The sequence below is a fragment of the Salmo salar genome, chromosome ssa15 (genome assembly GCF_905237065.1).
Source record: "Salmo salar chromosome ssa15, Ssal_v3.1, whole genome shotgun sequence".
NCBI classification, from domain to species: domain Eukaryota; kingdom Metazoa; phylum Chordata; class Actinopteri; order Salmoniformes; family Salmonidae; genus Salmo; species Salmo salar.
The window spans coordinates 110,300,901-110,368,089 of NC_059456.1; the positions used below are offsets into that span (position 1 = coordinate 110,300,901).

Sequence of the window (67,189 nt, forward strand, 5' to 3'; positions counted from 1 at the left end):
TAAACACTATAGTCCATGTAGCCTACAGACCTAAACACTATAGTCCATGTAGCCTACAGGTTTCAGACCTAAACACTATAGTCCATGTAGTCTACAGACCTAAACACTATAGTCCATGTAGCCTACAGACCTAAACACTATAGTCCATGTAGTCTACAGACCTAAACACTATAGTCCATGTAGTCTACAGGTTTCAGACCTAAACACTATAGTCCATGTAGCCTACAGACCTAAACACTATAGTCCATGTAGTCTACAAACCTAAACACTATAGTCCATGTAGCCTACAGGTTTCAGACCTAAACACTATAGTCCATGTAGTCTACAGACCTAAACACTATAGTCCATGTAGCCTACAGGTTTCAGACCTAAACACTATAGTCCATGTAGTCTACAGACCTAAACACTATAGTCCATGTAGCCTACAGGTTTCAGACCTAAACACTATAGTCCATGTAGCCTACAGGTTTCAGACCTAAACACTATAGTCCATGTAGTCTACAGACCTAAACACTATAGTCCATGTAGCCTACAGACCTAAACACTATAGTCCATGTAGTCTACAGACCTAAACACTATAGTCCATGTAGCCTACAGACCTAAACACTATAGTTCATGTAGTCTACAGACCTAAACACTATAGTCCATGTAGCCTACAGACCTAAACACTATAGTCCATGTAGCCTACAGACCTAAACACTATAGTCCATGTAGTCTACAGACCTAAACACTATAGTCCATGTAGCCTACAGGTTTCAGACCTAAACACTATAGTCCATGTAGCCTACAGACCTAAACACTATAGTCCATGTAGTCTACAAACCTAAACACTATAGTCCATGTAGCCTACAGGTTTCAGACCTAAACACTATAGTCCATGTAGTCTACAGACCTAAACACTATAGTCCATGTAGCCTACAGGTTTCAGACCTAAACACTATAGTCCATGTAGCCTACAGGTTTCAGACCTAAACACTATAGTCCATGTAGTCTACAGACCTAAACACTATAGTCCATGTAGCCTACAGGTTTCAGACCTAAACACTATAGTCCATGTAGTCTACAGGTTTCAGACCTAAACACTATAGTCCATGTAGTCTACAGACCTAAACACTATAGTCCATGTAGCCTACAGACCTAAACACTATAGACCATGTAGTCTACAGACCTAAACACTATAGTCCATGTAGCCTACAGACCTAAACACTATAGTCCATGTAGCCTACAGACCTAAACACTATAGTCCATGTAGCCTACAGACCTAAACACTATAGTCCATGTAGCCTACAGACCTAAACACTATAGTCCATGTAGTCTACAGACCTAAACACTATAGTCCATGTAGTCTACAGACCTAAACACTATAGTCCATGTAGCCTACAGGTTTCAGACCTAAACACTATAGTCCATGTAGCCTACAGGTTTCAGACCTAAACACTATAGTCCATGTAGCCTACAGACCTAAACACTATAGTCCATGTAGCCTACAGACCTAAACACTATAGTCCATGTAGCCTACAGACCTAAACACTATAGTCCATGTAGCCTACAGACCTAAACACTATAGTCCATGTAGCCTACAGGTTTCAGACCTAAACACTATAGTCCATGTAGTCTATAGACCTAAACACTATAGTCCATGTAGCCTACAGGTTTCAGACCTAAACACTATAGTCCATGTAGTCTACAGACCTAAACACTATAGTCCAGGTAGTCTACAGGTTTCAGACCTAAACACTATAGTCCAGGTAGTCTACAGACCTAAACACTATAGTCCATGTAGCCTACAGACCTAAACACTATAGTCCAGGTAGTCTACAGGTTTCAGACCTAAACACTATAGTCCAGGTAGTCTACAGACCTAAACACTATAGTCCATGTAGCCTACAGACCTAAACACTATAGTCCATGTAGTCTATAGACCTAAACACTATAGTCCATGTAGCCTACAGGTTTCAGACCTAAACACTATAGTCCATGTAGCCTACAGACCTAAACACTATAGTCCAGGTAGTCTACAGGTTTCAGACCTAAACACTATAGTCCATGTAGCCTACAGACCTAAACACTATAGTCCAGGTAGTCTACAGACCTAAACACTATAGTCCATGTAGTCTACAGACCTAAACACTATAGTCCATGTAGTCTACAGGTTTCAGACCTAAACACTATAGTCCATGTAGCCTACAGGTTTCAGACCTAAACACTATAGTCCATGTAGTCTACAGACCTAAACACTATAGTCCATGTACTCTACAGGTTTCAGACCTAAACGTCTGTCTGGTGTTCAACCTTCCCAAGTTCTCTCACGTCACCCCGCTCCTCCGCTCTCTCCACTGGCTTCCAGTTGAAGCTCGCATCCGCTACAAGACCATGGTGATTGCCTACGGAGCTGTGAAGGGAACGGCACCTCCATACGTTCAGGCTCTGATCAAGCCCTACACCCAAACAAGTGCACTGCGTTCATCCACCACTGGCCTGCTGGCCCCCCTACCTCTGAGGAAGCACAGTTCCCGCTCAGCCCAGTCAAAACTGTTCGCTGCTCTGGCACCCCAATGGTGGAACAAGCTCCCTCACGACGCCAGGACAGCGGAGTCAATCACCACCTTCCGGAGACACCTGAAACCCCACCTCTTTAAGGAATACCTAGGATAGGATAAAGTAATCCTTCTAACCCCCCCCTTAAAAAGATTTAGATGCACTATTGTAAAGTGGTTGTTCCACTGGATATCATAAGGTGAATGCACCATTTTGTAAGTCGCTCTGGATAAGAGCGTCTGCTAAATGACTTAAATGTAAATGTAAATGTAAACACTATAGTCCATGTAGTCTACAGACCTAAGCACTATAGTCCATGTAGTCTACAGACCTAAACACTATAGTCCATGTAGTCTACAGACCTAAACACTATAGTCCATGTAGTCTACAGACCTAAACACTATAGTCCATGTAGCCTACAGACCTAAACACTATAGTCCACGTAGTCTCCAGGTTTCAGACCTAAACACTATAGTCCATGTAGCCTACAGACCTAAACACTATAGTCCATGTAGCCTACTCAGACCTAAACACTATAGTCCATGTAGCCTATAGACCTAAACACTATAGTCCATGTAGCCTATAGACCTAAACACTATAGTCCATGTAGTCTACAGACCTAAACACTATAGTCCATGTAGCCTACAGACCTAAACACTATAGTCCATGTAGTCTACAGGTTTCAGACCTAAACACTATAGTCCACGTAGTCTCCAGGTTTCAGACCTAAACACTATAGTCCATGTAGCCTACAGACCTAAACACTATAGTCCATGTAGCCTACAGGTTTCAGACCTAAACACTATAGTCCATGTAGTCTACAGACCTAAACACTATAGTCCATGTAGTCTACAGGTTTCAGACCTAAACACTATAGTCCATGTAGTCTACAGGTTTCAGACCTAAACACTATAGTCCATGTAGCCTACAGGTTTCAGACCTAAACACTATAGTCCATGTAGCCTACAGACCTAAACACTATAGTCCATGTAGTCTACAGGTTCAGACCTAAACACTATAGTCCATGTAGTCTCCAGGTTTCAGACCTAAACACTATAGTCCATGTAGCCTACAGGTCAACCTAAACACTATAGTCCATGTAGCCTACAGACCTAAACACTATAGTCCATGTAGCCTACAGGTTTCAACCTAAACACTATAGTCCATGTAGTCTACAGACCTAAACACTATAGTCCATGTAGCCTACAGACCTAAACACTATAGTCCATGTAGCCTACAGGTTTCACCTAAACACTATAGTCCATGTAGTCTACAGACCTAAACACTATAGTCCATGTAGCCTACAGACCTAAACACTATAGTCCATGTAGTCTACAGACCTAAACACTATAGTCCATGTAGCCTACAGGTTTCAGACCTAAACACTATAGTCCATGTAGCCTACAGGTTTCAGACCTAAACACTATAGTCCATGTAGTCTACAGACCTAAACACTATAGTCCATGTAGCCTACAGCCCTAAACACTATAGTCCATGTAGTCTACAGACCTAAACACTATAGTCCATGTAGCCTACAGCCCTAAACACTATAGTCCATGTAGTCTACAGACCTAAACACTATAGTCCATGTAGCCTACAGGTTTCAGACCTAAACACTATAGTCCATGTAGTCTACAGACCTAAACACTATAGTCCATGTAGCCTACAGACCTAAACACTATAGTCCATGTAGTCTACAGACCTAAACACTATAGTCCATGTAGTCTACAGACCTAAACACTATAGTCCATGTAGTCTACAGGTTTCAAACCTAAACACTATAGTCCATGTAGCCTACAGACCTAAACACTATAGTCCATGTAGTCTACAGACCTAAACACTATAGTCCATGTAGCCTACAGGTTTCAGACCTAAACACTATAGTCCATGTAGTCTACAGGTTTCAGACCTAAACACTATAGTCCATGTAGCCTACAGCCCTAAACACTATAGTCCATGTAGTCTACAGACCTAAACACTATAGTCCATGTAGCCTACAGACCTAAACACTATAGTCCATGTAGCCTACAGGTTTCAGACCTAAACACTATAGTCCATGTAGCCTACAGCCCTAAACACTATAGTCCATGTAGTCTACAGACCTAAACACTATAGTCCATGTAGCCTACAGACCTAAACACTATAGTCCATGTAGTCTACAAACCTAAACACTATAGTCCATGTAGCCTACAGGTTTCAGACCTAAACACTATAGTCCATGTAGTCTACAGGTTTCAGAACTAAACACTATAGTCCATGTAGTCTACAGACCTAAACACTATAGTCCATGTAGCCTACAGACCTAAACACTATAGTCCATGTAGCCTACAGGTTTCAGACCTAAACACTCACAGCTCCGTAGGCAAGCACCATGGTCTTGTAGCAGATGCGAGCTTCAACTGGAAGCCAGTGGAGTGTGCGGAGGAGCGGGGTGACGTGAGAGAACTTGGGAAGGTTGAACACCAGACGGGCTGCGGCGTTCTGGATGAGTTGTAGGGGTTTAATGGCACAGGCAGGGAGCCCCGCCAGCAGCGAGTTGCAGTAATCCAGACGGGAGATGACAAGTGCCTGGATTAGGACCTGCGCCGCTTCCTGTGTGAGGCAGGGTCGTACTCTGCGAATGTTGTAGAGCATGAACCTACAGGATCGGCTGTTAGCGGAGAACGAAATGTAAATGTAACACCTTGTTACTGTTGCCAAGCACATCATTGGTTAACCACTCATAGCTCTTTGTTTGTTAGCAAGGTTAGGGATACACACACAGTGCTTTTAACATAGTGTTTTCACTGTCAAAATATTTGACACAATTTCACATTGCGCATTTTCCTTTATATAGTAATTACTATCCAACATTTACCTACCTGAAATTTGAACTCACAACCTCTTGGCTCATTCAGATCTTCCTGCTACGCCATCATGTCTGTGTCAGTTACCAGTTAATTTTACTTGAAGAGCTTGGTACTATAGTGGTCCCCGAGCTGACAAGGTAAAAATCTGTCGTTCTGCCCCTGAACAAGGCAGTTAACCCACTGTTCCCCGGTAGGCCGTCATTGTAAATAAGAATTTGTTCTTAACTGACTTGCCTAGTTAAATAAAGTTTACATCAAAAAATGTAATATAAGTATCAGGTTCTATATGGATTTTTGGCAAAATGTTGTCTTTGAAATAGTTCTGTTCTATGTTCTCTACCTATACCGAACCAAAATATAAAACGCAACAGGCAACAATTTTACTGAGTTACAGTTCATATAAGGAAATGTTGACCTAATTTATGGATTTCAATTGAGTGGGAATAAAGACAAGCATTGTACTTTTGAATTTCGTAAAGTGATTGTGGAAGAGGTGAAAAAATTATTGTCTATCAACAATGACAAGCCTCCGAGGTCTGACAACTTGGATGGACAATTACTGAGGATAATAGCGGACGATATTGCCACTCCTATTTGCCATATCTTCAATTTAAGCTTACTAGAAAGTGTGTGCCCTAAGGCCAGACATTCAACAAGCACAGCACTTACACAAATTACTGATGATTGGCTGAGAGAAATTGCGGCTTTTGACATTATCAATCATAGTCTGCTGCTGGAAAAACATGTCTTATGGCTTTATACCCCCTGCTATAATGTGGATAAAGAGTTCCCTGTCTAACAGAACACAGAGGGTGTTCTTCAATGGAAGCCTCTCAAACATAATCCATGTAGAATCAGGAATTCCCCAGGGCAGCTGTTTAGGCCCTTTACTTTTTAAAATCTTTACTAACGACATGCCGCTGGCTTTGAGTTAAGCCAGAGTGTCTATGTATGCGGATGACTCAACACTATACACATCAGCTACTACAGGAACTGAAATGACTGCAACACTTAACAAAGAGCTGCAGTTAGTTTCAGAATGGGTGGCAAGGAATAAGTTTGTCTTAAATATTTCAAAAACTAAAAGCATTGTATTTGGGACAAATCATTCACTAAACCCTAAACGTCAACTGAATCTTGTAACGAATAATGTGGAAATTGAGCACGTTGAAGTGACTAAACTGCTTGGAGTAACCCTGGATTGTAAACTGTCCTGGTCAAAACATATTGATACAACAGTAGCTAAGATGGGGAGAAGTCTGTCCATAATAAAGCGCTGCTCTGCCTTCTTAACAACACTATCAACAAGACAGGTCCTACAGGCCCTAGTTTCTACCATCTTAACAACACTATCAACAAGGCAGGTCCTACAGGCCCTAGTTTCTACCTTCTTAACAGCACTATCAACAAGGCAGGTCCTACAAGCCCTAGTGTTTCGTCGCACCTGGACTACTGTTTAGTCGTGTGATCAGGTGCCACAAAGAGGGACTTAGGAAAATCACAATTGGCTCAGAACAGGGCAGCACGGCTGGTCCTTTAAAAGTACACGGAGCGCTAACATTAATGATATACATGTCAATCTCTCATGGCTCAAAGTGGAGGACAATTTGACTTCATTACTACTTGTTTTTGTAAGAAGTGTTGACAAGCTGAATGCACAAGGCTGTCTGTTTGAACTACTGGCGCATAGCTTAGACACCCATGACTACCCCAGAAGACATGCCACCAGAGGTCTGTTTAAACTACTGGCGCATAGCTCAGACACCCATGCATACCCCACAAGACATGCCACCAGAGGTCTGTTTAAACTACTGGCACACAGCTCAGACAGCCATCCATACCCCACAAGACATGCCACCAGAGGTCTCTTCACAGTCCCCAAGTCCAGAACAGACTATGGGAGGAGCACAGTACTACATAGAGCCATGACTACATGGAACTCTATTCCACATCAGGTAACTGATGCAGCAGGAGAATCAGATTTAAAAACAGATAAAAATACACCTTATGGAACAGCGAGGACTGTGAAGAGACACACACACAGGAACAGACACACGCACGCTAGCACACGCACTCTCCACACACGTACATTGTAATATTGTTGTGTGGTGGTATTATACATGTTGTATTGTAGTGGTGGTATTCATTTTACATTTTACATGTTAGTCATTTAGCAGACGCTCTTATCCAGAGCAACTTACAGTAGTGAATGCATACATTTCATTTTCATACATTTTTTTTTTCTTCGTACTTGGCCCCCCGAAACCAACCCGGCTATTAAACACCATGCTCTACCAACTGAGTACGGAAGGCTATTATACATGTTGTATTGTAGTGGTGGTATTATACATGTTGTATTGTAGTGGTGGTATTATACATGTTGTATTGTAGATATGTAGGGGATGTAATAATGTTATATGATGTACTGTTTTATCTTTTGTTTCATGTGTGATGTAAGTGCCTTAATGTGTTTGGACCCCAGGTTGAGTAGCTGCTGCCTTGACAGGAACTAATGGGGATCCCTAATAAATACAAATACAAATGCAGATATGCATCTGTTGGTCACAGATAGAGGTCGACCGATTAATCGGAATGGTCGATTAATTGGGACCGATTTCAAGTTTTCATAACAATCGGTAATCAGCATTTTTGGACACCGATTGTGGCCGATTACATTGCACTCCACGAGGAGACTGCGTGGCAGGCTGACTACCTGTTATGCGAGTGCAGCAAGAAGCCAAGGTAAGTTGCTAGATAGAATGTTTTTTATAAGATAAGTTTAATACTATCTTAACATAATCACTAGTTAAACTAGTAATATCATCAACCATGTGTAGTTATCTAGCTTGTCCTGCTTTGCATATAATCCATGCGGTGCCTGTTAATTTATCATCAAATCACAGCCTACTTCGCCAAACGGGTGATGATTTAACAAGCGCCTTCGTGAAAAAAGCACTGTCGTTGCACCAATGTGTACCCAACCATAAACATCAATGCCTTTCTTAAAGTCAATACACAAGTATATATTTTTCAACCTGCATATTTAGATAATATTGCCTGCTAACATGAATTTCTTTTAACTATGGAAATTGTATCACTTCTCTTGCGTTCTGTGTAAGCAGAGTCAGGGTATATGCAGCAGTTTGGGTCACCTGGCTCGTTGCAAACTGTGTGAAGACCATTTCTTCCTAACAAAGACCGTAATTAATTTGCCAGAATTGTACGTAATTATGACATAACATTGAAGGTTGTGCAATGTAACAGCAATATTTAGATGTAGGGATGCCACCCGTTAGATAAAATACAGAATGGTTCCGTATTTCACTGAAAGAATAAACGTTTTGTTTTCGAAATGATAGTTTCCGGGTTTTGACCATATTAATGACCTAAGGCTCGTATTTCTGTGTGTTATTATGTTATAATTAAGTCTATGATTTGATATTTGATAGAGCAGTCTGACTGGGCGATGGTAGGCAGCAGCAGGCTCGTAAGCATTCATTCAAACAGCACTTTCGTGCATTTGCCCGCAGCTCTTCGCTGTGCTTCAAGCATTGCGCTGTATATGACTTCAAGCCTATCAACTCCCGAGATTAGGCTGGTGTAACCGATGTGAAATGGCTAGCTAGTTAGCAGGTGCGCGCTAATAGCATTTCAATCAGTGACGTCACTCGCTCTGAGACCTTGAAGTAGTTGTTCCCCTTGCTCTGCAAGCTTTTGTGGCTTTTGTGGAGCGATGGGTAACGATGCTTCGAGGGTGGCTGTTGTCGATGTGTCCCTGGTTCAAACCCAGTTAGGAGCGAGGAGAGGGACGGAAGCTATACTGTTACACTGGCAATACTAAAGTGCCTGTAAGAACATCCAATAGTCAAAGGTATATGAAATACAAATGGTATAGAGAGAAATAATCCTATAATAACTACAACCTAAAACTTCTTACCTGGGAATATTGAAGACTCATGTTTAAAGGAACCACCAGCTTTCATATGTTCTCATGTTCTGAGCAAGGAACTTAAACGTTAGCTTTTTTACATATTGCACTTTTACTTTCTTCTCCAACACTTTGTTTTTGCATTATTTAAACCAAATTGAACGTGTTTCATTATTTAGTTGAGGCTAAATGTATTTTATTGATGTATTATATTAAGTTAAAATAAGTGTTCATTCAGTATTGTTGTAATTGTCATTATTACAAATAAATAAATTAAATAACCAGCCGATTAATCGGTATCGGCATTTTTGGTCCTCCAATAATCGGTCGACCTCTAGTCACCGAGTCAGTATCTGGTATGACCACCACTTGCCTCATGCAGCGCGGCCCATCTCCTTCGCAGAGAGTTGATCAGGCTGTTGATTGTGGAATGTCGTCCCACTCCTCTTCAATGGCTGTGTGAAGTTGCTGGATATTGGCGGGAACTGGAACACGCTGTCGTACACATCGATCCAGAGCATCCCAAACATGCTCAATGTGAGTATGCAGGCTATGGACATTTTTAGCTTCCAGCAATTGTGTACAGATCTTTGTGACAATGAGGCCGTGCAATATCATACTGAAACCTGGGATGATGGAGGCTGATGAATGGCACGACAATGGGCCTCAGGATCACGTCACGGTGCATTCAAATTGCCATCGATAAAATGCAATTGCGTTCTTTGTCCGTAGTTTATGCCTGCCCATACCATAACCCAAACGCCACCATGGGGCACTCTGTTCACACGACACCATATTCATGGTCTGCAGTTGTGAGACCAGTTGGACGTACTGCCAAATCCTCTAAAATTATGTTGGTGCCGGTTTATGGTATAAAAGTTAACATTATATTATCTGGCAACAGTACTGGTGGAGATTCCTCCAGTCAACATGCCAATGGCACGCTCCTTCAAAACTTCAGACGTGTGGCTTTGTGTTGCATGACAAAACTGCACATTTTAGAGTGGCTTTTTGTCCCCAGCACAAGGTGCACCTGTGTAATGATCATTCTGTTTAATCAGCTTCATGATATGCCACACGTGTCAGGTGGATGTATTATCTTGACCAAGGAGAAATGCTCACTAACAGGGATGTAAACAAACGTGTGCACAAAATTTGAGAGAAATAAGCTTTTTGTGAATATGGAACATTTCTGGGATCTTTTATTTAATCTCATGAAACATGGGACCAACACTTTACATGTGTTTATATTTTAGTTCAGTGCATATAGTACTCAAATTCATGTTGCTAAGTTCAAAAGAAAACAAGATAAAAATGGCTGACACCAATGAGGGTTAGAAACTTTAAAAGACAATTCTCAGAATCCTCTTAACCATATAGCTCTCATCATTGATTTGATTTACTGAAGGGCTTTTCTGTATAGTTGTCCAATGTTGGTGAGGCATATTAACCTGTTTTAATAATACTCCTGAATTACTTTGATCAATAAAAGCATTTATTGAGTGTACTTTTAACACAGCTGAGATTTACTTCAAAGTGCATTCACCCTATTGCTTCCACCTATCAAGGTGTTTCAGATCTACATTTACATGAGGAGGGGGTACTGTCACATTCTTAGCAATATACGTTGTAATTTTCATATTCTATATTTACAGCAGCATGTCTTTACTTTCTCAAATGTACCATTTAAGCAACGATGATGTCAGTTATACCAAAACAACACAGAGTTCCGTCTCCAAGTTTTAATGTGGATAAACACACACTGCAAACAGAATAACTTGGGACAAATCACAGAAATAACAATATGTTAAAGGGGAAATCTGCAGTTGCTGCATCCATTTTAGAACTTTAAAATGAATGATATACATGATGTAGATTCCCAGATGCTCATCTATATAGAATGAATAAATAGTGAACAGAAGGTAGTGGAAAAGCAGTCATAGTAGGTGCTCAAGGGGTAATCATACAGACTCCCCTTTTTCAATGAGAAACTCATTTTAATTAGACCAGATAGGTGTGTTGTAACATTAATATATACTGCAAAGAATGTGACAGTAGAGTGCCTCCTCTAGAGGGTCTCAAACCCAGGCCACCAGCACCAATGATGAAAGCCCTAACCACTACCCCAGTAAGGGATATCTCTAGAACATGTACTTATTGGGCCAGTATAGTTAGGCCCTGTCCTGAATAACCCCTAACCCCTCCAGTATAGTTAGGCCCTGTCCTGAATAACCCCCTAAACCCTCCTCTCCAGTATAGTTAGGCCCTGTCCTGAATAACCCCTCCTCTCCAGTATAGTTAGGCCCCGTCCTGAATAACCCCTAACCCCTCCAGTATAGTTAGGCCCTGTCCTGAATAACCCCTAACCCCTCCTCTCCAGTATAGTTAGGCCCTGTCCTGAATAACCCCTCCTCTCCAGTATAGTTAGGCCCTGTCCTGAATAACCCCTAACCCCTCCTCTCCAGTATAGTTAGGCCCTGTCCTGAATAACCCCTAACCCCTCCTCTCCAGTATAGTTAGGCCCTGTCCTGAATAACCCCTCCCCCCTCTCCAGTATAGTTAGGCCCTGTCCTGAATAACCCCTAACCCCTCCTCCCCAGTATAGTTAGGCCCTGTCCTGAATAACCCCCTACCCCTCCTCTCCAGTATAGTTAGGCCCTGTCCTGAATAACCCCCTAACCCCTCCTCCCCAGTATAGTTAGGCCCTGTCCTGAATAACCCCTAACCCCTCCTCTCCAGTATAGTTAGGCCCTGTCCTGAATAACCCCTAACCCCTCCTCTCCAGTATAGTTAGGCCCTGTCCTGAATAACCCCTCCTCTCCAGTATAGTTAGGCCCCGTCCTGAATAACCCCTAACCCCTCCTCCCTAGGCACTTGATCTGAAACAGCCTGATAGGTGGAATCTCAGCTCTGGTGAAATTACACTCAAGAAAATATCTTAATGATCACACTAGTGATTCAGGAGTATCATTCAATACAGGTTAAAATGACCCGCCAAAGTCAGACAATTATACAGAAAGCCATTAAATTGCTGAAATAAGTATATCAAATAAATTATGAGCGAATAGTCAGATTAACTGAGACCCAATATGGAGGCGTAGCAGGAAGATCAGAGTACCATGAACCAAGAGGTTGTGAGTTCAAATCCCAGGTGAGAATAATAATTACTGTAAAAATGAACATGCACTATGTCATCACGTTAGTCAAAATGTGTCAAATATGATAGTTGAAAACAGTATGTTAAAAGCACTGTGTGTGTGAGTCTCCTTGACAACAGACAAAGAACTATGAGTGGATCAGTGGTTCACCAAGCAGGGCCTTGATTGGCTCAGAAACAGAAGCAGGGCCTTGATTGGCTCAGAAACAGAAGCAGGGCCTTGATTGGCTCAGCAACAGAAGCAGGGCCTTGATTGGCTCAGGTTCAACAGAAGCAGGGCCTTGATTGGCTCAGCAACAGAAGCAGGGCCTTGATTGGCTCAGCAACAGAAGCAGGGCCTTGATTGGCTCAGCAACAGAAGCAGGGCCTTGATTGGCTCAGCAACAGAAGCAGGGCCTTGATTGGCTCAGCAACAGAAGCAGGGCCTTGATTGGCTCAGCAACAGAAGCAGGGCCTTGATTGGCTCAGCAACAGAAGCAGGGCCTTGATGATGTGTAATAAATAAAACAACTGGGGAAATATTAACCACGTTCTATTTGACATTAAAATGAATTGTTCTTGAAAACATTCCTTGCACATCACAGGAACATTCGTATGAAAACGTAATTTAATGACCTAATGAGACTCGTTTTCTAAAGTTGTGGGAATGTTTGTTGTCAGCTGGGTACAGTGTTTAGGTCCAAAGCAGTCTGAAACCTGTAGGCTACATGGACTATAGTGTTTAGGTCTGTAGGCTACATGGACTATAGTGTTTAGGTCTGAAACCTGTAGGCTACATGGACTATAGTGTTTAGGTCTGTAGGCTACATGGACTATAGTGTTTAGGTCTGAAACCTGTAGGCTACATGGACTATAGTGTTTAGGTCTGAAACCTGTAGACTACATGGACTATAGTGTTTAGGTCTGTAGGCTACATGGACTATAGTGTTTAGGTCTGTAGACTACATGGACTATAGTGTTTAGGTCTGTAGGCTACATGGACTATAGTGTTTAGGTCTGTAGACTACATGGACTATAGTGTTTAGGTCTGTAGACTACATGGACTATAGTGTTTAGGTCTGAAACCTGTAGACTACATGGACTATAGTGTTTAGGTCTGAAAGCTGTAGACTACATGGACTATAGTGTTTAGGTCTGTAGGCTACATGGACTATAGTGTTTAGGTCTGAAACCTGTAGACTACATGGACTATAGTGTTTAGGTCTGAAACCTGTAGGCTACATGGACTATAGTGTTTAGGTCTGTAGACTACATGGACTATAGTGTTTAGGTCTGAAACCTGTAGGCTACATGGACTATAGTGTTTACAGTGGCTTGCGAAAGTATTCACCCCCCTTGGCATTTTTCCTATTTTGTTGCCTTACAACCTGAAATTAAAATTGATTTTCTGGGGGTTTGTTTCATTTGATTTACACACCACGCCGATCACTTTGAGATGCAATTTACAAGATGCAACATATTTTTTGTGTGAAACAAACAAGAAATAAGACAAGAAAACAGAAAACTTGAGTGCGCAAAACTATTCACCCCCCCAAAGTCAATACTTTGTAGAGCCTCTTTTAACAGCAATCACAGCTGCACGTCTCTTGGGGTACGTCTCTATAAGCTTGGCACATCTAGCTACTGGGATTTATGCCCATTCGTCAAGGCAAAACTGCTCCAGCTCCTTCAAGTTGGAGGGGTTCCGCTGGTGTACAGCAATCTTTAAGTCGTACCACAGATTCTCAATTGGATTGAGGTCTGGGCTTTGTCTAGGCTATTCCAAGATATTTAAATGTTTCCCCTTAAACAACTCGAGTGTTGCTTTAGCAGTATACTTTGGATCATTGTCCTGCTGGAAGGTGAACCTTCGTCCCAGTCTCAAATATCTGGAAGGCTGAAACAGGTTTCCCTCAAGAATTTCCCTGTATTTAGCACCATTCATCCTTCCTTCAATTCTGACCAGTTTCATGATGCTGCCACCACCATGCTTCACTGTGGGGATGGTGTTCTCGGGGTGATGAGAGGTGTTGGGTTTGCGCCAGTCGTGGCGTTTTCCTTGATGGCCAAAAAGCTCAATTTTAGTCTCATCTGACCAGAGTACCTTCTTCCATATGTTTGCCTCTCTGAATAATGCCCTCCTTGCCTGGTCCGTGAGTTTTGGTGGGCAGCCCTCTCTTGGCAGGTTTGTTGTGGTGCCATACTCTTTCCATTTTCTAATAATGGACTTAATGGTGCTCTGTAGGATGTTCAAAGTTTCAGATATTTTTTTATAACCCAACGCTGATCTGTACTTCTCCACAACTTTGTCCCTGACCTGTTTGGAGAGCTCATTGGTCTTCATGGTGCCGCTTGCTTGGTGGGGTTGCAGACTCTGGGGCCTTTCAGAACAGGTGCATATATACTGAGATCATGTGACAGATCATGTGACACTTAGATTGTACACAGGTGGACTTTATTTAACTAATTATGTGACTTCTGAAGGTAATTGGTTGCACCAGATCTTATTTAGAGGATTCATAGCAAAGGGGGTGAAAACATATGCACGCACCGCTTTTCCGTTTGTAATTTTATTGGATTCTTTTAAACAAGTAATTTTTTTCATTTCACTTCACCAATTTGGACTATTTTGTGTATGTCTATTACATGAAATCCAAATAAAAATCTATTTAAATTACAGGTTGTAATGCAACAAAATAGGCAAAACTCCAAGGAGGATGAATACTTTTGCAAGGCACTGTAGGTCTGAAACCTGTAGGCTACATGGACTATAGTGTCCACAGTAGTCTGTAATTGGCCTTCAAGTTTTTGAGTCTCCATCGGGTTACATGGACAACATTCCCAGCCTGTAGCTGTGTTAGTGCCTCTGTAGCTGTGTTAGGGTGTAGGGCTGATCCACTAAGTCCACAGTAACCTATAGTTGGTTTTGAGATAGATGAGTGTCTCAAGGTTTTTGGGGAGAGCCCTGCCTCTGCCGGGTTGGAGCCAGTGTCTGGCCAAGGTAAAGATGGTCTCCACGGTGGAGGTCCCGGCCGGCACAGTGAACGCCCGCTTGGCCACCTGGCTGAGCTGAGGGAAGTCTATAGTCTTTCGTCTCCAGTAGTGGAGAGGCTCCTCCTCAGTGGGCTCCTCACGCAGGTACCCTGCCAGTTCCTGCTCCACGCTCTTTGCCTGCGCCGTGGGCCTTTGCTTGATGAAGGAGAACAGCTTGCAGGGCCTGCTGAGCGAAGTGGAGGAGGGAAGAGGGGACGAGGCTGGGGACAAAGCTGCGTCAGGGGACTGGGCCTGAGGGGTGAGCTCCATGCTGGGGCCCTGTGTTTGTGTGTGTTTGGTGACCTCGTCCAGGAGGACCTGTCTGTGCCAGTCAGGGTCTGAGCTCCAGGTGAGTTTGAACTGTGGGTCCAGGGTGGTGGCGGTGACGTACAGAGGGTCCTCCAGGATGGGAGCCAGGCGGCGCTCTACGGCTTGAGACAAGCCCAGCAGCAGGCAGGGTAGCTGGGGAGAGACGCACTCGGACAGGTGCTTACGGAGCCCCAGGACACAGGGCAGAGCCAGACTGATGGAGACGTGCCTGTCGCCCTGTCAGGAGACAAGAACACAACCAGTAACCTGTCTGTCTGTCTGTCTGTCTGTCTCACCGTCTGCCTGTCTGTCTCACCGTCTGTCTGTCTGTCTCACCGTCTGTCTGTCTGTCTCTCACCGTCTGTCTGTCTGTCTCACCGTCTGTCTGTCTGTCTCTCACCTGTCTGTCTGTCTGTCTGTCTGTCTGTCTGTCTGTGTCTCTCACCTGTCTGTCTGTCTGTCTGTCTGTGTCTCTCACCTGTCTGTCTGCCTGTCTGTCTGCCTGTGTCTCTCACCTGTCTGTCTGTCTGTCTGTCTGTCTGTGTCTGTCTGTCTGTCTCTCACCTGCCTGTCTGTCTGTCTCTCTCACCTGTCTGTCTGTCAGTCTGTGTGTCTCACCGTCTGTCTGTCAGTCTGTGTGTCTCACCGTCTGTCTGTCAGTCTGTGTGTCTCACCGTCTGTCTGTCTGTCTGTCTCACCGTCTGTCTGTCAGTCTGTCTGTGTGTCTCACCGTCTGTCTGTCTGTCTGTGTGTCTCACCGTCTGTCTGTGTGTCTCACCGTCTGTCTGTCTCACCGTCTGTCTGTCTGTCTGTGTGTCTCACCGTCTGTCTGTCTGTGTGTCTCACCGTCTGTCTGTCTGTGTGTCTCACCGTCTGTCTGTCTGTGTGTCTCACCGTCTGTCTGTCTGTCTCTCACCTGTCTGTCTGTCTGTCTGTCTGTCTGTCTGTCTGTCTGTGTCTCTCACCTGCCTGTCTGTCTGTCTGTGTCTCTCACCTGTCTGTCTGTCTGTGTCTGTCTCTCACCTGTCTGTCTGTCTGTGTCTGTCTCTCTCGTCTGTCTGTCTGTCTGTGTCTGTGTGTCTCACCGTCTGTCTGTCTCACCGTCTGTGTGTCTCACCGTCTGTGTGTCTCACCGTCTGTGTGTCTCACCGTCTGTCTGTCTGTCTCACCGTCTGTCTGTCTGTCTCACCGTCTGTCTGTCTGTCTCACCGTCTGTCTGTCTGTCTCACCGTCTGTCTGTCTGTCTGTCTGTCTGTCTGTCTGTCTGTCTGTCTGTCTGTCTGTCTGTCTGTCTGTCTGTCTGTCTGTCTGTCTGTCTGTCTGTCTGTCTGTGTGTCTGTGTGTGTGTGTGTGTGTGTGTGTGTGTCTGTCTCACCTGTCTGTGCGTGTGCACCATGTCCCAGGCCTCAGTAAAGGGCTCCAGTGTGTCTGTCAGTTCTCTGAGCAGCGCCACCTCCTGGCCACTCAGCACCAGGTCAGCCCGATCAGACACATCCTCCAAGAACTCTGCTGAGTCCAGAAGACCACGCAACAGCTGGAGGAGAGGACAATGGTTACCATTTCCACGTTTAAACCAGCAGGCTGTTCTATGTTGTAACTAGACTACATTAAGACCTTCTTACCTTGAGTTGTACGGCCCAGTCTCGCTCTCCAGCCCTGCGGCTCCCCACCCCCCCTCCACCCCCCCTCCCAACAGCCCCACCAGTTTGTCGTGTGGCACGGCGGAGGTGACGTAGTTATAGAAGGATGAGGCTTTAGCCAGGGTGGAGGAGAGGAGAGGAGAGGAGGAGAGCAGTCCATCTCTCACACACTGACCCAGAGAACAACAGAAACAGTCTATCCTGCCGGTCCCCAGACCTCCCTCCCACCAGTCCTCCTGTTCTACCTCTCCTTCCCTCTCTCCTCCTTCATCCCCACTCTCCTCCTCTTCCTCTTCGGCATCATCTCCCGGGTTGCCGTGGATACAGAACCCTGGTAGGCGGCATGAGGGGTGAGTTTCAGCGGGAAATGGGTCAGCCACGACACGGAACGCTCGACCCGAAACGCCATGCGCCACACACACCTCCTCGAACTCTGCTAGCACGCGATTGGCCGAGAGCCCACCAACCAGAGGCAGGCAGGCCAGCAGGGCGGAACGCATCTGCCAATCAGACGACAGGAAGTGGCAGGTCACGCCCAGGTACCTGCAGGACGGGTAGGGGGACACAGTGATTATCATAATGAACAACCCTAGATTAAACTAGTGCACTACATAGGAAATAGGGTGTCAAACTAGTGCACTACATAGGAAATAGGGTGCCATAAACTAGTGCACTACATAGGAAATAGGGTGTCAAACTAGCGAACTATATAGGAAATAGGGTGTCAAACTAGCGCACTATATAGGAAATAGGGTGTCAAACTAGTGCACTACATAGGAAATAGGGTGTCATAAACTAGCGAACTATATAGGAAATAGGGTGTCATAAACTAGTGCACTACATAGGAAATAGGGTGTCATAAACTAGTGCACTACATAGGAAATAGGGTGTCATAAACTAGCGAACTATATAGGAAATAGGGTGTCATAAACTAGCGAACTATATAGGAAATAGGGTGTCAAACTAGCGCACTATATAGGAAATAGGGTGTCATAAACTAGTGCACTACATAGGAAATAGGGTGTCAAACTAGCGAACTATATAGGAAAATATTAGGTATAGTCCCAAATGGCACCCTGAGTAGGACAGTAGGACAGACATATTAAAACCCAGAGATGGTGATTTTAGCCATGCACATTTGAGCCCTGTACCGGCATGAATTTTAAGCCCGATTGCTTCAGCCAAATTTAAGGCCCGGCCCAAAGACGGAAATCAGAAATAACTTCCTCTGTTAGTAAATCCATTAGCTGCTCCTCTCCGTCTGTCACTCGCTCTGCATGCATTCTGCTCATGGAGGCTCTGAGTCTGAGTATCCATAGCAACAGCTCTGCTTGGGCCGCCCAATGAGAGCGGTTAGCTACTTTTCATCACTCTGACAGTCTAGCAACATTTTCTGTGAAATAATCTCTGTCTGATATTTAACGAGGTTGAAGCACTTCTGACTCCATGTTATGATCTTAGTCAGATATGACTGTACTGCAGCAGAGGAAGAGGAAAGGGCTCAGCTTCAAAATGTTAGCCATCAATTTCGTGAAACCTGAGACCTGCCGTTACACTAGAGTTAGGCTTAGAGTACATACCCAGTGTTAGCCCCTGCTGTGGTCCCAAGGAGACCCCTCCAGAGGGAGACAGAGAGGCTGAGAGAGAGGGCTGAGGCCAGGGCTTGTCTGGTGGCCAGCTGGGCCTGGTAGGCGTAGGCTGGGAGGAGCTGGGTGTGGAGGTATCTGGGGGGTTCGGGAGTATAGCGAGGCTCTAACAGCTGCAGTAACTCTCTGAACCCTCTGAGATCCACCAGGGAGGCAGGCTGGAGGTCCTGGACCAACATCTTTGCGATCGCCTCCGAGATCAGCACCTAGACAAACATAATACCGTCTATTACACACCTACTACAACACACACACAGAGATTGTCCTGGCCACCGTGCTTCTACATCTGCATTGCTTGCCGTTTGGGGTTTTAGGCTGGGTTTCTGTACAGCACCTTGTGACATCGGATGATATAAATATATTTGATTGATTGATTGACAACGGACTTCTTAGCTATCGCTTCAGAGATCAGCAGTAGAGAGGATAACGAGATGTTACTGTAAACTTTAGCACCTGGTTCAACATTCAGAGATCAGCAGTAGGGAGGATAACGAGATGTTACTGTAAACTTCTCAAATCAGCACCTGGTTCAACATTCAGAGATCAGCAGTAGGGAAGATAACGAGGTGTTACTGTAAACTTTAGCACCTGGTTCAACATTCAGAGATCAGCAGTAGGGAGGATAATGAGATGTTACTGTAAACTTTAGCACCTGGTTCAACATTCAGAAATCAGCAGTAGGGAGGATAACGAGATGTTACTGTAAACTTTAGCACCTGGTTCAACATTCAGAGATCAGCAGTAGGGAGGGTAAGAGGTGTTACTGTAAACCTGGTTCAACATTCAGAGATCAGCAGTAGGGAAGATAACGAGATGTTACTGTAAACTTTTCCAATCAGCACCTGGTTCAACATTCAGAGATCAGCAGTAGGGAGGGTAACGAGGTGTTACTGTAAACCTGGTCCAACATTCAGAGATCAGCAGTAGGGAGGGTAAGAGGTGTTACTGTAAACCTGGTTCAACATTCAGAGATCAGCAGTAGGGAGGATAACGAGGTGTTACTGTAAACCTGGTCCAACATTCAGAGATCAGCAGTAGGGAGGATAACGAGGTGTTACTGTAAACCTGGTCCAACATTCAGAGATCAGCAGTAGGGAGGATAACGAGGTGTTACTGTAAACCTGGTCCAACATTCAGAGATCAGCAGTAGGGAGGGTAAGAGGTGTTACTGTAAACCTGGTCCAACATTCAGAGATCAGCAGTAGGGAGGATAACGAGGTGTTACTGTAAACCTGGTCCAACATTCAGAGATCAGCAGTAGGGAGGGTAAGAGGTGTTACTGTAAACCTGGTCCAACATTCAGAGATCAGCAGTAGGGAGGGTAAGAGGTGTTACTGTAAACCTGGTTCAACATTCAGAGATCAGCAGTAGGGAGGATAACGAGGTGTTACTGTAAACCTGGTCCAACATTCAGAGATCAGCAGTAGGGAGGGTAAGAGGTGTTACTGTAAACCTGGTTCAACATTCAGAGATCAGCAGTAGGGAGGGTAAGTATGGATCAACTAACAGGTTTATTATTAATTATGAACTGTGTCGTTCCTGCCCTGAAAGCTGATTGGCTGACAGCCATGGTATATCAGACCATATATCACGGTTATGACAAAACATGCATTTTTAACTGCTCTAATTTTATTTTACTTTTATTTAACTAGTCAAGTCAGTTAAGAACAAATACTTATTTTCAATGACGGCCTAGGACCAGTTGGTTAACTCCCTTGTTCAGGGGCAGAACGACATGCCCCATAATTACATTGGTAACTAGTTTATAACAGCAACAAGGCACCTGGATGAGTTGTGCCTAAGAACAGCCCTTAGCCGTGGTATATTGGCCATATACCACACACCCTTGGGACTTATTGCTTAATAATACAATGAACAAGATGAAGTCAAACACAGCACTGTCTATAACACACTAAAACTACAACACACAACACAGGCTTTTCAGTCGAAAAGGACCCATAGACATAAGAAAGGCTGATTTCTGGACAAACTGATGTAATAGGGGTCTTAGAAAACATCTACCAGAAAGTCTTATAAGGTATTAGAAATACAGCAACACAATAACGTAGACGTTAAAACCCCCGCCAACTAACATCAACACAATAACGTAGACGTTAAGACCCCCGCTAACTAACATCAACACAATAACGTAGACGTTAAGACCCCCGCCAACTAACATCAACACAATAACGTAGACGTTAAGACCCTCACCAACTAACATCAACACAATAACGTAGACGTTAAGACCCTCGCCAACTAACATCAACACAATAACGTAGACGTTAAGACCCTCGCCAACTAACATCAACACAATAACGTAGACGTTAAGACCCCCGCCAACTAACATCAACACAATAACGTAGACGTTAAGACCCCTGCCAACTAACATCAACACAATAACGTAGACGTTAAGACCCCGCCAACTAACATCAACACAATAACGTGAGCGTTAAGACCCCCGCCAACTAACATCAACACAATAACGTGAGCGTTAAGACCCCCGCCAACTAACATCAACAATAACGTAGACGTTAAGACCCCGCCAACTAACATCAACACAATAACGTGACGTTAAGACCCCAGCCAACTAACATCAACACAATAACGTAGACGTTAAGACCCCTGCCAACTAACATCAACACAATAACGTAGACGTTAAGACCCCCGCCAACTAACATCAACACAATAACGTAGACGTTAAGACCCCCGCCAACTAACATCAACACAATAACGTAGACGTTAAGACCCCAGCCAACTAACATCAACACAATAACGTGACGTTAAGACCCCGCCAACTAACATCAACACAATAACGTAGACGTTAAGACCCCCGCCAACTAACATCAACACAATAGCGTAGACGTTAAGACCCCCGCCAACTAACATCAACACAATAGCGTAGACGTTAAGACCCCCGCCAACTAACATCAACACAATAACGTAGACGTTAAGACCCCCGCCAACTAACATCAACACAATAACGTCGACGTTAAGACCCCCGCCAACTAACATCAACACAATAACGTAGACGTTAAGACCCCCGCCAACTAACATCAACACAATAACGTAGACGTTAAGACACCCGCCAACTAACATCAACACAATAACGTAGACGTTAAGACCCCCGCCAACTAACATCAACACAATAACGTAGACGTTAAGACCCCCGCTAACTAACATCAACACAATAACGTAGACGTTAAGACCCCAGCCAACTAACATCAACACAATAACGTAGACGTTAAGATCCCCGCCAACTAACATCAACACAATAACGTAGACGTTAAGACCCCCGCCAACTAACATCAACACAATAACGTAGACGTTAAGACCCCCGCCAACTAACATCAACACAATAACGTAGACGTTAAGACCCTCGCCAACTAACATCAACACAATAACGTAGACGTTAAGACCCCCGCCAACTAACATCAACACAATAACGTAGACGTTAAGACCCCCGCCAACTAACATCAACACAATAACGTAGACGTTAAGACCCCCGCCAACTAACATCAACACAATAACGTAGACGTTAAGACCCCTGCCCTACTGACCCCGACCCTACTGCCCCCTACCCTAAAGTACTGAACCCTACCCTACCGTACTTGCCCCCTACCCTACCGTACTGACCACTACCCTACCCTACTGCCCCCTACCCTACCCTACTGACCCCTACCCTACTGACCGCTACCCTACTGACCGCTACCCTACCCTACTGACCCCTACCCTACCCTACTGACCCCTACCCTACTGACCCCTACCCTACCCTACTGATTCCTACCCTACTGATTCCTACCCTACTGACCCCTACCCTACTGACCACTACCCTACTGACCACTACCCTACTGACCACTACCCTACTGACCACTACCCTACCCTACCATACTGCCCCCTACACTACCCTACTGACGCCTACGCTACCTACCGTACTGACCACTACCCTACTGACCCCTACCCTATTGACCCCTACCCTACCGTACCCTACCCTGCTGATCCCTACCCTACTGACCACTACCCTACTGACCCCTACCGTACCGTACTGAGCCCTACCGTACTGACCCCTACCCTACTGACCCTACCCTACTGACCCTACCCTACTGACCCAAACCCTACCCTACTGATCCCTACCCTACCGTACTGACCCCTACCCTACTGACCCCTACCATACTGACCCCTACCCTACAGATCCCTACTCTACCGTACTGCCCCCTACCCTACCGTACTGACCCTACCGTACTGAACCCTACCCAACTGATCCCTACCCTACTGACCCCTACCGTACTGACCCCTACCGTACTGACCCCCTACCGTACTGACCCCCTACCGTACTGACCCCTACCGTACTGACCACTACCTTACTTACCACTACCCTACCGCCCCTATTGACCCCTACCCTACCGTACTGATCCCAACCCTACTGACCACTACCCTACCCTACTGACCCCTACCCTACCGTACTGCCCCCTACCCTACCGTACTGACCCCTACCCTACCGTACTGACCCCTACCCTACCGTACTGACCCCTACCCTACTGACCCCTACCCTACTGACCCCTACCCTACTGACCCCTACCCTACTGACCCCTACCCTACTGACCCGTACCGACCCCAACCGTACCGACCCCAACCGTACTGACCCCTACCTTACTTACCACTACCTTACTTACCACTACCCTACCGACCCCTACCCTACCGACCCCTACCCTACCCTACTGACCCCTACCGTACTGACCCCTACCCTACTGACCCCTACCCTACTGACCCCTACCCTACCCTACCGACCCCTACCCTACCCTACTGACCCATACCCTACTGACCCCTACCCTACTGACCACTACCCTACTGACCCCTACCCTACCCAACTGACCCCTACCCAACTGACCCCTACCCTACTGACCCCTACCGTACTGACCCCTACCCTACCGTACTGACCCCTACCCTACTGCCTCCTACCCTACTGACCACTACCCTACTGACCACTACCCTACTGATCCCTACCCTACCCTACTGACCCCTACCCTACCGTACTGCCCCCTACCCTACCGTACTGACCCCTACCCTACCGTACTGACCCCTACCCTACTGATCCCTACCCTACTGACCCGTACCGACCCCAACCGTACCGACCCCAACCGTACTGACCCCTACCTTACTTACCACTACCCTACCGACCCCTACCCTACCGACCCCTACCCTACCCTACTGACCCCTACCGTACTGACCCCTACCCTACTGACCCCTACCCTACTGACCACTACCCTACTGACCACTACCCTACCCTACCCTACCCTACTGACCCATACCCTACTGACCCCTACCCTACTGACCACTACCCTACTGACCCCTACCCTACCCAACTGACCCCTACCCAACTGACCCCTACCCTACTGACCCCTACCGTACTGACCCCTACCCTACCGTACTGACCCCTACCCTACTGCCCCCTACCCTACTGACCACTACCCTACTGACCACTACCCTACTGATCCCTACCCTACCCTACTGATCCCTACCCTACCCTACTGACCCCTACCCTACTGACCCCTACCCTACTGACCCCCTACCCTACTGACCCCCTACCCTACCGTACCGACCCCTACCGTACTGACCCCTACCCTACTTACCACTACCCTACTTACCACTACCCTACCGACCCCTACCCTACCGACCCCTACCCTACCGACCCCTACCCTACTGACCCCTACCCTACCCTACTGACCCCTAACCTACCCTACTGACCCCTAACCTACCCTACTGATCCCTACCCTACTGAACCCTACCCTACTGAACCCTACCCTACTGACCCCTACCCTACTGACCCCTACCCAACTGACCCCTACCCAACTGACCCCTACCCTATCGTACTGACCCCTACCCTACTGACCCCTACCCTACCATACTGACCCCTAACCTACCCTACTGATCCCTACCCTACTGAACCCTACCCTACTGAACCCTACCCTACCCATCCCTACCCTACCCATCCCTACCCTACCGACCCATACCCTACTGACCCCTACCCTACTGACCCCTACCCTACTGACCCCTACCCTACTGACCCCTACCCTACCCAACTGACCCCTACCCAACTGACCCCTACCCTACCCTACTGACCCCTACCCTACTGACCACTACCCTACTGACGCCTACCCTACCGTACTGACCCCTACCCTACCGTACTGACCCCTACCCTACCCTACTGACCCCTACCCTACACTACTGATCCCTACCCTACACTACTGATCCCTACCCTACCCTACTGATCCCTACCCTACTGACCCCTACTCCACTGACCCCTACCCTACCCTACTGACCCCTACCCTACTGACCCCTACCCTACTGACCACTACCCTACTGACCCCCTACCCTACTGACCTCTACCCTACTGACCCCTACCCTACTGACCCCTACCCTACTGACCCCTACCCTACTGACCCCTACCCAACTGACCCCTACCCTATCGTACTGACCCCTACCCTCTGACCCCTACCCTACCGTACTGACCCCTACCCTACCGTACTGACCCCTACCCTACTGACCCCTACCCAACTGACCCCTACCCTACCGACCCTTACCCTACCATACTGACCCCTACCCTACTGACCCCTTCCCTACTGACCCCTACCCTACCATACTGACCCCTACCCTACTGACCCCTACCCTACTGACCCCTACCCTACTGACCCCTACCCTACCATACTGACCCCTACCCTACTGACCCCTACCCTACTGACCCCTACCGTACTGACCCCTACCGTACTGACCCCTACCCTACTGACCCCTACCCTACTGACCCCTACCCTACTGATCCCTACCCTACTGATCCCTACCGTACTGACCCCTACCATACTGACCCCTACCATACTGACCCCTACCATACTGACCCCTACCATACTGACCCCTACCCTACCGTACTGACCCCTACCGTACTGACCCTACCGTACTGACCCCTACCCTACCGACCCCAACCCTACCGACCCCTACCCTCCTGCCCTTACCCTACCATACTGACCCCTACTGTACTGATCCCTACCCTACTGACCCCTACCATACTGACCCCTACCCTACTGTACCCTACCATACTGACCCCTACCATACTGACTCCTACCATACTGACTCCTACCATACTGACCCCCTACCGTACTGACCCCCTACCGTACTGACCCCCTACCGTACTGACCCCCTACTATACCATACTGACCCCTACCATACTGACCCCCTACCATACTGACCCCTACCCTACTGACCCCTACCCTACTGACCACTACCCTACTGACCCCTACCCTACTGACCCCTACCCTACTGACCCCCTACCCTACCGTACCGACCCCTACCCTACTGACCCCTACCCTACTTACCACTACCCTACTTACCACTACCCTACCGACCCCTACTGACCCCTACCCTACTGACCCCTACCCTACTGACCCCTACCCTACTGACCCCTACCCTACTGACCCCTACCCTACTGACCCCTACCCAATTGACCCCTACCCAATTGACCCCTACCCTATCGTACTGACCCCTACCCTACTGACCCCTACCCTACCATACTGACCCCTACCCTACCATACTGACCCCTACCCTACCATACTGACCCCTACCCTACTGACCCCTACCCTACCGTACTGACCCCTACCCAACTGACCCCTACCCTACCGACCCTTACCCTACCATACTGACCCCTACACCACTGACCCCTTCCCTACACCTCCCTACCCTACCATACTGACCCCTACCCTACTGACCCCTAACCTACTGACCCCTACCCTACCCTACTGACCCCTACCCTACTGACCCCTACCGTACTGACCCCTACCCTACTGACCCCTACCGTACTGACCCCTACCCTACTGACCCCTACCCTACTGACCCCTACCCTACTGACCCCTACCCTACTGACCCCTACCATACTGACCCCTACCGTACTGGCCCCTACCGTACTGACCCCTACCGTACTGACCCTACCGTACTGACCCCTACCCTACCGACCCCAACCCTACCGACCCCAACCCTACCGACCCCTACCGTCCTGTACTGATCCCTACCCTACTGACCCCTACCATACTGACCCCTACCATACTGACCCCTACCCTACTGTACCCTACCATACTGACCCCTACCATACTGACTCCTACCATACTGACTCCTACCCTATCGTACTGACCCCTACCCTACTGACCCCTACCCTACCATACTGACCCCTACCCTACCATACTGACCCCTACCCTACCGTACTGACCCCTACCCTACTGACCCCTACCCTACCGTACTGACCCCTACCCAACTGACCCCTACCCTACCGACCCTTACCCTACCATACTGACCCCTACACCACTGACCCCTTCCCTACTGACCCCTACCCTACCATACTGACCCCTACCCTACTGACCCCTAACCTACTGACCCCTACCCTACCCTACTGACCCCTACCCTACTGACCCCTACCCTACTGACCCCTACCCTACTGACCCCTACCCTACTGACCCCTACCATACTGACCCCTACCATACTGGCCCCTACCATACTGGCCCCTACCATACTGACCCTACCGTACTGACCCCTACCCTACCGACCCCAACCCTACCGACCCCTACCCTCCTGCCCTTACCCTACCATACTGACCCCTACCGTACTGACCCTACCGTACTGACCCCTACCCTACCGACCCCAACCCTACCGACCCCTACCCTCCTGTACTGACCCCTACCCTACTGACCCCTACCATACTGACCCCTACCATACTGACCCCTACCATACTGACCCCTACCATACTGACTCCTACCATACTGACTCCTACCATACTGACTCCTACCATACTGACCCCCTACCATACCATACTGACCCCCTACCATACTGACCCCCTACCATACCATACTGACCCCCTACCATACTGACCCCTACCATACTGACCCCTACCATACTGACCCCTACCGAACTATACCCTAATGTACAGTAATATACTGTACTTTATCCTACCGTACTGACCCCCTACTGTACTGACCCCCTACCGTACTGACCCCCTACTATACTATACTGACCCCCTACTATACTATACTGACCCCTACTATACTATACTGACCCCCTACCATACTGACCCCCTACCATACTGACCCCCTACCATACTGACCCCTACCATACTGACCCCTACCATACTGTACTGAACTGTACTACCTGTACTGACCCCTACCATACTGTACTGAACTGTACTTCTACCCTACCGAACCGACCTCCTCTACACTACCGAACCGACCTCCTCTACCCTACTTTACCGAACCGACCTCTTCTACCCAGACAGACCTCTACCCTAATGTACTGAACTGTACTGACTTCTACCCTACTGGCCTCTACCCTACATTACCGAACCGACCTCTACCCTAGCCTACTGACCTCTACTGAAATCTAGTCTACTGTACTGAACTATACTGATCACTACCCTACCCTAATGTACTGTACTGACCTCTACACTACTGAACTCCATCCTAATGTACTGAACTGTACCGACCTCCACCCTACCGAACCGACCTCCACCTTACCGTATCCGAACTGTACTGATCTCTATCCTACTCTACCGTGCTGAACCCTACCCTACTGAACTGATCTCTACCCTACCGTACTGACCTCTACCCTACTGTACCGAACTCTAGCCTACCATGCTGACCTCTAGCCTACCATGCTGACCTCTAGCCTACCATGCTGACCTCTAGCCTACCATGCTGACCTCTAGCCTACCATGCTGAACTCATCTTTACCCCACCGTACCGACCTCTATACCCTACCGTACCGACCTCTATACCCTACCGTACCGACCTCTATACCCTACCGTTCCGACCTCTATACCCCACCGTTCCGACCTCTATACCCCACCGTACCGACCTCTATACCCCACCGTTCCGACCTCTATACCCCACCGTACCGACCTCTATACCCTACCGTTCCGACCTCTATACCCTACCGACCCCTATCCTACCATACTGAACTCTAGCCTAATGTACTGAACTTAAATCTAGCCTACTGTACTGACCTCTACCGAACTTCACCCTAGTGTAGAGTACTAAACTGACCCCTACCCTAGCCTGCCGTGCCGACCCCCAGCCTGCCGTGCCGACCCCTAGCCTGCCGTGCCGACCCCTAGCCTGCCGTGCCGACCCCCAGCCTGCCGTGCCGACCCCCAGCCTGCCGTGCCGACCCCCAGCCTGCCGTGCCGACCCCTAGCCTGCCGTGCCGACCCCTAGCCTGCCGTGCCGACCTCCAGCCTGCCGTACCGACCTCCAGCCTGCCGTACCGACCTCCAGCCTGCCGTACCGACCCCTAGCCTGTCGTACCGACCTCCAGCCTGCCGTACCGACCCCTAGCCTGTCGTACCGACCTCCAGCCTGCCGTACTGAAATCTAGTCTACCATACTGACTAGAGATCGACCAATTATGATTTCTCAACGCCGATACCGATTACTGGAGGACCAAAAAAAGCCGATACCGATTAAATCGGCATACATACATACATACATACATACATACATACATACATACATACATACATACATACATACATATAAATAAAAGTGTTCATTCAGTATTGTTGTAATTGTCAATATTATATATATAAAATATATAAATAAATATAAATAATATTGACAATTACAACAATACTGAATGAACACTTTTATTTTAACTTAATATAATAAATAAATAAAATCTATTTAGTCTCAAATAAATAATGAAACATGTTCAATTTGGTTTAAATAATGCAAAAGCAAAGTGTTGGAGAAGAAAGTAAAAGTGCAATATGTAAAAAAGCTAACGTTTAAGTTCCTTGCTCAGAACATGGGAACATATGAAAGCTGGTGGTTCAATATTCCTAGATAAGAAGTTTAAGGTTGTATTTATTATAGGAATTATGACGCATCGACTATTTCTCTCTATACTATTTGTACTCCATATACCTTTGACTGTTGGATGTTCTAATAGGTACTTTAGTATTGCCAGCCTAATCTCAGGAGTTGATAGGCTTGAAGTCATAAACAATGATGTGCTTCAAGCATTGCTAAGAGCTGCTGGCAAACGCAGTTAAGTTTGAATGAATGCTTACGAGCCTGCTGCTGCCTACCACCGCTCAGTCAGACTGCTCTATCAAATATCAAATCATAGACTTAATTATAATAACACACAGAAATACGAGCCTTAGGTCATTAATATGGTCGAATCCGGAAACTATCATTTCGAAAATAAAATGTTTATTCTTTCAGTGAAATACGGAACCGTTCCGTATTTTATCTAACGGGTGGCATCCCTAAGTCTAAATATTGCTGTTACATTGCACAACCTTTAATGTTATCTAACAGTTATGTAAAATTCTGGCAAATGAATTCGCAACGAGCCAGGCGGCCCAAACTGTTGTATATACCCTGACTCTGTGTGCAATGAACGCAAGAGAAGTGACACATTATCCCCAGTTAATATTGCCTGCTAACATGAATTTCTTTTAACTAAATATGCAGGTTTAAAAATATATACTTCTGTGAATTGATTTTAAGAAAGGCATTGATGTTTATGGTTAGGCACATTCGCGCAACGATTGTGCTTTTGTTAAATCATCACCCGTTTGGCGAAGTAGGCTGTGATTCAATGATAAATTAACAGGCACCGCATTGATTATATGCAACACAGGACACGTTAGATAAACTAGTAATATCATCAACCATGTGTAGTTAACTAGTGATTATGTTAAGATTGATCGTTTTTTATAAGATAAGTTTAATGCTAGCTAGCAACTTACCTTGGCTCCTTGCTGCACTCGCATAACAGGTAGTCAGCCTGCCACGCAGTCTCCTCGTGGAGTGCAATGTAATCGGCCACAATCGGCGTCTAAAAATGACGATTACCGTTTGTTATGAAAACTTGAAATCGGCCCTAATTTATTGGCCATGCCGACCTCTAGGTCGACCTCTAGTACTGACCTCTAGCCCACCGTACTGAACTGCACTGAGCTCTAGCCCACCGCACTGAGCTCTAGCCCACCGCACTGAGCTCTAGCCCACCGCACTGAACTGCACTGAGCTCTAGCCCACCGCACTGAACTCTAGCCCACCGCACTGAACTGCACTGAACTCTAGCCTACTGCACTGAACCTTAGGCTACTGCACTGAACCTTAGGCTACTGTATTGACCTCTACCCTACTTCACCCTAGTGTACTGTACTTTACCATACTAAACTGACCTCTACCCTAGCCTGCCGCGCCAACCTCTACCCTAGCCTGCCGCGCCAACCTCTACCCTAGCCTGCCGCGCCAACCTCTAGCCTAGCCTGCCGCGCCAACCTCTAGCCTAGCCTGCCGCGCCAACCTCTAGCCTAGCCTGCCGCGCCAACCTCTAGCCTAGCCTGCCGCGCCAACCTCTAGCCTAGCCTGCCGTGCCAACCTCTACCTTAGCCTGCCGTGCCAACCTCTACCCTAGCCTGCCGTGCCAACCTACAGCTTGCCGTGCCAACCTATAGCCTGCCGCGCCAACCTATAGCCTAGCCTGCCGTGCCAACCTATAGCCCACTGTACTGAACTGTACTGAAATCTAGCCCACTGTACTGAACTGTACTGAAATCTAGCCCACTGTACTGAACTGTAGCCTACTCTACTGATCACTACCCTACTCTATTGTACTGAACTTCCCACTAGTGTACTCTACTCTACTAAAACGACCTCCACCGTACCGTACTGAACTCCACCCTACCGTACTGAACGCTACTGTCATGAACTTCACCCTACTGTACAGTACACTAATGTACAGTACACTACTGTACTCTACTAAAACGACCTCTACCGTACTGTACCGACCTCTAGCCTACTGAAATGTACTGAAATCTAGCCCACTGTACTGTACTGAAATCTAGCCTACAGTACTGTACTCTACCCTACTGTACTCCACCCTACTGAACTCCACCCTACTAAACTCCACCCTACTAAACTCCACCCTACTAAACTCCACCCTACTAAACTCCACCCTACTAAACTCCACCCTACTAAACTCCACCCTACTAAACTCCACCCTACTAAACTCCACCCTACTAAACTCCACCCTACTAAACTCCACCCTACTAAACTCCACCCTACTAAACTCCACCCTACCCTACTGTACTAAACTCTACTAAACTCCACCCTACTGAACTCTACCCTACTGTACTAAACTCTACTGAACTCTACCCTACTGTACTAAACTCTACTGAACTCTACCCTACTGTACTAAACTCTACTAAACTCTACCCTACTGTACTAAACTCTACTGAACTCTACCCTACTGTACTAAACTTTACTGAACTCTACCCTACTGTACTAAACTCTACTGAACTCTACCCTACTGTACTAAACTCTACTAAACTCTACCCTACTGTACTAAACTCTACTAAACTCCACCCTACTGTACTAAACTCTACTGAACTCTACCCTACTGTACTAAACTCTACTAAACTCTACCCTACTGTACTAAACTCTACTAAACTCTACCCTAGTGTACTAAACTCTACCCTACTGTACTAAACTCTACTAAACTCTACCCTACTGTACTAAACTCTACTGAATCCTACCCTACTGTACTAAACTCTACTGAACTTCACCCTACCATACGGACCTCTACTGTGATGTCCAAACTTATGAAACATGAGAACAACATTGAAGCCATAATTATGCATTTCTGTATAGTACAGATCAGGGACCCATGATGTAATTCTGTATAGTACAGATCAGGGACCCATGATGTAATTCTGTATAGTACAGATCAGGGACCCATGATGTAATTCCTGTATAGTACAGATCAGGGACCCATGATGTAATTCTGTATAGTACAGATCAGGGACCCATGATGTAATTCCTGTATAGTACAGATCAGGGACCCATGATGTAATTCCTGTATAGTACAGATCAGGGACCCATGATGTAATTCCTGTATAGTACAGATCAGGGACCCATGATGCATTTCTGTATAGTACAGATCAGGGACCCATGATGCATTTCTGTATAGTACAGACCAGGGACCCATGATGTAATTCTGTATAGTACAGACCAGGGACCCATGATGTAATTCTGTATAGTACAGATCAGGGACCCATGATGTAATTCTGTAGTACAGATCAGGGACCCATGATGTAATTCTGTAGTACAGATCAGGGACCCATGATGTAATTCTGTATAGTACAGATCAGGGACCCATGATGTAATTCTGTATAGTACAGATCAGGGACCCATGATGTAATTCTGTATAGTACAGATCAGGGACCCATGATGTAATTCTGTTAGCGGGTGTTGATCCACTTCACTAATTGTAGTTCAATAGCCAAAAGAGATATTCGCAAACTCACGGTGCCATGTAATAGCTGACACCCCATTATTTATGCAGACATCTTTGAATGTTAATTCAGAGCAGATACGTTTTTGGAAAATGTGGTCGCACAAAAAAAAAAAAAAAAAAATATAAAACTGATTTTACTATAGGTTTGCACAGTTCTGACATTAAATTAGTTTTAGTAAATTTTTCAGTGGAAATTGTTAAAAGTAGTCCTTGTTCATGGACTTTAATTTGTTGAACTTTTATATCAATAGTTTTTGTTTGGCAAAAATGTTTAACTTCTTATGGCTTGGGTGCGCTATTTTCACGTCCGGATGAAAAGCGTGCCCAAAGTAAACTGCCTGCTACTCAGGCCCAGATGCTAGGATATGGATGTATATGGATTGGTAGATTTGGATAGAAAACACTCTAAAGTTTCTAAAACTGTTTGAATGATGTCTGTGAGTATAACAGAACTTATTTGGCAGGCGAAACCCTGAGGACAAACCATCCAGGATTTATTTTTTTTGAAGTCACTCTCTTTTCAATGAATTTCATTGAGAATCTAGAATTCTAAGGCAGTTGCTTGCAGTTCCTATCGCTTCCACTGGATGTCAACAGTCTTTAGAAATTGGTTGATGTTTTTCCTTTGTGTAATGAAGTAGCCCTGTTCAGAACGAGGGTAGAGTGAAGTGTACTGTTTGATAGAGGCGCGTGACCTGAAAAGCTCCACTTTGTTTTCCTCCGGTATTGAACGCAGTTTATCCCATCTTAAATTTTATCGATTATTTACGTAAAAAAAAATACTTAAGTTGTATTAGGAAAGTTGTTTGAAATGTTTGGACAAAGATTACAAGTAACTTATGTCATGACGTTGGCCTGTGGGTAAGGTTTATGACCCCCCCCCCCCCATAAATACCTTTCTCCCTTCCCCTCTCTGACCCTACTGAAGGACTTGAATAGCCTGTGTTAAATATAGAGAGTCTGGGAACATCAAACAAATGGGGAAAGGAAGCATATTTGGGTAATAAAACCAGTTGGAAATATGCTTTGGAACGTAATGAGTAGGGATGTCAGTTCGTTGTTATCTGAGACATTATGACTGATGACAGGACGACATAAACTGTACCTGAGAAAGTATACACCCTCTAGTTATCAGAGTAACATGGAATTGTTATGCAATTGAAATGTTTGATATTGAAATTGTTTGTTAGGAGATTAAATGTAATTTTAGCTTCCAAATGAGAGATTTGGGTTTTCATAAGGAAAGTGCCCTGCTTGATCAGTGGCCCACCCCTGTGAAGAGGAGGAGTTATAAACGATGAAACACATCCTTCCCCCCTCTCCACTATATAAGCCTTTGACAAAAAAATAACCAGGTTGTTCCAGCACGTGAGGTCTGCAGCCTCTACGTTAGAAGGACACACATGTCAAGGACAGAACTAAGCCAACCTCGGCGTGAGCTATGGTATGAACTGGTATGAACTTTGAGCTTATTCACTACAGAAGTGCTACTTCCTAGCCATTGAGTTAGCAGCGGCCGCTGTAGACGTGGGCTAGGAAAGGACGGACGACGGATCCAGTCTAACAACCAGACGAAGATTCCACCACGTATCCAATTGACCACCATTGACATTCTTCCGAAAACAGGAATATCTGTTGGTCAACCCGGCCAGCATCTACGACCAATCTACCGAAGCGCAGCTCAGAGTAAATATTTATTGCATTTCCCTTTTCCAAATGGGCGGTAATTTAGAATGCATAAGATAATGTATTTACGATAGCATAGCTGCTGTTTCTCTGTTCCTAAGTCTTCCCGCTCTTTCATTCAAGCCCAACCCCCTTTCCTTTGTGTAACCAGCTTTCATACAGGTTCCGTTCACCAGGGGTGAATTCTGTATGACATCATTTGTATTCTGTGTATTTGTAATTCTGTGTGATAAGTTTAGGTATTTAGTAAATAAATAATTAAACCCAATTTTGTATTGCTGATTCAACTTGTTAGCCAGGGTTCGTGAAGATGGCCAAGAATTTACAACTTTCATTATGAGACTGAAAATAAGATAAGGGTTAATATTGACTGCTATCGATGTAAAATATTACTAAGTATTTTAAGAGTTTATTCGGAAGATAACGGCTCTATAAACGTTCTTCCGTGGTGCCCCGACTTTCTAGTTAATTACATTTACATGATTAGCTTAATCAGGTAATATTAATTAGAGAAAGGATTTTATAGGTTAGCATGTCATATCACTTAATCCGGCATAGCCAAAGACACGACACTTATGAGATATTTTGTAGTCATGTTGCGCGAGTTGGAACCAGTGTTTTTCTGGATCAAACGCGCCAAATAAATGGACATTTTGGAGATATAACGACGGAATTAATCAAACAAAAAGGACCATTTGTGATGTTTATGGGACATATTGGAGTGCCAACAGAAGAAGGTCGTCAAAGGTAAGGCATGAATTATATCGTTACTTCTAAATTTTGTGCCGCGCCTTGCGGGATTAAATACGATTGTCTGTGTTTGTTTGATGGGGTGCTGTCCTCAGATAATAGCATGGTTTGCTTTCGCTGTAAAGCCTTTTGGAAATCTGACACGGTTGCTAGATTAACAAGAAGTTCAGCTTTAATTTGGTATATTGCACTTGTGAATGTATGAAAGTTAAATATTTTTTATATATTTTTGGGGAATTTGGCGCTCTGCCATTTCACCGGATGTTGTCAAATCGATCCCGTTAACGGGATTTGAGCCATAAGAGGTTTAAGTAAAAAAAACGGAGTCAAAACGTAATTCCGTTACCGTGGACGCACACACACACACACACACACACACACACACACACACACACACACACACACCCTGGCGAGGGTCGTGTCTGTGGAACTTCGTCACCCCTTCTCCTGCTCCCTCTCTTCCTCCCCCTATGCCTCCTACTACTCCCACCCCTCCTCCTCCAGCGGTGATGGAGTGATTGCAGCGATGGCCTCCTCCGTTGGCCAGGCTGTGAAGGGAGGCTGAGGAGTAGGGATGGATGGAGGAGGATGAGGAGGAGTAGGCTTCTCTCTTCATATCCTTCTTCTTTACAAACTCATCGTACATCGCCTGGTGTTTCCTCTGTAGAAACGAGAGAGAGAGTGTAATTCTGATGATCAAACGTCAGACAGACTACCTATTGCAATGTTTTTAGATTTGATATTGATTAATAAAACAGAATTTCACACAGAGACAAACAGGAACTGTATAATTCAGCCGCAGCCTGCGTCTACCTATCCCTGTGGAATACAATGTGCATTCTTAACTTTGCAATCAGTTTCTTACACAGACAATACTGTATCTATCACAGCCAGTAGCCTACTGTACCTGTTGTCTCCTTCTGCCAGCCACCCAGACAGACAGATGTATACCTTAGTTAAGACAGACCTATAACCTGCTGTACCTGTTGTCTCCTACTGTCAGACATCCAGATCTATACCTTAGTTAAGATACTTTTGAAAAAATTAATTACTTTGAGGATTACTTTGAAATTCAGAAAGGATGTTTGCGAAAAAATATTGGACACTTGTCTGTTCTCAAAGACATTCAAACCAGCATTGAAAAAGGTGCAAGTTTAAGTTTGTTCCTCCTGAGCGAGTCTGACCGCGAGTCAGAGACCACTGCGTTGACACACCAAATGTGTTTGATGGATCGCGGGGAAAGCGCAGGAATAGGCTTTTGAAGGCTACAGTCCAAGCTGTGTCTTCCAATGGTGCGACTGCTGTTGGCATCCAAAGATGATCCAACTTTAATAAACGTTTAGAGGATGACAGCAGTGTTGTCAACGGCGATACGGATATCACTTATTATTGATATCTACATAGCAGCAGTGTAATTCACATAAATGCGCTCTCTCATTTAGCTATTTGCGCATTGTGGATGGCTGTTCACAAATGTAAATATGTGTTTGAACCCAATAATGTTTGAATTCATTAAGTTTAAGATGCCCAATCAATCATTGTTTTTGAAACCAGTGGACAGCCAGTGAAAAATGCACTCTTGCAACAGCCGCATAGTGTGGATCCCAGCCTATAGAATAAAAGTGGAGCTTTTATTGCTCAATCTAATTCACTCTGATAAAATAAATAATCCCTAGGCCTAATGGATGGCGGCAGAAGAAATGGCAGCAGTTTCACGGGCGTCTAAACAATTGTGCTACTATGTGTTTTTTCTCGTGTTATTTGTAATTTATTTTGTACATAATGTTTCTGCCACCGTATCTTACGGCAATAAAGAGCTTCTGGATATCAGGACAGCGATCACTCACGGATCAGACTAAGAATATTTATTCAACAAGCAGGAAGCACAGGATATACTGCGAACACTCGACAAGGCCAACATCCCCGTCATTGGCAGGAGAAAGAGACGCAGGTACAGAGGACACAGAGCGGGATGCCTCGTAAGGATGCAGAGAAGGCGAGTGGGATATCTGCCCTGACCATCGGTATTACTTGCCAACTTACAATCATTGACGTGTTGTTCTTCTTTACGCTGAAGATACAGCGAAAGTCATTAAGAACTATGTTTGGGGTCGTTGTCATGCTGCAGGAATAAATTTGGAGCCAACCAGATGCCTCCTTATTGGTATTGCATGGTGGATAAGTATCTGCCTGTACTTCTCAGCATTGAGGAGACCATTCATTCTGACCAAATCCCCAACTCCATTTGCAGAAATGCAGCCCCAAGCTTGCAAGGAACCTCCACTCTCCAGCCCTTCGATGAACAAACTGCCTTCTGCCACAGCCAAATATTTCAAATGTTGACTCATCAGTCCAGAGCACCTGCTGCCATTTTTCTGCACCCCAGTTCCTGTGTTTTCGTGCATAGTTGAGTCGCTTGGTCTTGTTTCCACGTCGGAGGTATGGCTTTTTGGCTGCAAGTCTTCCATGAAGGCCACTTCTGACCAGAATTCTGTGGACAGTAGATGGGTGTACCAGGGTCTCACTGTTTTCTGCCAATTCTGAGCTGATGGCACTGCTGGACATCTTCCGATTGCAAAGGGAAGTAAGCATGATGTGTCTTTCATCTGCTGTAGTACATTTCCTTGGCCGACCACTGCGTCAACAGTCCTCAATGTTGCCTGTTTCTTTGTGCTTCTTCAAAAGAGCTTGGACAGCACATCTGGAAACCCCTGTCTGCCTTGAAATTTCTGCCTGGGAGAGACCTTGCTGATGCAGTATGTGACTTGTTTCTGTGCTCAGTCTTGACAGTAAACTGTCTTCAGCAACCTCACGTTGTTAGCGGAGTTTGGCTGTTCCTCAGCCAGTTGTATTCCTCCTACACAGCTGTTTCTGTTTCAGTTAATGATTGTGTTTCAACCTACATATTGAATTGATGATCATTAGCACCTGTTTGGTATAATTGTTAAATCATACACCTGACCATATGCCTACAAAATCCCTGACTTTGTGCAAGTGTACCTAGAAGAATTGATGCTGTTTTGAAAGCAAAGGGTGGTCACACCAAATATGGATTTGATTTAGATTTGTCTTCTGTTCACTCCCTTTGCATTACGTTAATTGATAAATATAATCTATTAACATGTCCATTTTTGAAAGCATTCTTACTTTACAGCATTTTTTCACACCTGCCTAAAACTTTTGCACAGTACTGTAGGCATTACACACTCGGTCAGGGAAAGGTTGAAAATGTCAGTGAAGACACTTACCAGTTGGTCCGCGCATGCTTTGAGTACACATGCTGGTAATCCGTCTGGCCCTGTGGCTTTGTGAATGTTGACCTGTTTAAAGGTCTTACTCACATCGGCTACCGAGAGTGTTATCACACAGTCGTCCGGAGCCGCTGATGCTCTCATGCATGCTTGTGTTGCTTGCCTCGAAGCGAACATAAAAAGGCATTTAGCTCGTCTGGTAGGTTCGCGTCAAAGCATCTCGCGGCTGGGTTTTCCTTTGTAGTCCGGAATAGTTTTCAAGCCCTGCCACATTCGACTAGCGTCAGAGCCGGTGTAGTAGGATTCAATCTTAATCCTGTATCGATGCTTTGCCTGTTTGATGGTTCGTCTGAGGGCGTAGAGGGATTTCTTATCAGCGTCCAGATTAGTGTCCCGCTACTTGAAAGCGGCAGCTCTAGCCTTTAGATCGATGCGGATGTTGCCTGTAATCCATGGTGTAACACAAATCAAAATCTGCTTTATATTTTAGATTCTTCAAAGTAGCCACCATTAGCCTTGATGACAGCTTTGCACACTCTTGGCCTTCTCTCAACCAGCTTCACCTGGAATGCTTTTTTAACAGTCTTGAAGGACTGAGCACTTGTTGGCTGCTTTTCCTTCACTCTGGGTTCCAACTCATCCCAAACCATCTCAATTGGGTTGAGGTCCGGTGATTGTGGAGGCCAGGTCATCTGATTCAGCACTCCATAATATTCCTTCTTGGTCAAATAGTCCTTACACAACCTGGAGGTGTGTTGGGTCATCGTCCAGTAGAAAAACAACAGTCCCACTAAGCCCAAACCAGATGGCATGGAGTATTGCTGCAGAATGCTGTGGTATCCACGCTGGTTAAGTGTGCCTTGAATTCTAAATAAATAAAAAAAAATCACTGACCGTGTAAGCAGCAAAGCCCTCCCACAACATCACACCTCCTCCTCCATGCTTCACAGTGGGAACCACACATGCGGAGATCATCCGTTTACCTACTCTGAGTCTCTCAAAGACATGATGGCTGGAATCCAAAATCTAAACTTTTGACTCATCAGACCAAAGGACAGATTTCCACCAGTCTAATGTCCATTGCTCGTGTTTCTTGGCTCAAGTAAGTCTCTTCTTCTTATTGATGTCCTTTACTAGTGGTTTCTTTGCAGCAATTCAACCATGAAAGCGGGATTCACACAGTCTCTTCTAAACAGTTGATGTTGAGATGTGTCTTACTTGCATTCTGTGAAGCATTTATTTGGGCTGCAATCTGAGATGCAGTTAACTCTAATGAACTTATCCTCTCCAGCAGAGGTAATTCTGGGTCTTCCATTCCTGTGGCATTCCTCGTGAGAGCCAGTTTCATCATAGCGCTTGATGGTTTTTGTGACTGCACTTGAAGAAATGTTCAAAGTTCTTGACATTTTCCAGATTTACTAACCTTCATGTCTTAAAGTAATGATGGACTGTTGTTTCTCTTTGCTTATATGAGCTGTTCTTGCCATAATATGGACTTGGTATTTTACTAAATAGGGCTATCTTCTGTATACCACCCCTACCTTGTCACAAGAGAACTGATTGGCTCAAACGCATTAAGGAAAGAAATTCCACAAATTAACAAGGCACACCTGTTAATTGAAATGCATTCCAGGTGACTACCTCAAGAAGCTGGTTGAGAGAAAGCCAACAGTGTGCAAAGCTGTCATCAAGGCAAACGGTGGCTACTTAGAAGAATCTCAAAAATAAAAAATATTTTGATTTGTTTAACACTTTTTTGGTTACTACAAGATTCCATGTGTTATTTCATAGTTTTGATGTCTTCACTATTATTCTACAATGTAGAAAATATAAAAAATAAAGAAAAACCCTAGAATGAGTAGGTGTGTCCAAACTTTTGATTGTTACTGTATATATGTCCATTGATTCTTGAAGAATATAACTTATAAATGCCTCATGAGCTTAGTTCAACTGTCAAACTCCATGAGAACCCAAAATATAAGCTTGTTTCACTCCAATGTAAACAAACACTGTATAGCCTCATAACTTCGTTAAAACAATACTTTTGATATCATGGATGGTCAGTCCTTGCATCCATAGCTCTGTCTATTAATCTGAGAGTGGTTACATTTCTCCTGGCCAATCCCTCAGTTTTTCACCAAAACAGAGGCGGGGCGACCGTTTTGTTATTGTATCTTTGTTGCTTCTGTTTCTTCTGTGGATTTGCCCTTTAAACAGCTGCATATTACCAAGATATCAAAGTGTCACCAAGAAAAAGGTAAACAATAGGCCTTTAGCAAATGCAGAATATGGCATTCATTTATCACATGTAAATAGCACTTTTCAGTAGTGCTCAAAGCCATTCCATGAGCACAGCATTTATTTTTCAACTTAAATCAATGAGCCCAATCAGTCCTCTATGACAACCAAATCATAAACAACAGAGTAGTGCTGGCTAATAAGTCCTTAGTTTTGGGTCATGCTCAGGTAAATCAATTTGGATAATCTATACTTCCATATTTCCAAGTCCTGTTCTTGAAGATCGCAGGGAATACAATTTTTTGGAATGATTGGAATTCTGATGGACTTTGGTTTTTAATGTAAAGATATAATTTAATCATATTATGCACCAATTTGCACCAATTTGTAAGTCGCTCTGGATAAGAGCGTCTGCTAAATGACGTAAATGTAATGTAAATATATAGTAGAAAGTGATGGGTCAGAAGAAGCCTACATAACCAACCCATAAAGTAAAATTTAACATCCAAATATGGCCAGTTATGTAATCTTTAACATTGATTTATCCTGCAATAGATGTCATTAAATTGGTATCATACATTTTTGTCTTCTTCGAATGCCTTTTAAGGGGAAAGTAATTTAAAAGTAACTAAATGTAATCAGATTACGTTACTGGGTTTGGATAATCCAAAAGTTACCTTACTGATTACAATTTGACAGGTAACTAGTAACGGATTACATTTAGAAAAGTAACTCACCCAACCCTGCCTATAGCCTACTGTACCTGTCACCTACTGTCAGACAGATCTATAGCTTAGTTAAAACAGATCTATGGCTTAGTTAAAACAGATCTATGGCTTAGTTAAAACAGATCTATACGGTACCTTGAGATGTGTGACGAAGTTGGATGTGACGCTCCTCTTCGCCTGTATCCTGGTGCCGCATGCTTTACAGTTGGACTCGATCTTTCCGTTCTCCCCCTCGAACACGATGTTGAAGTAATCCAGAATGGACACCTTCGAAATTGACGCCATTGGGATGACCAACCTTTATACTCGGAAGTAGAATCAACTTTCCAAAGACAACAATCGAGATCTCTCTACCTATTCTTTCTTTTCCCGAGCCTCCCCGCTAGTCACTACCATAAGAGCGGAGGGGTGTGTGCGTTTTCTTCCTTCCCCACTCACTGTAATCAAAACGCTGGCAGACGCGCTCAACAATAGATGGGTTAAAACAGGCGACTTGCCAATACAGTGCAGTGGAGCTATCGCGTTTCAGCTAGCTATGATGCTATTGCACGAATCATGCTATTAAACAAAGTATCTAGTATCGCTGCAAACACTGAAATCCTGTAGCTATCCAGTCCTGCCTGGTCCGTGTTATCAAACTGCACCAGCTACTCGAGGAGGCTGGGCTTTCGGGCTAGCAGAGGATGGCCGCCACCATTGGTCCAGGAAGTAAACCAGATACGCGTTTCCGAAACACTTCGGCAGTTATCGGCAACGCTCGGCCGGATCAACTCAATATATACTTCAATATAATTCCCCCACCGTAGACGCTATATTTTATATTCAAATTTACTTTAATCTGATTCCCGAGGAAACCAAACAGAGATTGGTGGCAAATTTCCAACTCAGACATTATTAAAGACGACCCTGGAGCAAGTGGGGTTAGGTGTCTTCCTTCAGGGCACATCGACAGTTTCACATGATCGGCTTCGGAATTTGAGCTGACAACCTTTCGGTCATTGTTATACCGCTGGTTTACCTTCCGCTCTTGGACACATATACTATCACACACATACACTCACCATATCTGCTGCTGCTCTATATGCTGCTTTTAGGAAACACAGGCAGCCCAATTCCACGAATTGGTCTTTTGACCAATCAAAACAGATCTTTTCACATCAGATTTTTTTTCAGAGCTGATCAGATTGCTCAATAGAATTGGACTGTCCGTCTAAAAACGCAGCCTTTTTTTACTTTTAGTATCTATCCTGATGCCTAGTCACTTTACCCTGCCTTCATGTACATATCTACCTCAAATGCCTTATTATTATCTATCCTGATGCCTGGTCACTTTACCCTGCCTTCATGTACATATCTACCTCAAATACCTTATTATTATCTATCCTGATGTCTAGTCATTTTACCCTGCCTTCATGTACATATCTACCTCAAATACCTTATTATTATCTATCCTGATGCCTGGTCACTTTACCCTGCCTTCATGTACATATCTACCTCAAATACCTTATTATTATCTATCCTGATGTCACTTTACCCTGCCTTCATGTACATATCTACCTCAAATACCTTATTATTATCTATCCTGATGTCTAGTCACTTTACCCTGCCTTCATGTACATATCTACCTCAAATACCTTATTATTATCTATCCTGATGCCTAGTCACTTTACCCTGCCTTCATGTACATATCTACCTCAAATACCTTATTATTATCTATCCTGATGCCAGTCACTTTACCCTGCCTTCATGTACATATCTACCTCAAATACCTTATTATTATCTATCCTGATGCCTAGTCACTTTACCCTGCCTTCATGTACATATCTACCTCAAATGCCTTATTATTATCTATCCTGATGTCACTTTACCCTGCCTTCATGTACATATCTACCTCAAATACCTTATTATTATCTATCCTGATGCCTAGTCACTTTACCCTGCCTTCATGTACATACAGTATCTACGTCAACTACCACGTCTCCCCATTCCCTGCATATTGATATGGTATTGGTACTCCTTATATATATCTTCATTCTTGTGTGTTTATTTCTCACCAGCCCATTCATTTAAAAGCATTGGATTGGTGCAGGTATGGCTGGAGAGAGTTTCCACCATATTCCTCAAACCAGTCAATTCATTTTGGATCCACAAGTGGGATAATATAAGTGCACACTTCTGGAGAATGTAGCCGGTGTGTCTAGTCTGCGTCAGATCTAAACCATGATCTGGTCAGTCTGTCTGTCAGTCTGGTCCTGGTTGCTGTTCAGCTGGAGGTGCAGCTGTTCTCTGGTGGTCAGGACTGCAAACGGTAGAGCAGCCACCTCCGCTAACAACTCTACCACTATGGAGAGAGGCGTTTTCACCATTACAACATAGTAGCCTGCATGCAGAGAGACAGACAGACAGCTGTATGGCCACAGAGGAAGACAGAAAGAGGAGAGAGAACAAGAGTGACAAGACTACAACTCATCCATACTGGTGTGTGCAGGCAGAAGGAAGGCTACCCTACTATGTTTCATCCATACTGGTGTGTGCAGGCAGAAGGAAGGCTACCCTACTATGTTTCATCCATACTGGTGTGTGCAGGCAGAAGGAAGGCTACCCTACTATGTTTCATCCATACTGGTGTGTGCAGGCAGAAGGAAGGCTACCCTACTATGTTTCATCCATACTGGTGTGTGCAGGCAGAAGGAAGGCTACCCTACTATGTTTCATCCATACTGGTGTGTGCAGGCAGAAGGAAGGCTACCCTACTATGTTTCATCCATACTGGTGTGTGCAGGCAGAAGGAAGGCTACCCTACTATGTTTCATCCATACTGGTGTGTGCAGGCAGAAGGAAGGTTACCCTACTATGTTTCATCCATACTGGTGTGTGCAGGCAGAAGGAAGGCTACCCTACTATGTTTCATCCATACTGGTGTGTGCAGGCAGAAGGAAGGCTACCCTACTATGTTTCATCCATACTGGTGTGTGCAGGCAGAAGGAAGGCTACCCTACTATGTTTCATCCATACTGGTGTGTGCAGGCAGAAGGAAGGCTACCCTACTATGTTTCATCCATACTGGTGTGTGCAGGCAGAAGGAAGGCTACCCTATATGTTTCATCCATACTGGTGTGTGCAGGCAGAAGGAAGGCTACCCTACTATGTTTCATCCATACTGGTGTGTGCAGGCAGAAGGAAGGCTACCCTACTATGTTTCATCCATACTGGTGTGTGCAGGCAGAAGGAAGGCTACCCTACTATGTTTCATCCATACTGGTGTGTGCAGGCAGAAGGAAGGCTACCCTACTATGTTTCATCCATACTGGTGTGTGCAGGCAGAAGGAAGGCTACCCTACTATGTTTCATCCATACTGGTGTGTGCAGGCAGAAGGAAGGCTACCCTACTATGTTTCATCCATACTGGTGTGTGCAGGCAGAAGGAAGGCTACCCTACTATGTTTCATCCATACTGGTGTGTGCAGGCAGAAGGAAGGTTACCCTACTATGTTTCATCCATACTGGTGTGTGCAGGCAGAAGGAAGGCTACCCTACTATGTTTCATCCATACTGGTGTGTGCAGGCAGAAGGAAGGCTACCCTTCCTCTTATCCAGAGCGACTTACAGTAGTGAATGCATACATTTCATAATTTTTTTCCCATACTGGTCCCCCATGGGAATCGAACCCACAACCCTGGCGTTGCAAACACCATGCTCTACCAACTGAGCCACACGGCACATGCCCAGAGAACACGTCCTGGTAATCTGTCTGGCCCCGCAGCCTTGTGTATGTTGACCTGTTTAAAGGTCTTACTCACGTCGGCTACGGAGAGCGTGATCACACAGTCGTCCGGAACAGCTGATGCTCTCATGCATGCCTCAGTGTTGCTTGCCTTGAAGCGAGCATAGAAGTGATTTAGCTCGTCTGGTAGGCTAGTTTCACTGGGCAGCTCACGGCTGTGCTTCCCTTTGTAGTCTGTAATAGCCCTGCCACATAAGACGAGCGTCGGAGCCAGTGTAGTAGGATTCGATCTTAGTCCTGTATTGACGCTTTGCTGTGGACACCAAGGAACTTGAAGCTCTCAACCTGCTCCACTACAGCCCCGTCGATGAGAATGGGGGCGTGCTCGGTCCTCCTTTTCCTGTAGTTTTTGCTTGTAAGCAGGAATCAGCAGGATAGAGTTGTGGTCAGATTTACCAAATGGAGGGCGAGGGAGAGCTTTGTACGTGTCTCTGTGTGGAGTAAAGGTGATCAATAATTTTTTTCTCTCTAGTTGCACATTTAACATGTTGATGGAAATTTGGTAGAACTGATTGAAGTTTCCCTGCATTAAAGTCTCCGGCCACTAGGGGCGCCGCCTCTGGGTGAGTGGTTTCCTCTTTGGTTATTTCCTTATACAGCTGACTGAGTGCGGTCTTCGTGACAGAATCTGTCTGTGGTGGTAAATAAACAGACACAAAAAGTATAGCTGAAAACTCTCTACTATTTTACAGTATCTTAGTCACTTAATAATGTTTACATATCTGACATTACTCATCTCATATGTATATACTGAATTCTATACTATTCTACTGTATCTTAGTCCGTTCCGCTCTGACATCGCTCATCCATATGTATATAGTCTTAATTCATTCCCACTTAGATGTGTGTGTATTGGGTATATGTTGTGTAATTTGTTAGATATTACTTGTTAGATATTACTGCACTGTCGGAGCTAGGAACACAAGCATTTCGCTACAACCGCAATAACATCTGCTAATCACGTGTATGTGACCAATAAAATTTGTATTGATACGCATTGAACAACATATAGTCCCCCCACAAAATCTAAAGGAAGTTTGTAAGAAATTTCTGTCCTACAGTACCCGTCAAAGGTTTGGACACACTGACTCAATCAGTGAAAACATCAAAACTATGAAAGAACACATATGTAATCATGTAGTAACCAATAAAGTCTTAAACAAATCAAATATATTTTAGATTTGAGATTCTTCAAAGTAGCCATCCTTTGCCTTGATGACAGCTTTGCACACTCTTGGAATTCTCTCAACCAACTTCACCAAGAATGCTTTTCCAACAGTCTTGAAGGAGTTTGCACAAATGCTGAGCACTGCTGTTCCTTCACTCTGCGGTCCAACTCATCCCAAACCATCGCAACTGGGTTGAGGTCGGGGGATTGTGGAGGCCAGGTCATCTGATGCAGCACTCCATCACTCTCCTTCTTGGTCAAATAGCCCTTACACAGCCTGGAAGTGTGTTGGGTCATTGTCCTGTTGAAAAAACAAATGATAGTCCCTCTAAGCACAAACCAGATCGGATGGCTTATCACTGCAGAATGCTGTGGTAGCCATGATGGTTAAGTGTGCCTTGAATTCTAAATAAATCATATATATATATATATACAGTGCATTCAGAAAGTATTCAGACCCCTTAACATTTTTCACATTTTGTTAAGTTACAGCCTTATTCTAAAATGGATTAAATTGTTATTTTTACTCATCAATCTATACACAATACCCCATAATGACAAAGCAAAATGACTCTCAGGCCATTAGAAACAAGATACTCTGGTCTGATGATACCAATATTGAACTCTTTGGCTGAATTCCAAGCGTCACATCTGGAGGAAACCTGGCACCATCATTACGGTTCTCGTTCTTATCTTTGCACTTTCCTTCTAAAATTGAACAGAACATAGGCTGTACTAAAGGCTAGTCCACACTGAAGATAGTGCATTTTTTGGAGAAGGCCTATTCCAAAAATATTTTCAGAAGAAGCCTATGACTCTCTTCCTGAACTGCCACCTTAAGCCTACACAGAATAGCCATTGTTTAGGCAGCACACAAAAACATTATTGATCAGCAAGAGCAGAGCATGCCAGGCTCAGACTTGGAATATCCATTGCGGTTTGTAATGATGCCTAGCTTTATTTACACCATCCATCTTAGAAATATAACTTTGCTCTCTGCTTATCCGAGCATACACTTTGTAGTCTATAGCCTATGGATCATTTGGTTGAGACCACACTACATAGCCTATAGGCACACTTGATATTGCACGCCCAGCAGAGATTCAGAGATGAGGGGCAGCATCGGGCACACATCGATATATAGCCTAATAAACATCTAAGTCTGAAACACTGAGAAATATAGAAATTTCATAAATTACATGACCCTCCAGTGGAATAGATTAAATAAATAGTAAACCCTCCAATTGACAGAAACTGAAAAAGCATGACCTCCCCATTTTCCTCCAGGTAACAGTTCAGTAAATGTAGATCCATCCCTTGCAATAGCACAGGTGGAGATCGAATTTCAATATTAAAACAATGTTGCAAATGTCGGAGAGACAGACAGCAACGATTATACAAAATTCCGCTGTTGAAAAGCAATTACTAGTCTTAAAGAAATGGGAGATAATGTCTAGATGCTTTTTTTTACAGTGGAAATGAAGTGTATAACTTGTCTAGCTGGGCTGATAAAACAGTGGATTGCGCAGTGAGATGGGACGGAGTAAATAGGCATTTCAACTCATAGATTTAGCAGGTGGTCATTTGTGGAATAGACACCGATTTGGAGGTTTATTTTTCATAAACGACCGCATCATATTCTTTGAAACTACAACATTTAGCAAAATAGCTTATCAATATGGTTTTAGTACTTTAGGACATTCATACATCATCTTTGTTATGATTCACTTGTTGACGATAACTAGTCACACTTCCGTGTGTGATGTTTGTGATACATTTCATTGGTCGATAACTTGTGACAACATCCATGATCCGAGACGGCTAACCAATCGACAGTTTCTAAAATCTCACGTGTGTGGCTTCGGCACATAATGTTGACCGTTTGATTGGCTATTGTTATCACAAGGGTCCGCCTACTTTTAACCCCTTATTCCCGAGCCACAAATGGAGGTGCCGAAGTGATCTTCTGTTTCCACCTGATTGGAGTAGGAATAAGGCTGGAACCTGTGGGAATATCTCTCTCTTATTGCTGCCAGATCTTTCACTCTGTGTCCCATTGGAAATCGAGGAACTTGGCTTCTCCATTCAGCTTCAGCTAGCATCTTCATCTCTACCTCCGCAGTAAGTTGATTAACGTTACACAGAGAAATTATACAAAACTAAATTACTCCAGACAGTTTTTACTGTCGGAGAACTCATGTTGGAGACGGAATTATGATGACTGTGTTCGCGCGTCGTTTATCGGTTAAAATGTATGTGCCAGTAAAGCCGAGTGGACACTAAGAGGCGGCCCGGTATGGCGTCCCGGTATGGTGGTCCGGTAAAAAATAAAATGGATGTGCCAGTAAAGCCGAGTGGACACTAAGAAGCGTCCCGGTATGGCGGTCCGGTATGGCGTCCCGGCAAAAAATTAAATGTTGGAGTACGCGATTCCGGTAAAGCATGAGCCTATCACAAGTAATACAACATGATACAACAAAAATATATAGGCTATTAAACCCTTATTTAACAACTGCATGTCAGCCGCATGAAACACTGGAAACCGGGTGGTATAAACCCAACTTTGCGTTGTGGTTTGAGGAGAAAGCGTACATTTTGTCAAGGCGGGCGCGCTTGGACAACAGTGGATGCATCAATTCATTCAAGTGTAACTAGGCCTAATGTTACAATACAAGTAGGTGTTTTGTAACATGTTTTTTCCCCATTCATCAAATTAGTGGTGGATAGTGCACTGTTGGGGTTCGGATCCAGAAATGATGTGAGTGGACTAACGTGCGCGGGTAGTCTACGGGAGCTGCTTTATTGAGTGATTGTTTGACCATCAGATGACTGGTTGTGTTTATGCCACATTAAAAGGCATAAGGTTTTCCATAAAGTAAAATCAATTGCCAAAAATAGTCTATACATGCATAAATAAATAAAATCATTCAAAATCGGCTACTACACCAGAAAGTAAATACCAAAATAGATTATTGAGTTGGGACTGTCAGTGAAAAGCAGAGAGACACAGCCTAGTATATTGCAATATTTAAAAACACAATGGTGGAAAAACTGTTAGGAAAGAGATTATGAAAAGACTCCAATCTGTCTTTAAGTGATCAAATTTCTTAACTTAATTGAGCGAACTAGTAGCCTATGGTATTGGAGAACATTGGCCATATCCCCAGTCGGTGTGCATATTCACGGTCTTCATCATTGGGTCAGTGCCATTTTTTGTTTGTTCCAGGTTAGATGAAAGTCATTTTCTATTTGTGTCTCCCTTTCTCATAGGCCTATTATATGGATCAGACAACGTCGTTTTTATTGATCTGCTTGGCAGTGTCAGCCGAGTAGGCTACCCTGTAATTTCTGTAGTAAAAAACCAAAAAAATCTACTTTCACTATACGATCACAAGTCCTCAACTGGAAGCTTCATGAAATGGTACCCGCAAAACACCAGTCTCAACGTCAACAGTGAAGAGACGACTCTGGGATGCAATCTTTTATTTTTATTGGCCAGTCTGAGAGATGGGTTTTTCTTTGCAGCATCCCGGAGTCGCCTATTCACTGTTGAAACTGGTGTGTGAACAATATGGTGGAAACTCTCTCCAGTTAAGCTTTCACCAATCCAGTGTTTTAAATGTAATGTAAGGCAGTGAACGAGTGCACGCTTCAGTAGAAGGATAGAGAATTGGAACACAGACTTAGCCTCTATGAAGGGGCAGCTGGTAACATGTCTCTCCCTGATTGGCAGATGGCGAAAAGCCCCGTCCGAGCCACTGGCGTCCCCCACCCCTATTGGCCGCGGGACCTGTCCATCCCAGGCTACGTGGTGAACGATAGGTCAATGCATGAGATCCTGTCCTTCCTCTTCTCTGTGTCGGGTCTCTTCCTGCTGTCCACCTGGGTCCTGACGGGCCGGAAGTGGGCCAGGGATGGCCGAGGTCAGGAGTTCGGGGTGGCCAGGCGGCTGGCTATCTGCTGGTTTGCTGTCTGTGGGTTCATCCACGGGGTCATTGAGGGATGGTTCTCTCTGTACTATGACGTCATCCCCTCAGACCAGAGCTTCCTGTCTCAGCTGTGTAAGTAGAACCTAGCGCAGGAACCCTATGGTAGAACCTCCATTCACTACTAGAACCCTCCAGTAGAACCTCCATTCTCTTCTAGAACCCTCCTATTGCAAGAAAAAGGAAATGAGAACCCACAACAAGCAGAATGTAACTAACAGAACGTTGTCTTCTCTCATTGTCCGCAGGGAAGGAGTACTCCAAAGGAGACAGCCGATATGTCATGTAAGTTTTTTTTTTACTGTCGTTTTCTTCTTTATTACTGTACAAAAAATATAAAAATATAAATGCAACATGTTAAGTGTTGGTCTGTGTTAGCTGAGATAAAAGATCCTAGAAATGTTCCTATACGCACAAAATGTATTTCTCTCAAATTTTGTGCACACGTTTGTGGTGTGGCATATCAATAAGCTGATGAAACCGCATGATCATTACACAGGTGCACCTTGTGCTGGGGACAATGAAAGGCTACTCTAAATTGTGCAGTTTTGTCACACAACACAATGCCACAAGTTGAGGGAGCAGTGCAATTGTCATGCTGACTGCAGGAATGTCCACCAGAGCTGTTGCCAGAATTTAATGTTCATTTCTCTACCATAAGCCAACGTTTATTTGAGAGAATTTGTCAGTATGTCCAACTGGCCTCACAACTGCAGACCATGTATAACCACGCCAGCCCAGGACCTCCACATCCAGCTTCTTAACCTGTGGGATGGTCTGAGACCAGCCACCCGGGCAGCTGATACAACTGAAGAATTTCTGCACAAACTGTCAGAAACCGTCTCAGGGAAGCTCAACTGCATGCTTGTCATCTTGACCTGATCGCAGTTTGGGGTCGTTACAGACTTCAGTGGGCAAATGCTCACCTTCGATGGCCACTGGCACACTGGAGAAGTGTACTCTAGATGGATTAATCCTGGTTTCAACTGTACCGGGCAGATGGCAGACAGCGTATGGTGTCGTGTGGGCAAGCGGTTTGCTGATGTCAACGTTGTGAACAGAGGGCCCCATGGTGGAGTTATGGTGTGGGCCCCATGGTGGAGTTATGGTGTGGGCCCCATGGTGGAGTTTTGGTGTGGGCCCCACGGTGGAGTTATGGTGTGGGCCCCACGGTGGAGTTATGGTGTGGGCCCCACGGTGGAGTTATGGTGTGGGCCCCACGGTGGAGTTATGGTGTGGGCCCCACGGTGGAGTTATGGTGTGGGCCCCACGGTGGAGTTATGGTGTGGGCCCCACGGTGGAGTTATGGTGTGGGCCCCACGGTGGAGTTATGGTGTGGGCCCCACGGTGGAGTTATGGTGTGGGCCCCACGGTGGAGTTATGGTGTGGGCCCCACGGTGGAGTTATGGTGTGGGCCCCACGGTGGAGTTATGGTGTGGGCCCCACGGTGGAGTTATGGTGTGGGCCCCACGGTGGAGTTATGGTGGGCAGGTATAAGTTACGGACAACGAACGCAATAGCATTTTATCAATGGCAATTTGATAATGCCAAATTCTGAAGCCCATTGTCGTACCATTCATCTGCCGCCATCACCTCATGTTTCAGCATGATAATGGCCATTGAGCATGTTTGGGATGCTCTGGATCGACGTGTACAACAGTGTGCTTCAGTTCCCGCCAATATCCAGAAACTTCGCACAGCCTTTTGAAGAGTGGGACAGTCTAGAATCAACAGCGTGATCACATCTACAGGGTTGCAGGAGTGATTGCAGGGTACAGTGAAAATCTTAGGCTCCGAGCTCTAACATACAGGAAATAAAATTATGAAAATGGTTATATAAAAACTATAATATAGCACTGTGTACATGATATGGTCCCGTGTGGCTCAGTTGGTAGAGCATGGTGTTTGCAACGCCAGGGTTGTGGGTTCAATTGCCACGTGGGACCAGTACAGAGAAAACATTTTTTATGAAATGTATGCATTCACTACTGTAAGTCACTCTGGATAAGAGCGTCTGCTAAATGACTAAAATGTAAGTGTAACTGTAGCAGTGATGAATAAATAAATGTCCATTGGGGTGGAGGCAGAGTAAAGACAGGTGGAATGACCATGGGGAGCGGCGTGACCATGGGGAGCGGCGTGACCATGGGGAGCGGCGTGACCATGGGGAGCGGCGTGACCATGGGGAGCGGCGTGACCATTGAGTGGGGGAATGACCATGGGGAGCGGCGTGACCATGGGGAGCGGGCGTGACCATGGGGAGCGGCGTGACCATGGGGAGCGGCGTGACCATTGAGTGGGGGAATGACCATGAGGAGCGGCGTGACCATGGGGAGCGGCGTGACCATTGAGTGGGGGAATGACCATGGGGAGCGGCGTGACCATGGGGAGCGGCGTGACCATTGAGTGGGGGAATGACCGTGGGGAGCGGCGTGACCATGGGGAGCGGCGTGACCATGGGGAGCGGCGTGACCATGGGGAGCGGCGTGACCATGGGGATGACGCCGGAGAAGATGGCTGCCATTTAATGGGCTCTTAACCAACCGTGCTATTTAGTTTTTTTGCATTTTATGGAACTTATTTTCTACATACTGTTGCTGCTACTGTCTAATGTACGAAAATAGCTTCTGGACTAGAGGTCGACCAATTATGATTTTAACGCCGATACCGATTATTGGAGGACCAAAAAAAGCCGATACCGATTAAATCAGACACATTTTTTTAAGTCTAAATATTGCTGTTACATTGCACAACCTTCAATGTTATGTCATAATTACGTACAATTCTGGCAAATTAATTACGGTCTTTGTTAGGAAGAAATGGTCTTCGCACAGTTTGCAACGAGCCAGGCGGCCCAAACTGCTGCATATACCCTGACTCTGTTTACACAGAACGCAAGAGAAGTGACACAATTTCCATAGTTAAAAGAAATTCATGTTAGCAGGCAATATTAACTAAATATGCAGGTTGAAAAATATATACTTGTGTATTGATTTTAAGAATGGCATTGATGTTTATGGTTAGGTACACATTGGTGCAACGACAGTGGTTTTCTTTTCGCGAATGCGCTTGTTAAATCATCACCCGTTTGGCGAAGTAGGCTGTGATTCGATAAATTAACAGGCACCGCATGGATTATATGCAAAGCAGGACAAGCTAGATAACTACACATGGTTGATGATATTACTAGTTTAACTAGTGATTATGTTAGAATGTTTTTTATAAGATAAGTGTAATGCTAGCTAGCAACTTACCTTGACTCCTTGCTGCACTCGCGTAACAGGTAGTCAGCCTGCCACGCAGTCTCCTCGTGGAGTGCAATGTAATCGGCCGTAATTGATGTCCAAAAATGCCGATTACCGATTTGTTATGAACTTGAAATTGGCCATTCCGATTTTAATCGGTCGACCTCTATTCTGGACCTCAGAACAGCGATTACTCACATTGAACTGGACAAAGAATTTCTCTTTAATGAGTCGAACTAGAGGGATTTACTCCAGACACCCGAACAGGCCCTCATTTCTCATTCGCAGGAGAAAGAGACGGGAAAGATATTGGGGTGCCTTGAGGTTCCGCCGACGAGTGGCTAATCTGCCCTTCCATCCATACTATTTTCCAACCCACAATCCCTTAAATAAATTGGACTATCTAAAACCACTTATATCCTACCAACAGGACATATCTAATGTTTCACGGAGTCGTTGCTAAACGACGACATGATTGACATATAGCTGGTGGGTTATACAGTGAGGGGAAACAGTATTTGATCCCCTGCTGATTTTGTACGTTTGCCCACTGACAAAGAAATGAGCAGTCTATAATTTTAATGGTAGGTTTATTTGAACAGTGAGAGACAGAATAACAACAAAAAAAAATCCAGAAAAACGCATGTCAAAAATGTTATACATTGATTTGCATTTTAATGGGGGAAAGAAGTATTTGACCCCTCTACAAAACATGACTTAGTACTTGGTGGCAAAACCCTTGTTGGCAATCAGAGGTCAGACGTTTCTTGTAGTTGGCCACCAGGTTTGCACACATCTCAGGAGGGATTTTGTCCCACTCCTCTTTGCAGATCTTCTCCAAGTCATTAAGGTTTCGAGGCTGACGTTTGGCAACTCGTACCTTCAGCTCCCTCCACAGATTTTCTATGGGATTAAGGTCTGGAGACTGGCTAGGCCACTCCAGGACCTTAATGTGCTTCTTCTTGAGCCACTCCTTTGTTGCCTTGGCCATGTGTTTTGGGTCATTGTCATGCTGGAATACGCATCCACGACCCATTTGCAATGCCCTGGCTGAGGGAAGGAGGTTCTCACCCAAGATTTGACGGTACATGGCCCCGTCCATCGTCCCTTTGATGTGGTAAAGTTGTCCTGTCCCCTTAGCAGAAAAACACCCCCAAAGCATAATGTTTCCACCTCCATGTTTGATGGAGGGGATGGTGTTCTTGGGGTCATAGGCAGCATTCCTCCTCCAAACACGGCGAGTTGAGTTAATGCCGAAGAGCTACATTTTGGTCTCATCTGACCACAACACTTTCACCCAGTTGTCCTCTGAATCATTCAGATGTTCATTGGCAAACTTCAGATGGGCATGTATATGTGCTTTCTTGAGCAGGGGGACCGTGCGGGCGCTGCAAGATTTCAGTCCTTCACGGCGTAGTGTGTTACCAATGGTTTTCTTGGTGACTATGGTCCCAGCTACCTTGAGATCATTGACAAGATCCTCCCGTGTAGTTCTGGGCTGATTCCTCACCGTTCTCATGATCATTGCAACTCCACGAGGTGAGATCTTGCATGGAGCCCCAGGCCTAGGGAGATTGACAGTTCTTTTGTGTTTCTTCCATTTTCAAATAATCGCACCAACTGTTGTCACCTTCTCACCAAGCTGCTTGGCGATGGTCTTGTAGCCCATTCCAGCCTTGTGTAGGTCTACAATCTTGTCCCTGACATCCGTGGAGAGCTTTTTGGTCTTGGCCATGGTGGAGAGTTTGGAATCTGATTGCTTGCTTCTGTGGACAGGTGTCTTTTATACAGGTAACAAGCTGCGGTTAGGAGCACTCCCTTTAAGAGTTGATCCTAATCTCAACTTGTTACCTGTATAAAAGACACCTGGGAGCCAGGAATCTTTCTGATTGAGGGGGTGAAATACTTATTTTCCTCATTAAAATGCAAATCAATGTATAACATTTTTGACATGCGTTTTTCTGGATTTTTTGTTTTGTTATTCTGTCTCCACTGTTCAAATAAACCTACCATTAAAATTATAGACTGATCATTTCTTTGTCAGTGGGCATACGTACAAAATCAGCAGGGGATCAAATACTTTTTCCCCCCCTCACTGTACACTGCATCAGCAGCTTCTGGTAAGACAAGGGGTGGCAGTCTATGTATATTACAGCTGGTGCACAATATCTAAGGAAGTCTCAAGGTTTTGCATGCCTGAGGTAGTGTACAGCTTATCAGGAGATAAACTCTCTAGACAGCCACAAAAAATACAGGTACTCTTGTCTACATACCACCACAGACCGATGTTGGCACTAAGACTGCACTCAATGAGCTATATACCGCCAAAAGCAAACAGGAAAACACTCATCCAGAAGTGGCGCTTCTAGTTGCCGGTGACTTTAATGCAGGGAAACTTAAATCAGTTTTACTGAATTTCTATCAGCATGTTAAATGTGCAACCAGAGGGGGAAAAACCTCTAGGCCACCTTTACTCCACACACAGTGACACAAAACTCTCCCTCGCCCTCCATTTGACAAATCTGACCATAATTCTATCCTGATTCCTGCTTACAAGCAAAAATTAAAGCAGGAAGCACCAGTGACTGTCAATAATAAAAAATTAAAAAAATGGTCAGGTGAAGATTGATTTTTATTTTTTTATTTCACCTTTATTTAACCAGGCAGGAAAGTTGAGAACAAGTTCTCATTTACAACCTGCGACCTGGCCAAGATAAAGCAAAGCAGTAAAACAAACAGAGTTACACATGGAATTAACAAAACGTACAGTCAATAATACAATAGGGAGAAAAAATATATATACACACACACATTCATACAGTGTGTGCAAATGAGGTAAGATAAGGAAGGCAATAAAATAGGCCGTAGTGGCAAAGTAATTACAATTTAGCAATTAAACACTGGAGTGCTAGATGTGCAGAAGATGAATGTGCTGGTAGAGATACTGGGGTGCAAAAGAGCAAAAGAAACATAACATGGGGATGAGTTAGTTGGATGGGCTGTGTACAGGTGCAGTGATCTGTGAGCTGCTCTGACAGCTGGTGCTTAAAGCTAGTGAGGGAGATATGAGTCTCCAGCTTCAGTGATTTTGCAGTTCGTTCCAGTCATTGGCAGCTGAGAACTGGAAGGTAAAGCAGCCAAAAGAGGAATTGGCTTTGGGGATGACCAGTGAAATATTCCTGCTACGCCCGGTGTGCTCTATGGTGACCAGTGAGCTGAGATAAGGCGGAGCTTTATCTAGCAAAGACTTCTAGATGACCTGGAGCTAGTTGGTTTGGCGACGAATATGAAGCGAGGGCCAGCCAATGAGAGCATGCATGTTGCAGTGGTGGGTAGTATATGGGGCTTTGATGACAAAACGGATGGCACTGTGATAGACTACTCAGCAAATTGGATGCAGAGTGTTGGAGGATATTTTATAAATGACATCGCCGAAGTCAAGGATTGGTAGGATAGTCAGTTTTACGAGGGTATGTTTGGCAGCATGAGTGAAGGATGCTTTGTTTTTCGAAATAGGAAGCCGACTCTAGATTTGATTTTGGATTGGAGATGCTTAGTGTGAGTCTGGAAGGAGAGTTTACAATCTAACCAGACACCTAGGTATTTGTAGTTGTCCACATATTCTAAGTCAGAACCGTCCAGAGTAGTGATGCTGGACGGGCGGGCAGCGATCGGTTAAAGAGCATACATTTAGTTTTACTTGCATTTAAGAGCAGTTGGAGGCCACGGAAGGAGAGTTGTATGGCATTGAAGCTCGTCTGGAGGTTTGTTAAGTGTCCAAAGAGGGGCCAGAACTATACAGAATGGTGTCGTCTGCGTAGAGGTGGATCAGAGAATCACCAGCAGCAAGAGCAACGTCATTGATGTATACAGAGAAGAGAGTCGGTCCGAGAATTGAACCCTGTAGCACCCCCATAGAGACTGCAAGAGGTTCGGACAACAGGCTCTCCGATTTGACACACTGAACTCTGTCTGAGAAGTAGTTGGTGAACCAGGTGAGGCAGTCGTTTGAGAAACCAAGGCTGTTGAGTCTGCAGATAAGAATGTGGTGATTGACAGAGTCGAAAGCCTTGGCCAGGTCAACGAATGACTGCACATTGTCTTTTATCGATGGTGGTTATGATATCGTTGCTAAGCTACAGGACTGGAATATGTTCCGGGAATAATCCCGATTGCATTGAGAAGTACACCACATCAGTCACTGACTTCATCAATAAGTGCACCAAGGATGTCGTCCCCACAGTGACAGTACGTACATACCCCAACCAGAAGCCATGGATTACAGGCAACATCTGTACTGAGCTAAAGGGTAGAGCTGCCGCTTTCAAGGAGCAGGACTTTAACCCGGAAGCGTATAAGAAATCCCGCTATGCCCTCCGACAAACCATCAAACAGGCAAAACTTCAATACAGGACTAAGATTGAATCATACTACACCGGCTCCAACGTTTGTCAGATGTGGCAGGGCTTGGAAACTATTACAGACTACAAAGGGAAGCACAGCCACGAGCTGCCCAGTGACATGAGCCTACCAGACGAGCTAAATTACTTCTATGCTCGCGTCGAGGCAAGCAACTCTGAAACATGCATGAGAGCACCAGCTGTTCCAGACGACTGTCATCACGCTCTCTGCAGCCGATGTGAGTAAGACCTTTAAACAGGTCAACATTGACAAGGCCGCTGGGCCAGACAGATTACCAGGGTGTGTACTCCGAGCTTGCGCTTTCATTTTTGCTTGTGAGCAGGAATCCGGAGGATATAATTATGGTCAGATTTGCCAAATGGAGGGCGAGGGAGAGCTTTGTATGCGTCTCTGTGTGTGGAGTAAAGGTGGTCGAGAGGTTTTTTTCTTTAGGTTGCACATTTAACATGCTGGTAGAAATGAGGTAAATCAGATTTTAAGTTTCCCTGCATTAAAGTCCCCGGCCACTAGGAGCGCCGCCTCTGGATGAGTGTTTTCCTGTTTGCTTATGGCCGTATACAGCTCATTGAGTGCGGTCTTAGTGCCAGCATCGGTCTATAGTTGTGTGTGTGTGTGTATAGACGGCTCCGAAAAATATAGATGTAAACTCTCTTGGTAAATGGTGTGGTCTACAGCTTATCATGAGATACTCTACCAGGCGAGCAAAACCTCGAGACTTCCTTAGATATCGTGCACCAGCTTTTGTTTACAAATATACATCGGCCGCGGACCCTTGTCTTACCAAAGGCTGCTGTTCTATCCTGCCGAAAACGCTTAACTCCCCAGCTGTAAGTTAATCACGTTGTCGTTCAGCCAAAACTCGGTGAAACATAAGATATTCGTTTTTAAGGTCCCGTTGGTCTATTTTTTTATTATCGATTCGATTGTACGTTGGCTAATAGGACCGGTGGTAAAGGTAGATTACCCTCTCAGATGACGGTCCAGGTGCCTTGTAAAGATCTGTCTTTTCCTCCTGCCAATGACGGGGATGAGGGCTGTTGTCTGGAGTAAATCCGTCCCGTTCGTTGAAGAAGAATACCTCCAGGGTGAGTAATCGCTGTCCTGTTGTCTAGAAGCTCTTTTCTGTCATAAGACACCGTGGCAGAAACATTATCTACAAAATAAGTTGCAAATAAACAAGCACAATTGGTCACTGGATTGTAAAACGGCAGCCATCTCCTTCGTGGCCATTACTTATTTTGTCTGGTAGGTTCGTGTCACTGGGCAACTCGTGGCTGTGCTTCCCTTTTGTAGTCTAATCATTTGCAACCCCTGCCACAAGTCAGCATTTCACTAACGTCTACACCTGTTGTATTCGGTGCATGTGACAAATAACAGCATAGGGGGAGCAACATGACCATTGAGGAGGTGTGGGGACCAAGTGATTTAAAAACATAATTAAAAAAATAATCCTATACAGTGCATTCTGAAACTATTCAGACCCCTTGACTTTTTCACATTTTGTTACATCCTTATTCTAAAATGGATTAAATTAAATGTTTTCTTCATCAATCTTCACACAATATCCCATAATGACAGTGAAAACCAGGTTTTTCAAATCTTTTTTTCTGTGCTAATTTATTCAAAATAAAGTGATACTTATTTAAATAAGTATTCAGACCCTGTGCTGTGAGATTTGAAATTGAGCTCAGGTGCATCCTGTTTCCATAGATCACCCTTGATGTTTCTACTACTTTATTGGAGTCCACCTGTGTTCAATTCATTGGACATGATTTAGAAAAGGCACACACCTGTCTAAATAAGGTCCCAATCGGGGGAGAAGGGCCTTTGTCAGGGATGTGACCAAGAACCCGATGGTCACTCTGACAGAGCTCCAGACTTCCTCTGTGGAGATGAGAACCTTCCAGATGTCAACCATCTCTGCAGCACTCCACCAATCAGGCCTTTTATTGTAGAGTGGCCAGACAGAAGCCAGTCCTCAGTAAAAGGCACATGACAGCCCGCTTGGAGTTTGCCAAAAGGCACCTACATTTAAAAAAAAAATAACATTATTTAGCTAGGCAAGTCAGTTAAGAACAAATTCTTATTTACAATGACGGCCTACACCGGCCAAACCCGGAAGTCGCTGGGCGAATTCTGCGCCGCCCTATGGGACTCCCAATCACGGCCGGTTGTGATACAGCCTGGATCCGAACCAGGGTGTCTGTAGTGACGCCTCAAGCACAGAGACAGTGCCCTCCTAGTGATTGGAGAGTGTCGAGGAGGTGATCTTTGCCTCTCAAAGCACTAACCCTAACCCTAACCCTAACGAATCTTTCAATTGACTGATTTCCTCATTAACTGTGACTCAGTAAAATCTTTGAAATTGTTACATTGTGTTTTATATATTTTTGTTTAGTATACTAACTGTAGTCTGAGAACAATTCAATCAACTGCTGAGTGTTCTCTCTCCCTCCTCCCCCCTCTCCTCCTCCTCCTCCTCCCTCCTCCTCCTATCGCGCTCTCCTCCCTCTATCGCGCTCCTCCTCCTCCCTCTCTCCCTCTCTCCTCCTCTCTCTCTCTCCGTGTAGAGCTGATAACTTCACGGTGTGTATGGAGACAGTAACAGCCTGGTTCTGGGGACCATTGAGTGTGTGGACGGTGTTTGCCTTCCTGGCCAACAAACCATGCCGCTTTGTCCTGCAACTCATTGTCTCTCTTGGTAGGTACACTGATACAGTACCGGGGGGGATGGGAACCCTATGAGCTGATTCTGATCTGTGTGTTTTTAAGGCTGACATTTTATTATCTTATTCCAGGTCAGCTGTATGGGGCGGTGCTGTATTTCTACACTGAGCACCGTGATGGTTACAGCCACAGTCAGATGGGTCACCCTCTGTACTTCTGGTTCTATTTTGTCTTCATGAACATCCTCTGGATCGTCATTCCTCTGGTCCTCATACTGGATGCATGGAGACACCTGCAGCAGGCCCAGACACACACTGACCTGGCCCAGAAGGAGAAGACCAACTGATGAGTAGGGGGGGGAGAGATGAGCAGGGTGGGAGGGAGAGCAGCGGGGGGTGGGTGGGAGAGCAGCGGGGGTGGGTGGGAGAGCAGCGGGGGTGGGAGGGAGGGAGAGTGCGGGGGGGTGGGTGGGAGAGCAGCGGGTGGGAGGGAGGGAGAGCGCGGGGGTGGGTGGGAGAGCAGCGGGGGGGGGGGGGGTGGATTAAAGAAAGGATATCAAAATAGCTAGACGGAGAAAGGCAGATACTTTTAGCTGTTGAACAGAACTCTGATTAATAATAGTAATGTTTGAACTGACCGAACAAAATCATGTTGATAGATACTGTCATGTATGTGTGGATTGTATAGAATATTTTTCATAATTGTGGCATTATGCAATGTGAATTTTCCATTTTTCTAAACTGATTAAACACATGACGACATGTGGTCTTTGACTCTTATCTGTTGGTTTGTGTACAGTGCATTCAGAAAGTATTCAGACCCCTTCCCTTTTTCCACATTTTGTTTATGTTACAGCCTTATTCTAAAATGGATTAAATGTATTGTTTTCCCTCGTCAAATCGACATCATAATACCCCATAATGTATACATTTATAAAAACTGAAATACCTTATTCACATAAGTATTCAGACCCTTTGCTTGAAATTGAGCTCAGGTGCATCCTGTTTCCATTGATCATCCTTGATGTTTCAGGTGACTGACTGACTAGACACGTGTGACATAACCTCTAGATGGGCTGGGCTTCCTAACCCAGGATACCCCCTGCTAGGTGGACTCACCACCTGTGATTGGCCGGTCTGCTTGGTCCGCTGCTGCCTCACTGCAAGGCGACTGGGCGCATTGACCAGATCCACACACTGGGAGAAGTTCCTGTCATCAGCACATTCCTGCAGCGGCTGTTGAACACAGTGTTTCAACAAAGGCTGCGACGCTCAGGCACACACTTGGTTTCTAACTCTACTAGACCTGTAGGCTACAGCTGAACATTTTTAGGGCATTTAAGGTTCCAAAAGACTGACTCAGCATATTTTCATTTGTTTTTGTAAATTGTTTGATTCAGTGGTTAAAAATGGGTATTAAATGGTTGTAATTCTGCCCACATGGGTTATGGCTCATTGTTTTTGATAACTGACTATGCAATCTCATCTTACCCCAGAGATACCGCTAAACCCTACTTTGACTGATGGTATAGCAGCTTTTATCTTTCAGAGGGATCTGATTGTGTTACCATTGGACTCCTACTGTGACATGCTTATAAAACTCATCCAAAGGGTTTGGTCTGGCTAAAAACTGTGTTTGTTGTCAGATGACTGTAGTTTGGATTTTTTGATGTCATCTAAGCGCAGAGCAATTTTAAGAAGTAACAAATCAATGTGTTTTATTATTCTTCTGTTTTCGGTGTCAGGAAACATTCACCCAAACCCAGGCCCATTGGCTATGGATCAGGAAACATTCACCCAAACCCAGGCCCATTGGCTATGGATCAGGAAACATTCACCCAAACCCAGGCCCATTGGTTATGGATCAGGAAACATTCACCCAAACCCAGGCCCATTGGCTATGGATCAGGAAACATTCACCCAAACCCAGGCCCATTGGTTATGGATCAGGAAACATTCACCCAAACCCAGGCCCATTGGCTATGGATCAGGAAACATTCACCCAAACCCAGGCCCATTGGTTATGGATCAGGAAACATTCACCCAAACCCAGGCCCATTGGCTATGGATCAGGAAACATTCACCCAAACCCAGGCCCATTGGCTATGGATGAACTTCTGACTCCAAATTATTTTAAAACTTGATCAGGTTTGGGAATGATGCATATTAATGTGAGAGTCAGAACATGAACATGATAAGTCTGGGTTCACACTGCTGACCCAGATGTCTTAGTTCTGTCTAAGACCTGGCTAAAGAGATCTGTTCTAAATCAGTCTATAGGCTTGGATAGTTATGTTTATCGATGTGACCGACGAAGTCAGGGTGGAGGTATATCCATCCATCCAAATTAAAGACAGATATGTGGTTCCTGAACTAAGGTCTTGATCTAAACCAAAACAGGTGGAGTTTTTAGCATTGAAACTGCAGTTATTGAAAGCTGTGAATTTAGACTTAATAGGATGTTATAGAACTCCATCTGCAGAAGTAGAATCCCTGGATTCTCTGGCTGAACTGACGCGTGGAAAATTGACATGGTCGTAATTTTTTTACTTTTTTTTTATTTAATTAGGCAAGTCGGTTAAGAACAAATTCTTATTTACAATGACGGCCTACACCTTATGGGCGATTTAAAATCTCAAAACTCCGAGGCCATAAGAGGACTGTGCAATACAATGAATTTTACTCAAATTATAAATGCAGTCACAAGACTCAATCCAAAAGACATCTCTAAGTCAACACTTATTGATGTTATTCTAACTAACAATCCGCATAAATACTCCGCTGTTTGTGTTTTAAGTGATTAAAGTGATCATTGTGCAGTTGCTTGCATTAGACACCAAAATCCCCAAACTACCCTCTCGGTTCATAGTGATAGGTTCTTATTTTTCAGAGTAAATAACTCAAGGACACTAGAGAAGTTTTAACCAAGTTTAATTCTTCCCGAAGTTTCTCTACAGCTGTAATTCAGACAACTAAACATTTCTCCAATCCTTACATCTTATGGTTCTACAGGAAGAGAGTAAAGAGGGTAACAGGATACCAAACCTTTATTACTCCCTTAAGAGAATCTGTCCTGACCTCAACATGTTGCTCTCCTCTTGTCACCCAACACATTCCACAGCTATCCGTCTTTCTATAGAGACCCAGTCTCGTTCACTCCTTAATATACTATGCGTCTGATCTATCATGTCTTTAATATCTCAATGTTCAAAATGTCAAATCCAACAATAGTCAAACAATTTTAGGCAGTTCTGTGAGCAGGCATTCCTGCATGAACTTTATGCATACAACTGGGATAGGAGTGCTCTTATTCCAGATATCGAAGAGGCATTCTCCTATTTTCATTCTGTTTTTTACTATCTATGACGCCCCTCTCAAAAAGTACCAGGTAAGAGGTAGGGACAATCCCTGGTTTACAGGGGAATTATCTGATTGGATCCATAAACAAAATACACAATGGGCCAAAGCCAGAAAGGGTAATTCCCAGACTGAATGGCAGTTATTCAGGGCACTGAGAAATAAGTGCACCTTGTTAATACGGAAATGTAAATCTAGCTTCTATTAGATTTAGATGCACTATTGTAAAGTGGTTGTTCCACTGGATATAAGGTGAATGCACCAATTTGTAAGTCGCTCTGGATAAGAGTGTCTGCTAAATGACTTAAATGTAAATGTATTACAGAGGCTAACCACAATAACCCGACGAAATTATGGAAAACCATTAAATCTATGAATGCTAACAAACTCCTCTGGTCTTCTGCTGAAATTGACCTCAAATTCAATGGATGTGACTGACAAGTATAAACTGCTTGACATGTTTAATGAGCATTTTGCTAAAGATTTGCATTTATTTGATAGTGAACTCCTAACATTTCGAATGAGGCTGTGAATGAAACTGCCGCATGCTGGCCTATGGTTCAGCCATTTCATTTTACCAAGATTGAGCTTTCAGAAGTTGTAAAGGCACTCAAATCTATTGAAAATTAAGAAAGCGGATGGCCCGGATGAATAAAACCCTTATTTCAAAAAAATAAAATGCTGCCCCTCTCACTCATATATTAAATGGCGAGTAATACTGTTCCAAAAGTCTGGAAAGCAGCCTGTCACGCCTTTACATAAGGGTGGAGATCTGTTCCAGTTGGATAACTATTCTCCCGTATCTAAACTGTCTGCACTGGCAAAAGGTTTGGAAAACCTGGTGGACTCACAGTTCAAATACTTTCTTTATAATAACTCAGTTTTATCTCAATAGGAGAAGGACCTTAGAGGGACGTTGCGACGGAAGAAGTCTTGTTGTAGCCCGCTCATGCGGTTACGTCGGCAGACCACCTGCTGATGGAACAGCAGGTGTCCGTGTAGTAAAAGGGTCCAGGCCAATTGGCAAAATAGGAATAGTAGCCCAAGAAATTGACTGATGGACCACTACAGCTAACAGTCTGGTATGCTTTGGATAGCTAGTGGGCCGCGGCTAGCAGATGGGCATTCAGGGGACGTCGCGACGAAGGAGCCAGTTGAAGAACCCCCTCGGGTGGATTACGTTGGTAGTCCATTCGTGATGGAACGGCGGGTAATTGGTTCTTGCGTCGGGACAGGGACGTTAGCCAGGAGAAGCCAATCGGATAGCAGCTAGCTGCGGTGATCCAGGTGAAGAGGTTCAGAGCTTTCGTTAGGAATCGGGTGATATGGAGAAAAAGGAGTCCGATAATCTCTGGGTTGAAACACGCTGTACAGACTGGCAGGAGTTGTCCTGGCTAAAGGTTAGCTGATTCCGCTAGCAGTGGCTAGCTGACTACTAGCTAGTAGTTTATTAGCTGGCTAGCTTCTGTTGGGGGTTCCGGTTCTGAGGTAAAGAAAAAGCAGATCCATACCACATTGGGTGAGGTGGGTTGCAGGAGAGTACCGTAATTTCCGGACTATTGAGCGCACCTGATTATAAGCCGCACCCACTGAATTAAAAAAATAATAATATTTTGAACATAAATAAGCCGCACATGTCTATAAGCCGCAGGTGCCTACCGGTACATTGAAACAAATGTACTTTACACAGGCTTTAACGAAACACGGCTTGTAAAAAATTTTTTGGGAGTAAACAATAGCCTACCAAGAAAGTCATTGGTCACGATCTTCCTCCTCCTGTGCACTGAAACCACTGAAGTCATCTCCTTCGGTGTCGGAGTTGAATAGCCTCAGAATTGCTTCATCCGATATTGGATCGTTTTCATTGTCGCTCTCGTCACTGTTTGACCTTAACCCATTCGGCAATTTCATTGGTCTAATGAAAGCTTCATGCCGCAAAAAAAACTGAGAACGTCACAGAATGTGTTTTAAAAAAAAATAAAATAATTGAAAGCGGGAAAAATCCATATATTAGCTGCGTCATTGTTTAAGCCGCGAGGTTCAAAGCGTGGGAAAAAACTTGCGGCTTATAGTCTGGAATTTACGGTATGTTGAAGTTGGGGTTAAGAAAAATATATGCAAAGAAAAAAAAAGATATGTACACGGGACTATGCCATCACGAGATTTTTTTTTACTCAAATGACTCAAATGATGCCAATTAGCCTATCAGAAGCTGCTAAAACCATGACATAATTTTTCGGGAACTTTCCAAGCTGTTTAAAGGCACAGTCAACTTCTGACCCACTGGAATTGTGATACAGTGAATTATAAGTGAAATAATCTGTCTGTATACAATTGTTGGAAAAATTACTTGTGTCATGCACAAAGTAGATGTCCTAACCGGCTTGCCAAAACTATAGTTTGCTAACAAGAAATGTGTGGAGTGGTTGAAAAACGAGATAATGATTCCAACCTGAGTGTACAGTCGTGGCCAAAAGTTTTGAGAATGACAC

General features: G+C 44.9%; 2 protein-coding genes across 3 annotated transcripts; one reads left to right on the forward strand and one right to left on the reverse strand.

Annotated features, from left to right (window-relative positions):
• Positions 1–15,763: 15,763 nt before the first annotated feature.
• On the reverse strand, positions 15,764–42,780 carry si:dkey-109j17.5 (uncharacterized). The gene is made up of 6 exons (XM_045696595.1): positions 42,205–42,780; positions 36,258–36,513; positions 19,014–19,284; positions 17,416–17,976; positions 17,169–17,327; positions 15,764–16,030 (listed from the first exon to the last, which is right to left on the reverse strand). Exons 1-5 carry the CDS (start codon positions 42,352–42,354, stop codon positions 17,258–17,260), a joined length of 1,308 nt encoding a protein of 435 aa, XP_045552551.1. The 5' UTR covers positions 42,355–42,780; the 3' UTR covers positions 15,764–16,030; positions 17,169–17,257.
• A 6,135-nt stretch (positions 42,781–48,915) lies between these two features.
• On the forward strand, positions 48,916–61,701 carry ebp (EBP cholestenol delta-isomerase). 2 transcript variants are annotated; one of them, XM_045696596.1, is made up of 6 exons: positions 48,940–49,142; positions 50,292–50,442; positions 50,755–51,082; positions 51,256–51,292; positions 61,245–61,375; positions 61,473–61,701. In XM_045696596.1, the coding sequence occupies exons 2-6, from the start codon at positions 50,440–50,442 to the stop codon at positions 61,685–61,687; spliced, it is 714 nt and encodes a 237-aa protein (XP_045552552.1). In that variant the 5' UTR covers positions 48,940–49,142; positions 50,292–50,439; the 3' UTR covers positions 61,688–61,701. The 2 variants fall into 2 exon arrangements, with proteins under 2 accessions (XP_045552554.1, XP_045552552.1); XM_045696598.1 differs by lacking the exon at positions 50,292–50,442 and having other exon boundaries at positions 48,916–49,142; positions 61,473–61,695.
• The last annotated feature ends 5,488 nt before the right edge of the window (positions 61,702–67,189 follow it).

Excerpts from the sequence above, each read along its gene's own strand:
- ebp (XM_045696596.1), top strand. Across the intron at positions 51,083-51,255 it reads GAGCTTCCTGTCTCAGCTGT|GGAAGGAGTACTCCAAAGGA; the intron begins GTAAGTAGAACC and ends CATTGTCCGCAG. Across the intron at positions 51,293-61,244 it reads GGAGACAGCCGATATGTCAT|AGCTGATAACTTCACGGTGT; the intron begins GTAAGTTTTTTT and ends CTCTCCGTGTAG.
- si:dkey-109j17.5 (XM_045696595.1), bottom strand. The coding sequence starts at position 42,354 with ATGGCGTCAATTTCGAAGGTGTCCATTCTGGATTACTTCAACATCGTG. Across the intron at positions 36,514-42,204 it reads ACTTCGTCACACATCTCAAG|AGGAAACACCAGGCGATGTA; the intron begins GTACCGTATAGA and ends TCGTTTCTACAG. Across the intron at positions 19,285-36,257 it reads CAGACACGACCCTCGCCAGG|TGCTGATCTCGGAGGCGATC; the intron begins GTGTGTGTGTGT and ends TGTTTGTCTAGG.